The sequence below is a fragment of the Callorhinchus milii genome, unplaced genomic scaffold (genome assembly GCF_018977255.1).
Source record: "Callorhinchus milii isolate IMCB2004 unplaced genomic scaffold, IMCB_Cmil_1.0 Scaffold27, whole genome shotgun sequence".
NCBI classification, from domain to species: domain Eukaryota; kingdom Metazoa; phylum Chordata; class Chondrichthyes; order Chimaeriformes; family Callorhinchidae; genus Callorhinchus; species Callorhinchus milii.
Genome location: NW_024704768.1, coordinates 1,730,924 through 1,803,012, shown reverse-complemented (window position 1 = coordinate 1,803,012; position 72,089 = coordinate 1,730,924). Strand labels below are relative to the sequence as shown.

At 39.1% G+C, this 72,089-nt stretch overlaps 3 protein-coding genes and 1 long non-coding RNA gene across 6 annotated transcripts; 3 read left to right on the top strand and 1 right to left on the bottom strand.

Annotated features, from left to right (window-relative positions):
- The first annotated feature begins 26,517 nt into the window (after positions 1 to 26,517).
- Positions 26,518 to 29,766, top strand: hoxc13a (homeobox C13a). The gene is made up of 2 exons (XM_007909652.2): positions 26,518 to 27,272; positions 29,371 to 29,766. Exons 1-2 carry the CDS (start codon positions 26,573 to 26,575, stop codon positions 29,625 to 29,627), a joined length of 957 nt encoding a protein of 318 aa, XP_007907843.1. The 5' UTR covers positions 26,518 to 26,572; the 3' UTR covers positions 29,628 to 29,766.
- Positions 29,767 to 40,567: 10,801 nt separating this feature from the next.
- hoxc12a (homeobox C12a) lies at positions 40,568 to 42,273 on the top strand. Its single transcript, XM_007909654.2, has 2 exons — positions 40,568 to 41,150; positions 41,923 to 42,273. The coding sequence occupies exons 1-2, from the start codon at positions 40,577 to 40,579 to the stop codon at positions 42,159 to 42,161; spliced, it is 813 nt and encodes a 270-aa protein (XP_007907845.1). The 5' UTR covers positions 40,568 to 40,576; the 3' UTR covers positions 42,162 to 42,273.
- Positions 42,274 to 58,649: 16,376 nt separating this feature from the next.
- Positions 58,650 to 60,500, top strand: LOC103189304 (homeobox protein Hox-C11a). Its single transcript, XM_007909653.2, is given in 3 exon segments — positions 58,650 to 58,677; positions 58,680 to 59,447; positions 60,091 to 60,500. Coding segments are annotated over 3 exon segments (1,029 nt in total). The 3' UTR covers positions 60,324 to 60,500.
- A 5,698-nt stretch (positions 60,501 to 66,198) lies between these two features.
- On the bottom strand, positions 66,199 to 71,982 carry LOC103189307. Of its 3 annotated transcripts, none has more exons than XR_489058.1 (3): positions 71,927 to 71,982; positions 67,847 to 68,005; positions 66,199 to 66,379 (listed from the first exon to the last, which is right to left on the bottom strand). It is a non-coding gene; the product is annotated as an uncharacterized LOC103189307 (long non-coding RNA). The 3 variants fall into 3 exon arrangements; XR_006085811.1 differs by lacking the exon at positions 71,927 to 71,982 and adding an exon at positions 69,102 to 69,316; XR_489057.2 differs by lacking the exon at positions 71,927 to 71,982 and adding an exon at positions 69,197 to 69,316.
- Positions 71,983 to 72,089: the final 107 nt, after the last annotated feature.

The window sequence follows — 72,089 nt, the reverse complement described above, 5'->3', positions numbered from 1 at the left end:
ACTAATAATAATCCTTGCATTTGATATTGTGCCTTATCACGTCATTGAGACATCTCAAAGCGCTTCAAAGGATATACTGTAAAGTGAATTGACGATGTATTTTGTGGGCAAAACGTAGCAGTCAATTGCGCACAGCAGTGTCACACAAATGGTTGTAGATTGAGTGACCAAATTATTATTATTATGTTTGAAGGAATTATTACCCCCGGAAAGCGATCTGTTAATTTCACTAAAACTAGGTTCTTACTTACTGCTTGGTAAACAGAGGCGTGTGGAATACGGAAACTTACCTGAAGTTTTGCTCTGCCCGGGAATCCAACTCAAATCCTTTTGCTTGTGTGGCGAGTGTTCTAAACAATCATAGAATCACACAGCCCATCGTATCTGTACCAGCTCTTTGAAAAAAGCTATCCAATTCAATCCCACTCCCCCGCGCTCTCCCATACCCCTGCAAGCTTGTTGTTCTCTCTTAAAAGCTATTATCGAATCGGCTTCCACCAGCCTTTCCAAGAATACACCACAGAACTCCTCAATTTGACCCTTATTGATTCATGAAGATCCCCATTCTCATTAGGCTCCACTGCCTTCTTGTTTGCTGCATTATTGTATGTTTCACCCACAAACTACACAGTCAAATCATTTTACAGTACATCTTGTGAATCGCTTTGAGACATGTTGATGACATGATACGACAAGATTATCATTATATCATTATTCTGAGTTATATTAAAGCAGATCATGTTTACAGTAGATACAAAGCGTAACATCAAAATAGAGATGTCAAACTGTCAATTACGCTGACATTAAGCTCTCATTTTATATTTCAGGCCCTCTAGCTGTAGATTGATTGGAGGTTTATTGGAATCTTCCCATGCTTAAGGGGCCCTCATTGTTGCAAAGCCTACTTTTATGAAATAGCTCTCCAATTAATAAGGCACCTCAGGGCTAGGCAGAATTTCAATTAAGTTCACTAATATTCCCATAATTAAATTCAAGCTTCAATAAGGTAACATGCTCAGAAGAAGAAATGTTTTTCCAGTTCCCTGCAGGTCTTAATAGAGGATTGAAATTATATTTACTGCAAGTCAGACTAATATTAGCTCAAACCAGCTCCCCTTTAACTAGCTGCTAACTGTTTAAAGACTGCACTCTCCTTAAAAGGGTACTGTAGTCTCAAGAAAGAATCTGGCAAAACAATTTTCTTTATTATAATAATGATAATAATAATCCTTGCATTTGATATAGAGCCTTATCATGTCATTGAGACATCTCAAAGCGCTTCACAGGATACATCATAAAGTAATTGGACTATGTGTGTGAAATGTGTGTGAAATGTGGGTGAAATGCAGCAGCTAGTTTGCACACAGCAGTGTCCCACAAACAGTCATGGAGTGAGTGATCAATTTTATTTGGGGGATTTGTTGGTCAGGACACCAGGAGAAACTCCCTTCTCTTTTGGAATAGCACCATGGGATATTTAACATCCACCTGAATGGGCAGACGGGACCTTGGTTTAACGTCTCATCCGAAGGATGGCATGCCTTTGCCAGTATATAACACAATCCAATGGTAATAATTCTTGCATTTGATGCAGCATCTATTACATGACATATGAAAAGACTCAAAATCACTTCACAAGATAATTGCTGTCAAGTGGAGTGAATGTATATTTGCGGGCGAACAAAATAGGAGTCTGGCCCTAAACTGGAGCTTGAGCTCACAGAGGCTTACACTTCATTACAGTACTTCGTGACAGATGAGCTATCCTGGCTCATCAACCAGGCAGGATGTGACAGGCAAATTAATCACAAGAGACGAGGATTGTTCCCACTCGATTCATGTTAAGCCTCCAAACTAAAGCCTTACGTGCAGGGTGGTCCTAGCTGGACAAGCACAGGGAAGCTTGCCTGCACAGTGTGTACAGTGGCAAGATGTGTGGTTTTATCTGGTTAAACTCCAGCAGTCACAACTAACATATACTTATCATACCAGAGCACGTGCCTTGCAAATAAGAGGACCTGGGTTTGATTCCCAAGAAGGGCGAAACCTTAGGCAAGTTTCCTTACTCCACACACCTCTGTGTAAGTAAGTAAGCAGTAAGTAGGAACACTGTTGTTAGTTGATTGGCAGATCACTTTCCAGGTGTAATAATCCCTTAAAGAAAATATATAATAATTTGGTCACTCAATCCACAACTTTTATTGGACACTGCTGTGCATAGTTGGCTGCCGCGTTTCGCCCACAAAATATACAGTCAATTGACTTGATATTCAATATTTTGTGAAGCGCTTTGAGGCATCTCGAAGACGTGATAAGGCGCTATATCAAATGCAAGGATTAAATCTGGATTTGCCAGAGTGGTTGCTGGAGTAGTGGATAAGAAGAATTTTAAAAAGGAATTGGAAGCAGGGCATTGGAGGGTAATGGATTAGAGGAGGAAGAAACCATTGGAGGAGCAAACACCAACACTTCACGGAATGGGCTCTTACTGTGGGGCAGAATTCTATGGTTCCATGTATGGAGTATGAGTCCAGCATAGATCAGCAAAACTGGGATTGCACGGATATTCGATACCCAACTGTTCAAAATAATGCATTGCCTCTCAACATATAAATACATGTCTATATTTATACAGTCTATACATAAACATGTTAACTTTAGCACTTGAGATGCAGTGAACAGAGCTAATAAAATATGTTTGAAATTCACATCAGAAATTCACAGAATATGCAGCCAGCAAGCTACCATGGACTAAATGGTCAATATATAACAATAATAATCCTTGAATTTCATATAGTGCTTTATCATATCACTGTGTGCAATTGGCTGCCACATTTTGCCCATAAAATATACAGTCAATTCACTTTGCAGTATATTCTGTGATTCGCTTTGACATGATTAGGCACGGATTAAATGCATGGATTATTATTATTATTATATTGTAAAGTGAATTGACTGAGTATTTCATGGGTGAAACGTGGCAGACAATTGCGCACAGCAGTGTCCCACAAACAGTTGTGGATTAAGTGACCACATTTTTATTTATTTATTTATTTTGGTGGGGAGGGACTATTATCCCCTGAAAGTGATCCACCAATCGACCGGGTTCCAATCGACTTATTGGAAGCCCTTCCTCTTGCGACTAAGCAGTTGCTTTTTATGTGTGTGTGTGGTGGGGGGTGGAGGGAGCAGCACGTGAGGACACGTGAGAGAGTTGTAAAAATTGGCAAATATATATATATATTTATACCCTGCTGGGATCAGAGGCAATTGATGAATGAGGTGGCTTTCATGAGTAAGAATTCAATATTTTTTAAAAATACAGTATTTAATTAACAATTTTTCCTTTCATTTGACAATGTAATTGCCACATTTTTTTTGTTGTTCTTTTACAGTCCTGCCGACAGGATATTAAATCGCATTGATTTCACTATTCTCCTCTCAAATGCTTCTGAAAAGTGAATTGGATTCGGTTTTTCATTTACGTTGAGAGGAAGCAGCTCAATGAGGCCTCAGACTTCCTGCTAACATAAGAACATAAGAATTTGCCAGGCAAAGGAAGACCGAGGTCCATCTAGTTCACCTTCCATCATCCTGGCAGTCGCTTGACATGTCTTGCCCCAAACTATAACCTGTATCCCCAGATATTATTTTCTGGCAGTAATTTATCTATTTTGTTCTTGAAACAAATGATATTTTCTGTCTCCCTCGGGAGCCTGTTCCAACAGCAGCAGTTTCATGTATATGGTATATCGCAATCTTTGTATAAACCTATCTTAACAGAAAAGCCCTAAAAACACTTCATTGACCTGCTCAAGACTGCCGTTAGCTGAGGGGAAGCATTTCAATAACCCAACAAGAACAACAACTTGCACTTACATAGTGCCCTCCACGCAGGGTATAGGCTCAGAGTACTTGAGAAGCCAGGGGAGGGGTTGATTCAGACGAGACTCTCTCGATAGCATTTGTAGTGGTGTTAAACATCTCGAAGACGTGATTAGGCACTATATCAAATGCAAGGATTATTATTATTTTTAATACAACGTTGCGTGCTGGATAGAAATGACATAAAAACGTGACCAGACTGGGAGGAGGCTTTTCACGAGCTCAGTGCTGCATGCACACAGGAAACAGCACTTGGCTTCACAATAAAAAACAAACTAAGGGGGAGTTTGCCTTTGCGGTTCTGGTGTAGAGCTGGGGAGAAATGTCCTCTTCCATCTCTTCTTTGACAAGAGAACGACACTTCATGAACAATATGAAAGTGTCATGAAGTGTCATCGAAAAGATAAAATGGTGTCAAGAGGAAAATGACTTATGGCTCTTATCGTTTTCTCACTATGTCGTGTCCTGAGCAATCCTGCAGAACTGGGTTTGATTTGATTTTTAGATTAGAAAACACAGACTGCAATTTTGCAGTTTGTATGTCTCAGATATCACGTTTGTCACAGGCAAGATTTGATGCATCAATTTCAATTTAGCAACACAAATTTACATTCATATCTGTATGGGATAATAATAATAATAATACCAATAGTCCTTGCATTTGATATAGCATCTTATCATGTTTTCCAGACATCTCAAAGCACTTCACAGAATATACTGTATATTTGAGGGTGAAACGCGGTAGCCAATTATCCACAGCAGTGTCCCACGCAGTCGTGGATTGAGTGACCAAATAATAATAATTTTTTTCCTGAAGGGATTATTATCGCTGGAAAAGTGATCTACCAATTGAGTAACAACCGGGCTCCTGCCAGGTAAACAGAGTCATGTGGAGTAAGGAAACTTGTCCAACGTTTTGTCCTGCCCGTGAATCGAACCCCGGTCTTCTCGCTTGCGAGTGCTCTAACCTCTACGTCACAGGACTCCATAATATCTCTGCATTAAAATTTAGTTTTGCATATCAACAAATGAGGAAAATGAATGGGAAAAAAAATATTTTTTTAGTATTTTTAAAAATATTTTTTGTTTTTATTTGAGAGCATAAGAAAACTAAGTAAAAATAAAGCCTGGCCTCTTTATTTAAATGCGCTTATAGAATCATATAACCATATATGTTTACGTATATATATATATATGTTTAGTGTGTGAAACACAAATTAGGATTGTTCTGTATTACTTGGGTTGAAATCCACATTAAAAAAAATAGTAATTCCAGCGAGTAGGATGAGGCAATGGGAATAAAAGGGAAAGCGGTAATATTTTGTTTGTAATTGGATTAATTTTATTGGAGAGGTTCCCAACATCACTTAGGGGTTACAGTAATTTTTCACAGGGGGTAAAAGGTGCTGAGATCAGCAAATTGTGGGCCATTACATCAACAGCTCTGCTCCTGCTTGTTAACTCCATTTCAAACATCCTGTCCTTTCCCCAGGCTCCGTACAGCATTCCGGATTCAGGCCAATCAATGAACGGGAGATGAAACATGTTTTAAGAAATTCTGGAGCATATCCCTCTTCCTTTTTCTTTTTCACTTCAGTTTCTCTCTCTCTCTCTCTCTCTCTCTCTCTCTCATATGCTCCCCCCACCCCACCCCTCACCCCGCCGCCTCAGCTCAGTCTTTCTTTCCTCGACCAGAAATTGTTTTGGATGCTCTTAAGCATGATGATGGATGGGGGGGGTAGAGAATATTTTTCTCTCACCATCTTCAATGCTAGGATTGACTTGAAAAAGCTGGATTTTGACACTGAAATAACATAAAGAGAAAGTGTTCCATTTCCTCGCACAGAAACCTTGATATGTACGGAAACAAGTGTCAAAAAGCAGAGGCGGAATCTTGTTCATGAACTGAAGCCTTTGGTCTCACTCGGGATTAAACCCTGTTCCATTTGTGCTCCTTATTTCAGATTTAAAAATATATAATAATTTGGTCACTCAATCCATGACTGTTTGTGGGAAACTACTGTGCGCAATTGGCTGCTGTGTTTTGTCCACAAAATACTCAATCAATTCACTTCACTGTATATTCTGTCAAACATTTTGAGACTTCTCAATGATGTAGTAAGGCATTAGTTATATCAAATTCAAGGATTTTTATTAATATTACTATTGTGACTACCAATGACTTATTAAACCTGTCTATCCCCCAGTTAAAATTGGTCATTCACTTCATGGCTGTTCGTTGGACATTGATGTATTGAAATTGGTTAACACATTCACCTATAAAATTCACAGTTACTACACTTAACAATAAATCCAGTGAAGCTCCTTTCGATGGAAAAGATATTATATCTATCAAATACAACAATAATAATCCTCACATTTGATATAGCACATTAACACGTCATTGAGACAACAACAACAACAACAAGATTCCATTTATAGAGCGCCTTTCACGTCAGGAGGACGTCTCAAGGCGCTGAAACATCGCTGAGACATCTCAAAGGTCTTCATAGAATACTATATATTGTAAATTAACTTTATTTTTTATAATAATAATAATAATCCTTGCATTTGATATAGTGCTTTTCACGTCTTCTAGACATCCCAAAGTGCTTCACAGAATATACTGTAAAGTGAATTGACTGTATAGCTGTGGGCGAACGCACAGCAATGTCCCACAAACAGTCGTGGATTGAAAATGACCAATTTATTATTGCTTTTTTTTTGGAGGGATTATTTTGTGGGTGAAAATAAAATGATTATTATTAATAATAATGATATATGTGCGCATAACACCTAAATATAACATAGATGTTGATACTTACAACTTCAATATGAACACGGAGCATTTATTATTTTACAAGATTCCTTTTCACAAATCAGCATTAATCAAGTTCACTTGTTCCTTTCCTGCTTGAAGAACTTGTCCCCTTACTGAGGTTTCTTAATTTAAAAAATACTGTTAAATATATTAATTCCATCAACTACATTCAAACAATCTGTAAACAGATGTAAACCAGGCAGATAATTGCACTAAATTGGTGCCAGTGCAAGTTTGATTTCAATACATTGCCTTATTAATAAGCACTGCTGTTGATTACAGAACTGAGAATGTTATACAGGATTCTTATAATTTTGTTAGCCTCCAAATATGGAGACATCTCTTCCCTTTAACTACTGTATATTGCAGATCATGTTAGGATTTGGGTGAAGTTTTCACAACAACTTACATTTATACAGTGTCCCTTGTGCAGAATAGCATCCCAGATCTCTTGACAGTGGCGGAGCAAGACACCATGCTGGGGGAAACGGGGAGGAAGGTCTTCAGGCAAGATCTAAAGATGGGGAAGGAGGGGGCAAGGCGGAGGGATCGAGCAAGAGTGCTCCAGCGTTTCGGGGCGCAGTAGCTGAAAGTACAGCCACCGAAGATGGAATGCAGGGCATGAGGAACAAACATGACAAGTGGGAATAGAGGAGGCCATTCAGCCCAACTAAACAGTTTGGTAGATCATGACAGATCTTGTAACTCCATTTTCCCATAGATTAATTCCCAAGAGATCATCTATTTCCCTTTTAAACACCCCAATTATTTGGTCTCCATAGCCTTCTGTGACAGGACATTCCTCAATCTTCAAGCCAATTGGTACAACATTTGTACAATTTTGCATCCAAAATATAGGCAGCTCTTGTTGGAACAGAGCATTTCATATTTACTAACCTTTTTCCTGTTTGGATGAGTGGATGGTTTTAAAAAATAATAACTTGGTCACTCAATCCATGACTAAGATCGAAAGCATGGTCAAAGAGGAGGATCCTGAGGAGGGTCTTGAAGGTGTCGAGCGAGGGGACGAGATGGAGGGACTGCGGGATGGAGTTCCAGAGGATGGGAGCAGAGTGGTGGAAGACCCGCCCGCCAATAGTGGGGTGAGCAAGGCAGGGGACGTGAAGCAGGCCGGAGCCCGCTGAGCGGAGGGAGAGGGCAAGATAGTAGCAGGTTAGGAGGTCCCAGAGGTAGGGGGGAGCAAGATCATGGAGGGCTTTGAAGGTGAAGACCACGATCTTGAACTGTATCCTCTGTGTGATGGGAAGCCAGTGGAGTCGGGCGAGGATGGGGGAGATAGGGTCACGGAGCCTGGTGCGGGAGAGGACACGGGCTGCAGAGTTCTGGATGATCTGCAGTCTGTGAAGGGAAGAGTTGGGGAGGCCGACAAGCAGGGAGTTTGCACAGTTGAGCCTTGATGTAATGAAGGCGTGTATGAGGATTTGGCGGCCTGCGGTGTGAGACAGTGTCGGAGCCATGACAATGGGTCAGCAATAATACCATTGTCAGTCAGCCTATTCTCAGGGCCAGTCTAATGTTTTTACTTCCAGTGCTGATTTGTTTGAATGGCTTTTTTTTTCCCCTCTGGGGTGAAATATTTTCAATAAATGGTTAAAAATACACTTATTGTGCTTGAGGGCAGTTGGAGCTCAAATGTGCACACACACACACACACACATACATTCCCATAACCAAGTATACATACATTTCACATTAACATGTGCCTGTGTGTGTTTGTGGGCAATGTGCCTGTTGTGTATCTGTGCCTCAATACGTGTCTGACTGTAATCGTTAATACATCATAATACATCATCAATGGGTCTCTCTATGCGACTGCTCTCTCTCTCTCTCTCTGTCTGTCTGTATATGTATTTGTCTCTGTTTATAGAACGATGCAACGTTACAGCACAGAAGAAGGCCATTCGGCCCATCTTGTCTGTGCTGTCTCCACCTGTCTCTGTGCAACACTGTTTGTTCGTGAGTCTATTGACTATAAATATCACTATCTATCCGTTTGGATAAAACTATCATTCTCTTTGTGTGACAGTGTCTATGTCTTCCTCTATATATCTGTACGCATATCTATGTGTCTCTATCTCTGCACGTCTCTATTTGTGAGTGTGTGTGTGTAACTATATTTGTGTATATGTCTCTGTCTTTCTCTGAATTTGTGACTTTTGTTAAATCATGACGTGGGAATCACTTGTCAGACATTTGAGTCCGTGGAGTCTTCATTTCCCATTAATTTCCCACACAATATGAATTGAATGGAAGTGTTTTCCCCCAATGAATCTGAGTGTTTTTACGAATTCATTGCTGCCAACTAACTGCAATCCGATTGAATATAGCAATAATACATTCATCGCTATCCATTATTATTAACAGTAATTATTATTTATTATAATAATCATTACATCTGACATATTGGCTTATCACGTCGTTGAGACGTCTCAAAGCGCTTCACAGACTATACTGAAACGTGAATTGACTGTATATTTTGTGGGCGAAACGTGCAAGACAGACAGCTAAAGTGGGAGGCGAAAACATATAACATATTCACTTTAAACAGAGCCAAACAGACAGAGACATTATTCCATTGATAGAAATAGGTCACAGTGGATAATTTAATCTATTAATATATTTACTCTATTATTGCAAAGGAGTCTTTCTTCCCCTCCCACCCCCCACCCTCTCTGTCTCTCTGTGGTTCTTTGCTAAGCTTTTACGGAATTCATCCAGTTGATTTTAGATGGAATCTGCATCGTCCAAACACAGTCGATCATGGTGAAAAAATTCACATTCAGTTGTCACGCCAGATAATATAATATAATCTTCTTCGTGTATTTCACCAGCAGATCACCCGTAAAAAATATAAATATACTTTTATATCAATCGTTCACTCGGGGGACTGAGTAAAAGTCATGAAATGTGTTTTTCTTCCGGGAAAAATTGGAAGGTTTAAGGAGATATGGTGATTAAAAGAAAAGTTATGGAACCGGGCTCTGGGAATCTTTCACCCACAGTCCAAGTAACGTTTGCAACTTTACTCGTTTCCCAGTGAGCTGGTTATTAGTGAAATTAATTTGTCTGCTGCTTATTTGCTGATGGCATTTTGGTTGCAGCGTTTGCCTCCACAACAACATACCACATTCTCCATGATTTTACTTAAATGTTAATTTTATTTGAATATATATAATAAATATTTCCACCCAAAACAATATGGGCGATCACTGTGTTTTATTAAATCGAGTCATTCATTTAGAACCCATTTAATCTGCTTTATAATTTAGGTGGATTTAAAAAGAATCACCTTTTCCTTCCCCTTTCCATCCGCTTTTTTCCCCAAAGAAACGTGACTTTTCGTCCCCCCCCCCCCCCCCCCCCCTCAACACACACACACATAGCCTCCCACGACTATTCCTGGTTTGTATTCCCTCTCTCGTTGAAATTCACCCAATATCTGAATGAATTGACTGATTGTCTCTTACGGCTTCGCCTCCGTTCATAACATTTACTTAATTTCCCATTAATCTGCTTTGCAAAGGTCTCGGATACATACATTGCTGTTTGAATGAAAGGGACTGAGTAAATGCCAGTTATTGCTATTTGTCATTTGTATTCTATTTATTTTGGCTCCTCGAGTTCTGAATGTGAAACAGCCACGATTGGGTAAGTGGTGGAATGACTCCAAATGGTCAATGGCTAAACTCAAAGCCAATTATGCTTTGTTGATTTCTTTGGCAACTTCCATCTACAAATATATTAAAAAAACTCGAAGATTCAGAAGGTGGATGAAAAGCCACTTAAAATGTGTTTGCTTTTTCAATTAAGCGAGAGAGAGAGAGAGAGCAAAGCTTTTCTTAATATTGAAAGGGCACAGCCAAATAAATAAAATAAATAATCCTTCCATTTGACAGAGCGCTTTTCACGTCTTCTCGACGTCTCAAAACGCTTCACAGAATAGACTGTAAAGTGAATTGACTGTATATTTGTGAGCGAAACCCAGAAGTGTAAGTTTTTAACTTTGTCGTTTCCCACTCTTAATAATCTTTGCATGTAATGTGTGTCCTTTTGTCCTCTCTTGTCCTTTATACACAGAGAAGACATGATTCACAGCCAGACTGAGAATATTGTCGGGTTCCAGTCTCCCGGCTGACCAGTTATCTTCCTTTTTTGTTCCGCAAAATATCCTAAACAGAAGTTAACATTAACTTTCCAAGCAGACTGTTTTGACAAATAATTGTCGTAACAGGAGCACAATGGGAATTTTATATATATATAAATATATATAATAAACTATACAATATATATGCGTGTGTGTGTGTGTGTGTGTGTGGATCTAAAATTTAATGGATATCTAAAATCCTGACTGCTTTTCAGAACATTTTAATACATTACCGATATTAACAATAATAATCCTTCATGCCGATCATAAGTCAATAACAGTTATTTGGGAATAACAGAGCCTTGCAATAAGCACAGAATGAGGCCATTCCAGCCTTAAAATGCATCCCAGCCCTCTGCAAAGAGATAAGTATTCCTTTAGCCCACTCCCCTGCCTTCCAAGATCCGATCAGTGCCTTTAGTTTAGTGATGATCAAATATGCATTGCCCCAAGTTACCAAGTTCTCCCACCAGCCGAAACAAATGACTCAAACCGGTTAGAAATCGCCGCCCAGACACAGTCACTTGTATCACAGTCACTTGTATTTATTCTTTTCGGTCCTTCTGCACGTTGAATTCGATGGGCGCTTTCAAATCGATTTGCTTAACCCAATATTTCACATTTGAACACGTTCAGGCACATGTTATCGTTGTCAGTGTCACGTCCCTCCGGACGTGAAAGACGCGACACTAATTTTTTTTTGTAACTTGTATTGTGCCGTTATTAATACGGTTGCATTTGCAGTCGGGATTATGCAATGCCCGCATTTATCAATATTATTGATTCCCTCTCAAAATAACTATTCGCCTGCAAAATACAGTCAATTCACTTTACGGTATATTCTGTGAAGCGCTTTCAGGCGTCTCGAAAGACGTGATCAGGCGCTGTACCAAATGCAAGGATTATTATTATTATTATTATTGTTGATGACAGCAACATCCCACAAGTAACTCTGTAAAGTGACTGCTGCTAAATGCGTATTTATATAAGAGTCCAGACAGCAAACAACTTCATGTATCGCACGCAACACTCCACCAGCCTTCAACAAAATACACAGTCACTCCACTTCACAGTAAAATCCTGTGAAGCGCTTTCAGACGCCTCAACGACGGTGATAAGGCGATATATCAAACGCCAGGATTGTTATTTTTATTGACCCCAGAGCTGACACTATAAGAAACAATTTAAACTGGTTTAAAAGTAAATAGCTATCTTGTACTATGAATCAATAATTGTGACCAACCTGCTGGTAAAGTTGCCTTTAATTTCATTCGGGGCCAAAGGGAGACTCAAGAACTTATTGTCATCCGCTTTTGACATCACGGAATTGGAGTCAGTAATTAGAACATTCTATCATTCTGGTCGAATATCGGAAGCTATTGATCAAATGCACGTGTGAGCAATATCAGACCCGATCCCCCTGATGTCGGGCAATGCACTGGAGGATGCAGACCGCCCCCCCTCCCCGTTGACCACAAATAACTAAATTCCAGACAGGGTCAGAGTTAAAGGAAGTGGACTGTTGGACTGTAAAAGTGGCGAACTCCCAATTGTACCTTATTTAATTCGCAGCGACAGCCATTCGTTCACGTATCTCCTCCACGCAGTTCTGTATCAAACCAAGAGTGAAACCGAGATAGACTGTTGCAATAGCTTATTGTGGGCTGTTACTGAAAATCAGCACGTATCTTGCAATATAATTTGTTCACCATATTATCCTCTCAAGAGTTTGCAACCTGTCTGTCTGTCTGCCTGCCTTGTCTGTCTGTCTGTCTGTCTGTCTGTCGCTCTCCACTTTCTTTCTGTTCCTCCCCGTCTATCTCTCTCTCTTTAAACAACTATGTATAATTAATTAGAGAGACACATAATTTAAGTTGGACATGGTTATATGTTTTGCTTCTTGTTCTGGAACACGAACACAGTATTCCCCCAGCACCCCAATACAACTGGCATTACATTTCAATGTCGCAATTTGTTTTCGTGAAAAAGTTTAGCATTATATGTTTATCTCTTTTTTCCAGAATGCACTTACATGAAATAATATTCTTGGACCATCTTTGCACTGGTCAATGTTTCTGGGCAGGGTTTACATATAATGCTATTTCATATCCCTCATTGGAAAATATTGTGTAACCTCCATATGTCTGACTCTGCTGTCACTTAGTGTGTCTTAAATCAGAATTCTAGTTTATAATTTTATTCAGATTAGTTTTCTCACGTTGCCTTGAAATAGTACGCGTTGTCTCCCTCTTTTCGCCCACAAAATATTCAGTCAATTCACTTTACAGGATATTTTGTGAAGCGCTTATTTTTAAGATATCACAAATACCCACACATTAGTGATAAATGCCCATAAATATACCACACACACACACACACACACACACATACATACATACATACATACATACATACATACATAAGATATAAATAGACAGAAACGTTAAAAATCACATTGAACCCTCCCAGCATAACTTTATCTTAATTTGTTGATATTTTAAGTGATTTGCAATACACAAATTGTGACGAGCACACTGACTTCTAAACGTATGTATTTATATTACAGAATGTTTATCAAAACTTGAATACGTAATAGTTCTGGATATACAGACATAAAATATGTCCACGCACTATCTTATAGTATTGACTTAAACGCCGATATCTCTGTGGCTTTCTATCCCATCTCTTTGAAAAGCGACTTAAATACTTAGCAATCACTGTTTCATCTGATTGGAATTCACGCAACTTTAGACTTTGCTGAAAATGTTACTGATAATTAGAGAGAGAGAGAGAGAGAGAGAGAAAGGAAACTTGTATAGGATGTGTGACTGGACAGTAGAGTTTGATAGGAAACTGAAACAGAAGCGGTGACTGGAAGTGGGTAATTTGTTCGCTTATTGATTGGCCGAAACTCGAATTTTTGCACATTAATTTCAGAGGCAATGTTATCAGCTGAAATATACTATACTTCATTAAAGCGGAGGCAGGAGCCTCAAAACTTGTGCGACATAACTGTATATATATATATATAGTGAGTCAAAATAATATATGTTTAAACAAATTACGAAATACCGACATTATCTCCGTTCTTTGGAAAAATAATAATAATCATTGCACTTGATACAGCGCCTTATCACGTCAACATCTGAAAGCGCTTCGCAGAATATATTATAAAGTGGAGTGACTGTGTATTTTGTAACACATACATAAATGAAAAAATATATAAATATATAAATGCAATTTATTCTTACTTTATTCTTGTAGTTTGACGTCTGTGACATTGGTGAACTGACAGACACATCTAATCAAGTGATCGTTATATATATTATTTATAAATATCCCGACCCTCCAAATAACCTTTTGGAATATTTTGGGACGATACCCAATCGATCCCAAACGTTTTAAAATGCTACGGTTTGATCCGTTTCTGCATTTTCTGTTGAAGTCAGGATTTTAAAGGGGAATGTAGTGTCACAAACAATAAATCAAATGTCGGTCCAAGATGTTATATAACTAGAGTTTCCACAGATTCACCCAAATGATGAATTTTTCAAAAGTTGAATTTATATACATATGTGTGTGTCTGCGTGTGTGTGTGTGATTTATGTCTTGTAAAAACGCGAGCTCAAACCTGGCCAAGAACGGAAGTTGGAAGCCGAGTGAACATTTGAAGACAGGTTCTCTTCAGAAAACTATGGGTTGTAATTTAATCAGACTCAGACTCCTGCGCTCTGGCTTGGGGAGCAAGGATGACAACTAACAGCAGCTTCCCATGGAAAGAACTGTGCCCAGACATGGAAAATAGTACCAAGTTTCTCCCAAAAACACTATCCTCCGTTAGGACAAATTGTTCCTTTTTAGCTGCACTCCATTCCATCAACAACCAATCCCAATAAGACGCCATTTCCAATCCCAGCAAAATCCGCATTACCATTTCCATTTACCATCGCTGTTCCATTCCCAATAGTTGGATAATTCCCAATCCAAGAATGTATCATCTCAGCACTCCCCCCCCCCCCCCAACAATTTCCTAATTTACAATTGTCCCAGGTATCTTCTCATTCCCAGAAACATTAGGCGGTGACTTGCTCTTGAAGGTTCTTTGCTGATGATCATGTAAAGCCTATGTTAAATGGTGTCGTTTAGACTTGCACGTCTCACTGTGAGGGAAAGTTTTAGATCCTGCACACAGTTGACTCAATGAAGCACACTCAATATATGCACGTAACAGCAATGTAGCAGAGTTATGTACTCTCACTTGGGCTCTCACTTTGGTGAGATTCGACCATTCCTTTTAATGCTTAATTTCTATTTAAGAAAGGAGCGCTTCCCTACAGATTGGCGCTCTGCCAATTAAATATTAACATGTAAACAGGTTATCATTTCAGAACACATGTTGCTTGCATTTTGATTTGATTTTCCAACGCTTGGTTGGAAAAGCCTGGTTTTCTTTTTTTAATAAAAGGGCAAGGCTCTGGACCAGATTAGACTGGATAAAAAAAACATGGGGGTTGATAACTCTAGCAATTAAAAATGTAACCAGGAGATTTTAATATGATGTATATCATTAACTAATATAAGTATTGCATTTGATATAGCGCCTATCACTTCATTGAGATGCCTCAAAGTGCTTCACAGAATATACTGTAAAGTGATAGTCTGTGGGTTACTCTCAAATTATGTTTAAGCGCTCTGGGACGCTACTTGCGCGAGGGGAGCGATATAAATACAAATTGTTATTGTTGTTGTTGTAAAGGAAACTATTCCCCATTAGTGCCTTTTGAATAATTCTCACCACGAGATCTGAATCCATTTCAAAGACAAAATCTTTAATGAGATTTTAATAATTTAATAATTTAATTTAATAATGATTTAATTATCAGGTCTGATGCCAATTGAATTAGCTTGTTTCTGGGTTACACAAGAACAATAGCAACAACTTGTACTTATACAGCGCCCTTCACGCAGGATAGCGTCCCAGAACACTTGACAGTTGCGGATGAACAAAAGAAATGTCTTCCAAATTCATGAAAGAAAGCGAACAGTTCTAGTAAGTTACATATTTCAAAGGTATAATACTTACACACGACCTCCCCGCTTTTTTTTAGCATTGTAGTGAGGAGGTAATGATAATACTAATCCTTGCATTTGATATTGCACCTCATCACTCGTTGAGACGTCTCAAATCGCTTCACAGAAGCTTCAGTTCACAGTAAAGTGAATTGACTGTGTATTTTGTGGGCTAAACGCAGCAGTCAATTGCGCACAGCAGTGTCTCGCAAACAGTCGTGGATTGAGTGACCACACGTTTTTTTGGAGGGATTATTACCTTAGAATCATAAGGTACAATGGAATTGATAAGGCCATTTGGCTCATCAACAACAACAACAACAACAAGATTCCATTTATAGAGCGCCTTTCACGTCAGGAGGACGTCCCAAGGCGCTGCACAGTTGGGTCATGACCCGAGCAGGCTGATATGATGTTTTTCCATCTAACGAAATCCCATTTTTCCTGCTTGCTCCACAACGACGTGTAAAATTCCTCTTTGTTTTTTCAAGGTCGAGCTGAATCTCCCTTGAAAAGAATCTATAACTCAACAACGGTTTGTGGCGAGAGAATTCCACATTCCCACCAACCTATGTGGAAAAGATTGTTTTCCTCTCAACTTCCCCTTTAGTTTGTTTTGTGATTGTGCTAAATTTGTGTAAAAATAAATAAAATGCATACCAAGAATTGTGACAATAAGTCTCCCTTCAGTCTGAATAAATGGATAATGTCCAGACGATTTTAGGGTGTGTGATTTATCCAATCGCATTCAATATTTCCCATAGCCATTCATAAAACAACACAGAGAAATCAAGAGAGATTGAATTGTTTTCCGAACAGAGTGTACAGAGTGTAGATGTGCAGAAAAAAATAAGTGATATCACAGAAAATTTAATTGTAACTTTCAAATAGATTTCAACTCATTCCCTCGCCTATAGACACACTCATTGTATTCCCAAATGCAATCTGAGATTGGAAATGAAATGCCCAAACCTTTTTGTTCGATGATATGAAAAGTCAAAGCACAAATATATCGCATGTTATCCTTTGAATGACGATACAGTTTGCTTAATAATAATATAAATGACTAGAAACACACTTATTAAAGCAATAATCCAAGGTTTTTTCCCCCCAAACAATGCAAAATGTATTCAAAGTATTATTTTTTAAAGAAAGAGCGCTATTTTCTCTATGAACGTTAAAATATTTATTAATTTTGTTGTGTGCACTTTTGGGGGGGAAGGGAGGAAATGTGCCTATCTGGTGCCCCCACCATTCCCCTCCTCACATCCCGCTCTCAGCTCAAAGCTTTCATTCTTTTAGGTTTCAATTACTGTGTTCTCTGATCACTTTCAGCGAAAAGAATTTTGGGGAAGGATTTATGTAAATTTAGATTACTCGTTTGAGTCAAAGAGGTATTTTCTTATTTTTTAAAAAAGAAAATATTTTAGTTTGAATAAGAAAATCCTAATGTTTAGGATTTACCTTGCCGCATTTGTGTCCGTTTTGCAATGCTATCTGTGGGCTGGTACCGAGCAGAAGAACTTTTGCTCAAGCCTTAGGAATTCATTAAATTTCAGAGAGGAGAAAAAACACAATGAAAACATCGCTACGGACCTTCCCAAATAACCTTCCAATGATTTCTCCCCACCGACAACATCTCAGTTAATGTTGGTTACAAATTCCAAGAAGTGTCCAGTCCTAGAATAATACACATTGTTTTTTCAACAGAGGAGTTATTCATAGCTTCAATTTCATATAAACTGTAAAATAAAGAGATCACTTTTCAGATTGCACCGTTATTTCTTTATTTGCTTATTTTTAAAATAAATGTTTGCAGTTTTAGTTTGTATTAACTGTTGAGGCCACGGCAATAATTCAATAAAATTTGCAGAAGAGTAAATTGACGTAAGAGTGTGCAGGAAAAAAAGGATTACACAGAAAGGAAGTTGCTTTGAATTTAGTGCAATATTCGTTCATGTAACTTAATGGTAAAGAAGAACATCAATTAAATGTTCTTTCTAAATCTGCGTTAATTAAATGTAGATTTCTTATCATTTCTAACCTTCAAATAAATCATGATTGTTTTAAATATAGATATTTATTTTGGGTGAAATTCAGTGCTAAGTGTGATTTCATTTCTGCTTCTGATGCTTGTCGGACTAACTGATACAAGGGTAAAATTCCACAATATTATACAAACGTTATTCAGCTTTTTCGACCACAATTTCTTTTTGTTTCGGAAAAAAAAGGACGAACTATGATCTTTCATTACTTTTTTTTTAATGTGTTAGTAAATTCATTGAGATATAGCTGCCTGTGAGCAATGAAACAGTCTAAAATAATGGAATTATTGAGAAATGATTACTGTTCAGCTGAAGTGCACCAATTTGATTAAAGGGTATTCAATCATTTTTCATTCGCTCTCTTTAGCTGTTTTTTTTTCGCCACCACAATGAATACAAAATGCGACAGGTTCAAAGATACGGGAGCTTAATTGACTCAGAGCGATCATCTACCTCGATTTCCTTTCCGAAAGCTATTCACACGTGTAGGAAAAAAACATGTCTATGTAAAATGTAAGAATTGAACAAAGAAAAGGAAATGGCAAAATGGCGTTGAGAGATCCAATTCCAAGATTCCTCATTCTAAAATGCAACTTGTACTGGAACCGAATTGGGAAAGAAACTCAGACTTTTCTATTGGTTACGTGTCTGAAAGTGAGTAACTCGTAACAAATGAACAATATATTTTTGTCTGAGTGTAAACTATAGTCACTGCACTTTACAGTCAGTGTTGTGAAGTGCTTTAAGGTGCATCGACGACCTGATAAAGCGCTGAATCAAATGTAAGGATTCTTATTATTATTATTATTATTATTATTATTATGTGGGCGACATAATACAGGCTACAATGGCAATGCGGTGTTTCTGGCAATTGGGTAGTTAGTTGCCAACAGCGGTTCACTTCTTTAATGGTCCGAGCAAATGGGTGTGTTTGTTTAAGAGATATTTCAACATGAGATGGATCGTGGAAGGATTTTGAAATTCAAGTTTTAGTTGACCCGACATCAGTAAGTGTGGGTCTCGCCAGATCATCGGTTTCTGTGGTCATTTGGAGTCCATTTCCGCTTCTCCTTGTGTCTCTCTTTTTAACTTGAACTTGGACTTCCGACGCCACAAACCTAGAGACGCTTCTTTCTCTCTCTCTCCCTCTCTATGTCTGTCTGTCTGTCTGTCTGTCTGTCTGTCTGTCTGTCTGTCTGTCTGTCTGTCTGTCTGTCTGTCTGTCTGTCTGTCTGTCTGTGTGTCTGTCTGTGTGTCTGTCTGTCTGTGTGTCTGTCTGGCTCTTTTATTGTGTGTGTTTGTATTTTGTTTTCATACTGAAGTGGTTTAGGAGACCTCCTTTGAAAGGGGGCGACGGGGGACAAAGGCGAAGTGGATGACCCACGGTGTCTTTACAGCCAAGCGTTTTACCCTGGATGTCTGGAGAAAGTGTGTACGTGTGAAGTAGATATGAAAAGGACATGCAAATGACCAGATTTACATCTCTGGTGTTGGGGCCTCTCGTTAGGAAATTGCCTTTTCACAAGCTACGAGTGCCTTCTTGAAGCCACAGCGAAGAACTTCACCTCTCCATCTGACTCCTCCATCTAAACTCCCTACTAAGGCTTCCTGTGCAGTTTCAGTGGAATGATTAAAGGGTCCCATAACAATCGGCAAGACTGCACTTACAAGAGGCACTTGCACTCACACCAACTTATTCAATATGACGACTACGACTGAACAATGCGTGGGCATTGGAATGAGGTTAGAACCTGTTTGGGTACAGGAAGTGGAGCTGCAATTAATGATGTATCTGACTGCAGAAGGAATACAGTCATAGGAACGGGAATAGGCAATTCAGCCCCTTGAGCCTGTTCTGCCATTCTATTATATCATGGCTGATCTGTACCTCAACTCAAATTACCTGCCTTTGCCCCATATCCTTGACACTCTTACCTAACACAAATCTATAAAACCCCAGTCTTAAAAATGTAAATGAGTCCAGTATCCATACCCCTTTAGTGGAGAGAGTTCCAGATTTCCAGTACCCTTTGAGTGCAAAAATGTTTCCTGATTTCAATCCTAATTTTAGCTTTAATTTTAAGTTGATGCCCACTGGTTCCGGATTCCTCCACAAGATGAAATCATTTCTCTGTACCTACCCTATCGAATCCTTATCGAGTCATGTATTCAGTTAATGCAAAGACTAATTGGATGCAATTCACATCTCTCATATGCTGCCCCACTATTTCTGAGGTTATGGGAGCTGACAGCTGCAATCATTTTCATCTCTACATATCTATAGATCAATATCTGAAAGAGTCGTTGGATTATGAATCAAGGGGTCCAGGTAATTCGAGTGTGGGAGTGACAACGCTCCCCCCAAATGAGGAGCGAAAGAGCGAGAGAGAAAGAGAGAGAGAAAGAGAGACTATATGTGAAATTCTGCCTCTCACCATTTCACAAAATATCAGGAGCTAGAAGATAAATGTGCCAATGTTCAGCATTGGCGAACCGCCATTTTCAAATTGGGTGTAATTTCTGAAGAGAACCTTTCTCGTCCCTATCCCCCCCCCCCCCCCCCCCAAAGGCACCGAATCATGCATGCAAATTCCTCCTACTGGTCGATGGAAATTCGTGTCAAAGCTAATTTCACTTACGACTGACACAATCAATTTTTATCTGAACAAATATCTGCTTATTTCAAAAGAATTAGTTACTGTCAGGAACGGTAGAATTATGTGGGTTGAAGGTACCAATTTTTTTCACGCAAAGTTGAGTGAAAATGAGTGAAAATGTGGAACACTCACGCCCAAAAGGTTGCGGATGCTTGATCCACTTAAATGTGGTTTTAGTGTTCAATTGCACTTAATTGAAAACGTATTTGCAAACGTAGCTCTCAGGAATTTTTATGTGTAGTTTTGGTTAGAGAAAACAAATCCTGCTTTCTGCTTTGCCAAACGAATGGTAACTTGTATCTTTACGTGAATGAGTGAATGTGTGTTCAAGTGTAATGCTCGTGTGTGTCTGCATTCAAAATATATTATGCCCTGATTGATCTACGTGGTGCTCTCAGCCCTAATTCACATCCAGCATTCACCATTTCAATCATTTCATCAAATAATTCAAACCCTTGATTCTGCCTGTTTTTTTTGGGGGGGGGGGGGGGGGGGTTAGTGAAAGTGAAGGCAGATACAAACAGACTACGCACCTCGCTTCTTCAGAGAGAGGAAGGGGGGAGGGTGTTGCTAATTATATATACTAGAAAAACAAAACAATTAAAACCAGTTAGGTAGAAATTGTCTGCGGATTTGGATGGGCGGGGATGTTTTAAAAATACTTTTTTTCCCCCCTTAAATTGTACCTCTTGGCGATGAACTTTTACGTTCATTACATCAATCCACCATGCTTTGTTGAAGCCAATTAGTTATATTTCCCATTCAATCTGTTTCTCCTATTTAACCAACATAGTCCAACATGCTAAAGGGCTTATGTTGTCCTGAGAAATATCTACCCACTGACTTGTTCTCTCACAGCTCATGATATATGTAGCTGACAAAAAAAATTCAGCTTCCTTTCCCCACAAGTGGAATATTTTGATGGCGAGAAAGAGAATATGAAGGAATATAAGTGACACACTCGAGTCCGAAAATTCCACCTAGTCTTAGCCTGATTGTCTTAAAATTTAAGATGGCTCCGAATTGTGAAACTTTCTTCGATGCAATTCTGAATCGTGGAAGCCGGTTATCCGCAGTTCTTTAAAAATAGAAATAGACTTCCAAATAAAAACGCATTTCTTTTTTTCTTTAAATAGTCCAAAATTCTGTGTCACCTTAAATTTTAAGGCAGAACGGATTTGTAGGTTAAGAGTAGGTGGGATTTTGGACCAATGTTAATAAATGGACATATTGAAAGATAGAAATTATTTCGCAGCGTTTTGAATCCTTCTGACGCTCTCTCCTTAGTTTCTTGAACCGTTTGCAGTATTATTATTATTTGTACTCGCTCACAATCACTTTATTTCATTATTAAAATAGGAATTTACCCCACTAATTGTTTTCGAACGGCTGTGTGTCATATTCAAATACTTTCTTTGGTTCTAAATTCAAAGAACTCCGCTGCATAGTCTTGTTGTTGATTCAAATGGATGGTTTTACCGTCACTTAACTGCGAAGTGTCTAATTAAATCCCTTGTCTTCAAACCACATGTTAGGAAGTTATTTTGTGATTCAAAACTAGTTCCCCCAAAGAAGGCCTGGATTAAACACACCTAAAAACATCTGAACAAATTTCCGCCCTGAGATGCCGCACGCAGTACTCTTACACACTTTACACTCTCACTGTCGAAAGTCAGACATTAAATTCAACCTCAACTTTAGATGAAGTGAAATTATTCAATGTTCTTTTCTGATGTTTAGCAGATTCGAATCTAAGTTAGGAACCCTTAATTTGAGGCAAAATTCCTTAATTTGCTTTTTACGGCAATGTTTATCTGATTGCGTGTCCTTTTCAAAATTTAAGTTGAACCAAATTTTAATTTCAAAATCCATATTATTTCCATATTATCCACAGTTATTTCAATACCTGTGAATGCAACGCGCCATTCTCCGTCTAGTCATAATGCAGTTTGCATAACTATTCATGAAGCAGATTTTAATGATAGGATTCCAATTTACATCGGTTATCCTCGGTTCAAACCACTCTGAAATGTCGATTTTCTTTTATTTATCATTTTCCACCCATTCTCACGAAGCCTGGTAGAAACTATCAAATCATCTTGCAAGACAGACAGTCTGAGTGTATGTCTCTGAGAAGCAGGAGGTAAGTTAAAGAACAAGTGGCCATATTTCTTTTTAGTGCTTGTCTGTCTGTCTGTCTGTCTGTCTGTCTATCTCTCTCTCTCTCTGTGTGTGTGTCTGCCTCATCCAAACTGAAGTAGGTTGCAAAAAACGCGCAAATATTTTTTTAATTAAAAAAATCTGTCGAAGAAATAATTGACCTACCTAAAAGCACCCGTCTACTCAGATTTGGTCAGCAACCCCGAAAGAGAGAGGTGGTGTCTTTTAATGTGTCTCTGGGCCCATAGAGAGCAAGCCCTCTATTTAAACGGCTAGGGCGTGAAGGTTACTGGGTCCCGTCTAGACACTAATTACTGAGTTCAACCGCTTTTTAACTTGACCTTGGACTTCGGCTGCATCTGAGATTCACCTCCTCATAACAAACCGGATCTTTTTTAATGCCAATTCCCTGCCCATCCTCCGCAAGGATGCGCCCGGGATCTCCGCAGAACCCTCTGCCCTCTTTCCTTATCTATGAAACTTAAAACTCCACTTGCGTGAACTTCTGCGGAAAGTAGAGTTTGACTCGGAAAGAGAAACAAAGCAGAGCAGATAAACGTGTCCGGCGTGTTTGTCTGACCGCGAGACAGACAAACACTTCTTTTCTTCTGTGTCCATATTTTACTCAGATTCATTAGTTTAATAAGTGTCTCGATGCAGTTTTCCGAGCAAACAAGCGACAGAGAAAATGGGGAGAGAAAGAGAGGGAAGGTTAAGGACACTGAAATATATATAAATACGAGGTAACATACTTCACGCACGGAAACGCGGGCATGTTCACTACGCAGATTGCTTTTGTCGCAGAAGGTATTGAGCATATAAATCGGATTGTCTCTCTATTTAATTGAAGAACGCGCGAAATAGCATCTACCTCTGCATTTGGATGCACACCGTTTATAAGGCTTGGGCCTAACTCAAATCTGAATTACACCACCTCTTCCCGTCCTCACACTGCCTTTGGCTTCCCACACAGTCGCGTTTGTTAATGTGATGTTCAGGCCGTCCATGTACTAACTCTGTCTGATTTGCATTGATGCAGATCCGCAACCGATTTAAGGAAAGCTGCAATGATTTCGATTTTTTTTTTAAAAAGTTACGTAATCGATGCAACTTATATGAGCCCTTTGCTGAACACGTTTTGGAAAATAATATTTCGACAATAGCAAGTTTTGGCCATACAAAAACGAATGTTGTAATGACACATATTTATGTTTAAATGGACCTTTTATAATAATAATAATAATAAGAAGAAGCATTTTAGCCGCGTTGCTGTTGTACTTCAGTGACCATATCTCTGTTAGTATGTGACAATCTACAATGTAGCGCCTTGTTTCTAAATGCAAAATATTTCAATTCGAATCTCTCATTTATCGTCCCTCCCATCAATATATATTATATATTTTAAATTATTGTAATTATCCCACCGTCTGGTGAAGGATTTTGAGAAAGGTTTTGGATTCTCGTGTGGAAAAATATCTGCAATTTCTGTTCTTTGTGGTTTAGTTGGTGATTCAAATAACAACCTTTCACTCCTCGAAGACGATATCCATTTGTTCCCTTCAAAACACGATTATTTTTTCCCAGAGAAGCTACAAAATAGTGTTCTGCGGGGGCAGAAATAGTTGTATGTTTGATAGAAAGAGCTTTCTAACCAGTAATTGACAAAGGAATATATGAGATTCAAAACGACACAATACACTATCAATCAGCAGAATAATTGGCACAACAAGTTTCCACAGTGGTGTAATGGGTTCGAGTGCCTCTGTTAGATACATAGGTGACATTTTTTCGCGCTTTTGTGAATTCCAAATCTAATAATGTAAATAAATGCGACAAACCTAAGAGTACGAGTGCTCGTAGGCTCCCCTCTGCCGGCTTCTTTTATTATGATTATTATTTAACTTTATTTGCGGAATTATTCGCTTTTCGTGATTATTAGCTATTTTTTGACTCTGTCTGAAATATTTTTAAAGGTTTTTGTGTTTATCTTTAGGTCTATATATGTAGATAAACATACATGTATACACGTATACGTAAAGATAAACACCCATATATATGAATGTAATATATATTTTACGGCATATTTAATATTTATATTTAAAATGCAGAACAATTCGGCTTTGGGATTTTCGCTTCCGCTTTTCGCTTTCGCTCAGAAGCCTAGCAAAAACATGTGCTTCCCCTGTTTTTTTTTATTCTTGTTCTTGTTTAATTCAAAGGGAATACGAGAGGAATTGTATGCATTTAAATCATTTGTGATGTGGGTCCGACACTTTTCTATCTGATCTGGAGGCAATTTATTGTTCTATCCATCTTATCTGCTGACTCACAACGGGAAGAAGCGCATTCCCTTAATTCTAAGCAAATAGAACTCTCTCCCCCCCACCCCCCCGTTCCCCACCCCCACCCCCCCACGAGGAAAATAACCAAACAACTGCACTATCCCATCACTGGATACTGCGGGAAAATGGATGTCTTGGTAATGTAGTAATAATAATCCTTGCATTGGATACGTCTTCGAAAAGTCTCAAATCGCTTCAAAGAATGTACTGTCAAGTGAATTGATAGTGCATTTTTGTGGGCGAAAGGTGTGTCTTTAATGCACCATTGCAAGGGTTCAAGGAGGAAAATAATATAGCATGTGTATAGTATGTACAAAACATTCGTTCTGTCATGTTAAATTGAACTCTTTCAAAATAGGTCACTGCATAAAGTTTAGATGTACAAATATATAATGGGAAGTGAAATTGATTGCAGCACTTGCAAATCATATCACTCGGTTAGACTTGGGTGCACGTAGATGATTATTTTTATTTGTAACTTGTTGTACAAAATATTCGCCAATCCCTTAAAGGATGACTGAGAGAAGAATTGCATATATGGGGTCTCTCTTTTCGATAAGAGGAACACAAAATACAAGTGTCCTTTCAATTGAACAATGAAAATGACAGCAATCCAAGGGAAATAACAAAGAATTGAACTGGTGTACAATTTAAAATATCCATTGATTGAAATAACACGTGTTAGCTGCTTGCTATTGACGTATGGGGATATGAAACGACCCCATCACCCCCACCCCCCTTTCTGTGCACTCTCTTCCCTCCTAATAAACCGATAAATTGTCAACATATCCACCAAGTACATGCTACGCCTTGTATTGATCCGTGTGACCCAATAATATTCCATTAACATTCAATTAACAATTGGAGACCTGTCCCTTTTCAAACCTCTTACTAGTGTTTCATTTATACCCTTTTTGTTTTACAAAATAAAAAAAACTTTGCCTCCATGAAATTAGAAAAAAATTTTTTTTTACAGAATAGCACGTGTAACCGTGGTATATGAGTGAATGAAATATGAAATACAACAAAAAAAATAAAAGCCATTATTTATAGGGATCCTGAAATGGCTGGAAGTGGTGTTTTTAGCCTCTGGTTTACCGTTCGCAATAGATGAACGCTCTCATTTGGGAGATCAAAGTGATGGCGACAGCGGCAACACTCGCTCTTTGAGAAATTAATCGGGGAAATTTGAGAATGGCTGTGTTTTTTCTCCCCGCAAAAGTCTCGCATATGCAGTCCAGATTTATTGCTGTCCAATTTACAAGTCTACTTTGCATATCACGTGCCGCAAAGGCTGTATCTTAATCAAATTGCCACTTGGAGTGCGCACGCAAGGAGTGGACGTGAAAAAAAAAATGTGTGTGTCTGGAAATTAGGTGCTCGGCTTTGGAGAAGTCGACTTTTTAAAAGCATCGGCAGTGCCTGATATGACGACTTCGCTTCTCTTGCACCCACGCTGGGCGGATACCTTGATGTACGTGTACGAGAAAAGCCCGAATGAGAATAACAAACTCCCAGGGATGGAGGCACTGAGTGGCAATTGCTCTTCCAGCCACTGCAGAGATTTGATTCCACATCCAGCTCTGGGTCGCCATTCTGGCACTTTAGCCCATCACCACCATCATCATCACCACCAGGGTCCTGTCTACTCGGAACTGCCGGCTCCCGAGGCTGGGAGGCAGTGCCCCGCTCCCCAGACCTCCTCCAGCGCCGCCCTGGGTTACAGCTACCCCTTCGGAAGCGCCTATTACGGTTGCAGGTTGCCTCACCCGCACAACGTGAATCTACCGCAGAACGCTCTGAAACCGTGTGCCTATCATCCCAGCGAGAAATATTCCGAGGCAGCCCCGGGGCTGGCCAGCACGGCACTGCCCAGCGAGGAACTCTCATCCAGGGCCAAAGAGTTCGCTTTTTACCCGAGCTTTGCTAGCTCGTACCAACCCGTCCCTAGCTATTTAGATGTGTCTGTGGTTCCGGGAATCGGTGCCCACGGGGAACCGAGACACGATGCGCTGATACCCATGGAAGGATATCAGCATTGGGCTCTGTCGAATAGTTGGGATGGACAGGTTTATTGTTCCAAGGAACAGACACAATCTTCTCACCTCTGGAAATCTCCATTCCCAGGTACACAGACCATAAGTCATATTATTTATGAATGCGGTTTGCATATTAGCGATAATAATAATAATATTCCTTGCATTTGACACAGACCCTTATCACGTCTTCGAGACGTCTCAATGCGCTTCACAGAATATACTGTAAAGTCATTTGACTGTATATTTTGTGGGCAAAATATTGAGCTGTTTAGTTTTTAGATCAGACCACAATAATAAAGGTACACCTGGATAACATTTTAGGTTGCAAACTGTACCTGGGTGCGTTGTGGTCAATGTGAGTTGGCGGTAAATGTTAAGTATTATTAAGAATAATAATCTTTGCATTTGTTATAGCGCCTTATCACGTCTTTGAGACGTTTCAAAGCGCCTCACGGAATATACTGTAAAGTGTGTTGACTGTGTATGTTAAGTGAATTGCTGGCGAAACAGTTTTAATGTGTGTTTGACTACAAATGACCAGAGGGGCTTCACCTGTGCGCGCGATAACGCGAGACAGGATGAATGTTCAGGTAAAAAGCTTTATGCAGGGATTTGGGTTGTGTTGATGTACACTTGCCTGGACCCTTTGGTGTGCGCGGTTCACATCGCTCCGCATTAGGGCGGATAGATGCACTTTGTTTTTTTTTGTATTAGTGGAAAAAAGCAATGCGAATTAATTATTGGTAATATTTTTGCCAATCAAAATAAGATTGTAGCCCAGAGCACACTCCCCCTGCCCCACTCCCCCTAACCAATCAGAATTCGCCAACCCTCTCGGGGAATCAACAGCGAGGGAAAACTTCCATTGCAAAGTTCCAACGTGAAGTTACAGAAAGCAAATTGCACAGTTACTACACGCGCGAGAAGCTGATAGAGGCACCTTAGCCTCTGTGGGGTGATTTTGAGATAACGAGATGACTTCCATTAACAAAAAAGGAAAGAGTGGCGTGACTTGGCAAACATGAATGTATCATTTATTTATACAAAATACACAGTCAATCCATTTTACAGTAGATTCTGCGAAGCGCTTTGAGACGTCTCGGAGACGTGATAAGGCGTTATATCCAATGCAAGGACTGTTATTATTATTTTTATTATGTGTCGTTTTGGCATTTACCAAAACGTGTGACAATATGATTTCAGTGAGAAGGGTTTAACTTGTTCAGGCGGTGAGCTCGCGTACCTCTCTCCTCTTTTGGTCTCAGGGTTAGTCGGTGTGGGTAGCATGATATGTATGATACAGTATGACAACGCTGAGTATCTCACATGTCTAATCGGGGACACGGCAGCGCCTGTCAATAACCAGCATTCTCCAAGGTTATTTTTAAAAAGAAAACACCACACCAAAAATTGCTGAGCATGCGCAAACACCAAAAAAATACGCACGGGATGGGGTCAAGCGTCCCTGCAACCTTTTTAGATACTGTACAGAAGAATCTGGGTAACTGCATAATAATAATAATATTTGGATTTCATTTGGCGCCTCATCACGTAGCTGAGACGTCTCGACGCGCTTCGCAGAATATACTGTAATGTGAATTGACTGCATATATTTTGTGAGCGAAGTGCATATATAGGGGCGTAATTGAAATAAAAAGTCGAATGCCGCATTTGAAACACCAACCGCCTTCATATAGGGACAGCGGTATGTATGAATGTATCTCTGTTCATGTGAGAGTGAATGCCATATATGTGCGTGTGCATCTTTGCAGACTCAAAGGCTCAGGGTAAATAATAATAATGATCCTTGCATTTGATATAGCGACGTTATCGCGTCGTTGAGACGTCTCGAAGCGCTTCACTGAATATACTGTAGAGTGGATTGACTGTGTTTCATTATTATTATCATTATTATTATTATTATGTGTACTATATGTGAACCACTACTGAATTACATTGTGTGGGAATCTATCACTGACTTGCAGTCCAATATATACCTAATTTGGAATCCATGTTTATCTGGAACTGCGAGTATATAAAGTTGAGTGCAATTGATAACGGGATGGTGATATTGCGGCTTTTAATGAAGAGCGCACGTACTGAGCGCGCCATCAAATGCATCTGTTTCTCCATCAAACATATCTGTCCGTCTTCCAATCCGCTGAGTGTCTCTCTTCGTTCCTCAGACGTGGTACCGCTCCAACCTGAAGGCAGCAACTATCGGAGAGGAAGGAAGAAGCGGGTCCCTTACACCAAACTCCAACTCAAAGATCTGGAACGCGAGTACGCGGCCAGCAAGTTCATCACTAAAGAGAAGAGGCGGAGAATCGCCGCCAATACCAACCTCTCGGAGAGGCAAGTTACCATCTGGTTTCAGAATCGCAGGGTGAAAGAAAAGAAAATACAAGGGAAGCCGAAATCAGGTCACATTCACGTCACCTGAACCGCATTCGAATTCATTAAACTTCTTGCAATATCAATACCGCAGTTACCCACTGAAATAAATGAGATGGGGGTTTAAGATATTGACTTGGGGGTGGTGGGGGTTGTCGGGAGGAGGAGAAGCAAGAAAATAAACTATTTCCAAATAAATACATGGACATTATTATTATAATCCAGAAACATAAGCGGTGGACAATATTTCTTGTTTGTAAAATAATATAGGTCTTGAAGCCAACCGAGGCGTCCTTTACTATAAGCCGAATTTAATTTGTCTTTGTACATTGATTGTATCGTGTTGTCCGAGTTATTGTAGGCTGCTTGTTTTTCAGTGTTTTTAAGATAATAATTATAATAATAAATTTAATTTTTTTGGCATACACACGCCCACGTATTTACCCAAATGTGGTTTGTTTCAATGGCAAGAAAATACTTGGTGTTGGGTCCAGATCCATACTGTAAGTTTCACCAGAGTCTTTGGAAGGCGCCATTGTGGTTTGTGTTTGATACGCCAGTCCAGATATACACACATTCACACACATTGTGAACAAATTTTCTATTAAACGCAACAGTAGATTGTTAATATGTCCGTATGTTCCCGGCGACATTAATTACTTCAAAGTAGAAATGTTTACTACACCAACCAGTTAATAATTCATCCGGACAAACGAGGAATTCGAGTTGTGGGAAAGTAAACCCCCAATTAATTGGACCATGTTCAACATTTCATCATTAACTGTGAAAAACAGCGAGCTGGAGAGGAAAATATCAGAGCGAAAGAGTCAGTGAGTGATTGATAAGTATGTTGTGTAGAGGTGGTCGCTTACAGAAACTTGCAGGGATTTCATAAAAGGAAAATAAGCACAACGAGTGCAGTTCAAAAGAGAGAGGCGCTGCTTATCATTGCATCAAGGTTGATTGATAAATGGGTCCAGCTCTGCTTGATTGAAATTTTATTATGATTTTTAACTTTCTTAAAATTGCTCAAAACTCCACAAAAGCTCGATTTTAATGCACTTAAAAAAAATCATGCTTAAATAAAAAAGTAAACACCCCCCCAACCCACCCATATGAAAAAAATCCCTGTCATGTGCGGGTGTCACGCGAATGTCTGGTTTCCCAATTTGGAAACAGAACCAAAACATTATGGCATCGTTGAATTGTTTCTGCTTACAAAGCCCCTTCTGAACGATCGCGAATTTATTCATAAAGATGAATGCTTCTGACTTAAATATATAGTATCACGCGTCAAACCAGGCACACGGTGAGATCGATTTATATATATCGCGTTATTTTCCTTTGGCATAGAATTTAATAATTCATATTGGAAGGACAGACAGACAGACAGATAGACACGCCACGTAAATAGTGACAAACCTGCTTACAGAAAAGAAACGCGCAAAATGCATACCCGACCAACATACATCCAGACAGAGAGATACACAGTCAGACAGGCTAATTATACCCACAAACATAGACAGAATACACAGACGGAAACAAATACACATGCAGATATCACCAGCATTCCAACCTGGTCATTTGATGAACTTGAGAGAGAGAAAAATAATTAAACTGAAAATTTGAAAGGATGGAAATCGGTTTATTGCGGCAAAGAAGAATAAAAGAAAAATGTAAAAATCGCCTTTGAGTTTCACTTATTCTTGAGGACCGACAGAAATAAAATCACACTTATTTTTTTTCAGTTTTTGTGGGTTACAAAACCTTATTCTAAAAGTATTCCTGTGGTGAGATTTTTTTTTGAAAAAAAAGTGTTGCAATTAATTCATTTCCTTTTCAATGAAGATACAATTTCAGCTTTCACTCTCCAGACTTGTGTTGAATTACTTTTACCACCTTTCAGTTTGCTTTTACACTTTCTGCCATCCAGTTCACCCAAATAGCTCGAGAGAGAGCAGCAAACACAGCCGCCATCCCTCGCCATTTAACATCGATTCAGTTTCATTAAGATGGCTTCAGATTTACCACAAATAATCTTTGTGTTTGATACAGCACCTTATCATGTTTTCGAGACGTCTCAAAGAGCTTCGCAGAATACACTGTAAAGTGAATTGACTTGCCATTTACATTTTTTTTTAAAAAATGGAACAACGCCTCATAAGATAGATCTGGTCTCAATTTACTTCACCCGCTTCGTTCACGTGTTTTATTCACTCAATGTCGTGATATGGCGTTTTATATATTTTTTAAAACTACCGCATTTTCAATTTTCTAAATATTTTCCAAGCCTAAGCCTACACATACATTACAATGGATGGTCGCTTTTTATATGACATTGAATAAATGGGTTAATCTATCGCAAAGATATTTTGTTTTGGGGGAAAAAACACACTGTGAATTTTATAAAATTATTATACCAGTATTTTATTACGTAAAAACAAATCTGAGGAATAGAGAGGATACCGATTAGAATGCCTGTAGCGTTCTGTCGCCACTGACTATATATTACAGATGTCTCCAACTGTGAGAATCCTTAATCATTTCAAATTATTACACATTTATTTTGCCGAAGACATACCGTTCAGATCATTTCGGATCGAGAATTTTCAGCAAAATGAACAAACGATGCAGGAAGTTACAGACGAGAATGACATTTCTTTTTTTTTTGGAAAACAATTGAAAATTTAAACGACCAAAAGCCACAATTGGAAACACAGAGAGAGGGGAATAGAGAGGAATGTTATCATCTTGCACATTCGAGGTAGAAATGTGCAAATACCTACTGAGCCGATGACTGCAAATGAAAACGCGGATTATCCAGAGACCAGTTTATTCCTGTAAATAACGGGCAGGATTGGCGCACAATTAGTTCTTGCTTGCCTCGTTAAACTTGTACAATGCTGGTTCAATTTTTCTCCAGATATTCACCGAAGGTGAATGTAAATTGTATTACATTAAAAAAACTCTATTTTTTGACAAAAAATACGGAAAAGCAAGATTCCTAATGAGTAATTCGGAAGTGGCGCCACTTTTAATTTAGTCTCGCCTTCTCTTATTCAGAACAATTGCTAAATGCTGTTCAATTTGATTGAATAGAGAGAATCTTTCAGATAAGTAAATAATAGTACTTTGCTGTTGCCGATCCACCAAAGCGGAGCCAGCAATTAATTTCCACCGCACCAACCATTTGTATTTTTTTTTAAAAAAATAAACACACACACGTTTAAAGTTAAATCAAAGCAAAAGAACATTTCGAGCGTTTGCCTGTTACTCCAATCGTTTATTCCCGCGTCAATCCAGTTCAGTGTCGGCGCCAATTACAACGGCCCGTCTGTCGGTCGGTTCTCTTTTTACCCTTGACCGTGACTATCCGGTAGTCTTTGACCTTGACATCACGCCGCTCACACATTGCCGTCAGTGCTGGCGAGGCTGTCCTGCCCACAGGCCTGTCTGTGCATGGACCACTCATTTCCTGCGCCACTGCTAATGCCTGCCGCTGTCCACAGACCCATAGCACCTGCCCCAACCCCACAACTCCAATGGACACAACAAACACAGCACACAACTCACATCAAATGTCCCGCAACGCTTTCAATACCATCTTTCAAAGGGCACATTTCCCACCCCGGTGACCACCACCTCCCCCCCCCCACACCTCTTCCTCCCACCCACCCCCCCAAAAAACCACTTCAATTTCTTGATTCACCAACGAAGAACCGTGTTATATGGAACTGAGAAGAGTTCTGAATCGTGTCCTTGTTATTCCATCTTCTCTGCAGTCTGTCCCACGAAGTGTCTGTTCCATTCGGAATCTGTGGCTGTATCTAGTTTTTTTTTGCAACCGGAAGGTCAAATCTGACAATTATTGGACCTCGAATTTCAAATAAATTTAATCCAGACTCAATCTCTGTCGGTTTAAAGGGCTTTAAAAGACGCAAATATGTGTTTCTCCATTACGCTGTTTCCTTTTTTTCTGGTGCCACAGACCAGTTGCTAGCTCATATTCCGGTCAAATGGCGTGGTGCAGGCAAGGTAATAACTTCAACTCTGTAAAAAGAATATATATATATTCAAAGAGAAGAGTTAGGGCCATATTAAAGAAAGGTAGGGCGTTGTGCGTCAGATTTTTGTATCTGACGCGCAGCGACAAGCTTTTTTATGTTTCTGTATCGCATAACATTGTATATTTTTATATATATATATATATATAGCAATTTCCTGGCGACGATAGTTGATTGGAAGATATTCTCGCAATGTTTGTTTTTAAAAATCAGACTTGTATTTTAAGAAGAGCAACAGTAACTCTGTTTTTTTCTAGGTTGAAGATTTCTGAAGCGGTTATTTTGTTCACAAGTTGAATGAGTGAACACGTATCTTTGAGGAATATCGAGCAATGATGTTATAAATCGACCATTCGATCTTGCTTGGTTACTCTTATCCTTGCAATACTTTTTTTTAATTATTATTAATTAAACATTTGACTTTCATATACTTTTCTAATTGTAGCTCTGTTGGAATTCAATCCGTTTCTTTCTTCTATGTCTACTGAAAGCGACCAGAGGAACTTTCTCATTCATTAAAGGACGGTTTCGACTTCATTACAATTGGATTGCTACAGAAGGCCTCGGTAAGAGAAAATCACATACATTTTGACACACCGAAAGCTTCTCAATTCGTTTTAAAATGTTGGAGATATGAAATACAACGTGAAAACCGAATAGTGGATTTTTTTTGTAATGTGATATAATTAACACAAAAGTACTTCAGAATGATATGAGAAGTTGTGCTTTTCATATTCCTCACAACTACAGAAACTTGATTCGGACTTCATTTAATCAGTTTTCAATATATATATATATATATATAGAGAGAGAGAGAGAGAGAGAATCTTTAAACTACAGTACAGTGACTGGGATTGACTGACGGTGCATCACGAGATATGTTTTGTATACGTTAGTATTGTATGTTTTGTATATGTTATTTAAAAAAAAGTGTGCATACTTGCTAGAGAGCTGTTTTCTTCAGGCTCCTTGTAATTTTTTCATAGAAAGTAATTTCCATTCGCTTTACTTATTATACCGGAAATTGGAACGCTATCTTCCGGTGGTTCTTAAATACGTTTGTATTGTGTATATATTTTTGGATGAAATGCTATAATCTGGACGTCTACAACGTGACATTTCTGATAGTAATAGCTTGAATAATGAGGTGATAGAAAGGAAACCAACACAGGGGTTAAATAAGGGCTTAAAGTTACAAGCGACTGTGTCATAAACTGTCTGCATCACGTACAATCAGATCTTAGTTTTAGTTTTTATCTGAGAAAGTTCTACAGCGAAAATGAGTTTGATATTTATTCACTTTCTCAGCAAACTTCCGAGGCAAATGAAAATATCAGACCCCTAACTAGAGGCGTGTGGATGGGGATAAACCGACTGTGAACTGGGGAAATAATATATATCTTCAATCGTATTGAAGTAAAGACAATATTTTAAAAGCTCATAATTGTAAAGTATCTTAGTTATCAAAGAACTGATATTTTCTGCGGTAATCGAGGAATTTCATTCTGGATTTTGCTTTTAGAAAATACGAAGAATTTATCGATTTGATATAAAACAAAACGTGGTGCCGCCAGCAAAATCTACTGACGAATTCATTTGGGAAATGTGAATGAGTCACACGTAGTTTGTACAGTAATAAATATAGATTATAGTCTTTTTAGAAACTGTGTATATATTTCTGTCTGTCTATTTTTCCGTTTCAATGTCTGCCTCTGTTTGCCTATGTTTCTATACATAGTCTGTTTATTTCTGTCTCCCTGTGTGTGTGTGTGGGGGGGGGTGTCAGTCTGTCTATCTATCTGAATAAATGTACACATCAATTAAACAGATTGGTAGATACATAACTTAGGCTGAACCAGGTCATATTTCTGATTCTTGGTTAGAATATGAATGTAGAATTCCTATGGATCCCAATAACATTAGGAATATAAGAATATAATCCGGAACAAAAATATAAAACACTGCCTCTGTGTAAAAGTACATACGTTGTGCGTTGCAAAACTCCAGTGTTAGTGTCGTGTAGCGGATTTACTTTCGATGAGTGAAAACACAAGAGCAGTTCCGGGTAAACAAACAAAAGATAGTGCGTATCCAAATCTAATCCAACTTCTAGGTAAAATATAAATGGTACCGATTGGAGAACACTTCCACATCAGAACATAAGAATTGCCAGACGAAAGAAAACGAAAAATCCATCCAGTTCGCCTTCCACTCTTCTGGCAGTCGCTTGACATGTCGTGTCCCAAACTATATACTGTATCCCCGAGATATTATTTCCTAAAAGAAAAATCTAATTTGCGTTCGAAAGACGTCACCTGTCAATGATTTCACATTAATCTGTGGCGCGCGTGTGGAAAAAATATGAGTATTGCTTCCTATTTAGAGATAAGTTCATAGCAAACATTATGTTTGGAAGAATGTTTTTAAATATAAAAATGCTATCTATAACTTGCTTTCGATCCCGTATCACGGAATATTTCCTGCTTGCTCTATAACTGTGATATTTGTCACAACAGTGGTTATCAACATAGGATTATTCCAAAAACCAGCAAAACTGTTCTAGTCTATTGTTAAATACACAACCAACAACTACATTCACATATACAGATTACAAAGATTATAAAGACGTTCCATTTGCCTGGAAAGTGGGTGACATTTTAAATAAATGTCAAGTTCATATTTTTTTATATGAAAAATAGTCATTGGTTAAAAAAAAAGCCAAATCGAACTGACAAAGAGTCGATAGTTCGGGTCCGAGAGTTAATCTTGAGTTTTTTTTTAATTTCCTTTTTAGTCGGTTAGACAGAGATGTGTCACTTGCTTTTTGAAGTGAGGAGGTTATTGTTTCCAGTCTGACCAGACAATCAAACGGCTGCGGTATACCCGTATAATTATCAGGAGTTTAAAGGCTTTTTGTAGCCCAGACCTCGTTACTCTCTCAGACACTATTAAAAGGCACAAGCGCTGGCCTTGTCTCCGAACATCTCACTGTGATGCGAAATTACACATTACCAAAAAAAAACACACCCAACACATTGAATTCAGAAGTCATTTTGTAGTTTCTTGGATTTGGTCGATCGGCGTTGGCTCCGGGAATAGGCTCTGTGTGTGTGTGTGTGTGTGTGTGTGGCGAGTAGTATTTGGCTTAGTGTAAAAACCCCAATGTGTTCAACTCCACAAACAGTCTCTGCTGCTTAGCCTTAACTCCCCCAAGTTTTACGAGTCTCTCCTTTCTTGTCCCAGCCCCAAAAGACGTCTCCTCCGAGGTCTGCAATTTGAATAAGGAGCAGACGGTGCACTCGACAGTGACCTTGAACTGAGTCGGAACACGGTACCGTTTTATCCTCCTTTTAAACCTCCTTTATCTCCCGTGCCTTCCCGGTTCTCTCTCTCTCTCTGCCTCCCCACCCCTCCCTCTTGTAGGATCATTGTATATTCTGCCTTCGGTTTGGAAGTGTTGCTCAGTGTTTTAACTGGGTTTATTTGGAAGGAAGAGTATTTGTTAGTGGATACAATAGGCGCCGGCCTATGTTTGCATCTGTTGAGTTACAAATGGATGAGTCGGATATGTTCTTCTTTCCCTCCTGCCCTGACTCCTTGTGATCGCATGCTGTTTCTGCTAAAACCTCAGATAATCAGGTAACCAGAGAGAGAGAGAGAGAGAGAGAGAGAGAGAGAGAGAGAGAGAGAGAGAGAATAGGAATGACGTATTATTGTTGTTTGTGAAAATCAACTGTGAATGTGTTGTTTTATGGATAGAAATTCGCTGGTTGTGTTTTTCTCTGTTTACGTGCAGTCTGCCTCTTAAACTGCTGAATATAAGAGGAACTGAATCTATTCGCTTTCTCTGTTTATCTGTTGCCGCCGTGTTCTGATTCAATAGCAGATATTTTCCCTAATGTGCATTGCTTTGCAATAATACGCGTGTGATTAACAATACGCGTGTGGGTTTATATATAATATGTGTGTTTGTGTTCATGAACATAACCAAAACAGGTGTACGCCATCACAGTGAAAAATCATCCTCTCCATCTCTCCTCGTGTGCAAAATGTACAAATTAGGCTTTATTGTGTTTTTTCAATCATTCTATTTTTTGCTCTTTCTTTCTTTCTTTCTTTCTTTCTTTCTCTCTCTCTCTTTTTCTGTGTCTGTCTGTCTCTCTCTCTCTTTCTTTCTTTCTCTCCACTTCTAATACACGTTATTTCCATTTCTGGAATGGAAACATGTGGCCCACTGTATTGTTGTTTTTGGCCACTGTGGATTCACTACAGTTGAATACTACTAAAACAGTTAATAATTTAGGCTGGGTTATGCACAGCTAATGTGGTCCTGGCATCGTGAATATGAGTAAGTGAACTGGAATTCCAGCATGTTTCTTGGCTCAGGATTCAGGCCGGGGCACTATGCATATACAATAAACACAATATCAGATAATCTGTCATGCATTAAGTTGAAATATTATCAAATTAAATTTACCAAAGGTGACGTTGAAATTTTTCGAGGAAGACGTAAAAATAATTCCAATTCTGAAAGAATATCGGGTAACTAACCCGGTTACTGATTACACATCTTTTTACAGAAATTAGCGTAAAGAGACTTATCATAATGCACCTCCAAGTGGTCGAATAACAAGGCGAGACCTAGTCATGGTGTACTGGAACTGGCTTGGCATATTGAATCTTGCTCAATTGAATAACTAAGTCAGCGCAGGGTTCAATGTAGTTGTAGCGATGCTAAGTATTTAAGTGTAGTGGATATGGCAGGTTCATTATGGTGGACGGTGGAGAGACACACTTAGGGCAGTCAGAGGAAGAGTCTGTGCGGACGAAGGTGTTTATTTTGGTTGTAAATAACGCCATCTTGCGAGACACGGAAAACCGCATCGATGATGCCTCAAATCGTTCGGAATTGGGAACCGACAATGAATAACCATAACCTTAACTAAGAAAATAGACTTTCTATTTTTTCAAAGTAGACGGAATAAAATACCCCAATTAGCTCACCCTCAAATGTTTCAGGTCGATTTTTAATTAAGAGCAAACGAAAATGAAACTTAAAAAAAAAGTTCAGTTTACCCTTTATTTGCAATACATTCGCTGTCAGAATGCCATGACTGAACATAACCGAGCATCAATTAACATATATATCTATATGTACGCATACATATGTGTGTAGATATATATGTGTATTTACTTATATTATTATATATCTTTGAATTTCTGCTAGATTTATTTTTGAATCTTTTGAGAAACTTTTCTTTCTTGAGAGGGGATATGTGTTTACCCGAAAACCGAATGGCCATTCAACTTCATATTTTTTTAAAAAAAATTCAACAATAAATGTCGAATTGAGATTTATGGTTCAACATAAAGCGAATATTAAGGTCTGAAATACATAACCGACGGTATGAATTATAAAGCTACCCAAATTGTGCTCAGATTTGTAATAACAACTCGTGGGTATTTTTTTAAGCGAAAAGAAAAAAATGAGAACTTTGACCTCGGCTGAATTTCAGCTAAATTTTATACCGATCAGTGGTCAATTTTATTTGCAAAGGGCATTTATTTAGTGTAAACTGTGGATGGTGAACAGAGCATGTTGATGTTCACGACAAGAAAAAAAACAAGTGCTGCCTCTTACAATGAAAGGATGATTCCAACAAACAAAAGTTCTAATTAAACCCACGTGGGTCATATTGCGTGATTAATCTTTATTCAATTCAAGTCTTTTCGGCGCCAGTTAATCCTTAAATGGAGTAATGCACCCCCCCCCCCCCCCCCCAACTCCACACACACACACACATACACACACCATCCATTATAGCTGGTTAGCGCGGGAGGCATAACATTTCAGAAACTCTCATACAGCCCAGAGTTACTATAGAGCTTTGAATATATTTCATCAGAGTAATAAAATCAATGCATTGGGTCGCATTGCATTCCCAGGAAACAAACCCACTGAGCAATTGTGCTCTGGTTGCCGGTTTGACAGATCGAGAAGAATGTGGAGATCCTGGGGAGATAGGCTTTTATTATTGGCTTCCAGGCATTATAATTGCACTCTAGTCATATGCTTTTACAATGAATAAATATGGGAGAGAAATCCGCGCCAACACCATAATATCTTATTGCGATTGCGGTGTTGTAACGTGGCGCCTTAATGTGCTATTAAATATCCAGTTAACTAGGAAGCGTGCGGTGATATACAATATGTTTCATGGGTGATTATTGAGATATCAAAGCAATGGTAAATATTGTTCATGCAAGTTCTTTCAGTGAAGAATTTGCGCTTTTACTGTTGAGGATCGGCAAAGAATAAGAAGCGTGCAGTGTGCTCGAGTAACCGTGCATTAATCGAACGGCATTCGTGTTTTTTTTAATTAAAAAAAAGTGAAATCAACTCCCACGTTTGAAAAAAAATCACTTGGAATATTTAAAGGAACTCCACGTTTGCAGCCAGGGGAACTTTCACATTAAATGAAATGAAACGTTATTTGCTCTAATTGTTTAGAAAATCAGTTGCACACATTAATTCCGTGACCTCCGTACTGCTTGGTATAATATGGCCATAATGAATAATTAGCTCGGGCCTTCATGAATGAATGAATGAATGATCTAGGAGTTGGAATGAACATAAGTCATCATTATACTTTATACACACACATTTTATATATATATTTATATCCACACGTACATATATAAGCGGGGAATACCTCTCTTTGTGTAAAATGTGGTGCCCAATGAGGCATTAGTCAATCACAGTTATGTTTTCAGGATTTTTTGGGGGTTTTTTTGCCCCTCGTGGGCGGGCCTGACTCAAACCCAGATGGCTTCCACATGACAACGCTCGGCCAATCCTGGAGACCTCTCGCTTTAACTATGTTTAATGTCAGATTGTAATAAACTGGAGACGCTCTCCGTCAGGCCCGCGGAAATGGGCGAACATAACTTGCTAAATCCAAGCTTTGTGGGACCCCTGGTAAACATTCATACGGGAGATGCCTTCTACTTCCCAAATTTCAGAACATCTGGGGGGCAATTGGCGGGATTATCGTCCCTATCTTACCCGAGAAGGGACAATGTTTGCTCCCTGCCCTGGCCCGTCTCAGATCAATGTAATGGATACCCGCAGTCCTATCTGGGTAACACAGTTTCTATTAACCCCTCATTCAATCGAACCTGCGACATAGGCAGAGTGGAAGAGCAGAGCAAAAGCTACTACCGAGATGGCGGGTCGGACAGCGTGGCCAATCTGAAGCGAGAGGAGAGGATCCGGGACAATTCGGTGCTTCCCGTGCACGAATCTGCCATCCCGAACGGGATCGGCGCTAATTTCTCCAAATACGACTATCCCGGGTCGGAGTCGCTACCGCACCAGGAACACGGAGCGTGTCACCCGCTGGAGTCAGACTCCAACTCGCCTCTGATGAATGACCAGGAAAAGAATTGTGGCAATAATTCAGCTCTCGCTTCGCCAATCACCCATGGGAACTCTCTACCTGCCGGAGGTAAGCACACACACACACACACACACACACACACACACACACACCCACACACATATCTCCAACCTCACCTTTCCTCAATGCATGTTAGTGTTTCGCCCACAAAAATATACAGTCAATGATAATTACACTTTACAGTACATTCAGTGAAGCGCTCTGAGAGACGTGGCAAAGAGGCAATATCAAATGCAATGATTATTATTATTATTATTATCTGAAATGTTATTTTGTTTCTAAAACAATTCTAAGATACATTCCTTTAACAGCGTTCAATGCAATCAGGACAACGTGTAAAATAAAATAAACTTTTAAAATATTTTATAAAGCCAGGAATAAAGGGCAGGATAGGTCTTATATATATATTACATAATATTGTATATATATATATATATATACTCGTGTTAAAATAGTCAATATTGAGCTACATTTTCCAGTTGCAGTGTTTTGGAGGAAAAATAATTATTGCTGAGTTTTTTTCTTGTAGTAACTGGCAGGTTTTATGGGGGGAAAGCATGCGGAAGCGTAACGGCGGATTTACTGAGGCAAAATGCGGCTGTCGGAATGTGTAGAATTCTCCATTCTGAAGAGATCAGACAAGCGTTACATTAAGAGCTATAAATCCAAGATTTATTTATTATTATTATTATTATTCATTCAAGGTGAAATGTTTAACAAATAAATCATTGCCATCTTTCAACTGAAAATTCTTGTTTTTCTTCTGTCTCCTCTTCCTTGCACGTTTGACGCCATGGATTTTTTTTGGGGGGGAAACAAGGGACTCCGTGGTTTCCCGTTCACGCCAGAACCCGGAAAAAGCGGAAACCTTATTCTAAGGTTCAGATCGCGGAGCTGGAAGGAGAGTTTCTGATGAATGAGTTCATTACTCGACAGAGGAGGAGAGAGCTTTCAGACCGGCTCAATCTCAGCGACCAGCAGGTGAAAATCTGGTTCCAAAACCGACGGATGAAAAAGAAAAGACTGCAAATGAGAGAGCAAGCGCTAACCTTCTTTTAGGTGCGAAAAAAAAGACAATATTCCTTTGTTTTTGATACTTGCTGAAAAACAAACACGAACATTGCAACGCCACACACACACACACTCACAGAAATATAACCTCATACACATGCACACACACAGAAATACAACCACACACACATACAGGCATACACACATTCAGAAATACAATCCCACCCACACACACACATATAAAACGTCACACACATACACACATCACCCAGACAGATATACAAACAGCCTCACACACATACACATACATACAGCGCCACACACATACATACACCACCCAGATAGACACATAAACAGCCTCTCGCACTCACGCACACACTGAAATAATCAAATTGTTCGCAATACTCGGACAGATCCAGGGCGAATCTTTGCAATTTATGCAAATGTGCTCGACTTCAGTTAATCAAATTAGGCAACAAACACAACCTAGTGGGGTGTAATGGACAGAAATAACTCTGTTTGTTTTGTATCCACCTGTGTTCTTCCTGAATGTCTTTTATATACTGAAGTGATACGAAGAATTAATTTTAAAAACACATGAAAAGACGATGCAAAGGAAAGTTAGAAGGTAATAATAAACTAGCTCGATAAATCGATTTGTCAGGAGTAATCGATATCATAGGTTGAGTATTTCAGGACCAGTCACCGAAGAAAAAAAATCCGTTTTATACAAAAACTTCGCATTAATTCCACAGGGGCCGTTCATTCATTCATTCATTCATTCATTCATTGAACGCCAAGTAATGGTGAAAAAACTGAATCTTTAACCGCAAAATTATTTAAATGCTGTTTTTTCAGTACTGTACTGTGTTGGAGACTTTGCAAAATGAGCTGCAAAAAGTGAATGCTGTGTTCAATTATGTCCCATATTTGCACAGTATAGAGCTCTTTGGTGCATGTACCTATGTATATTTTCTGTACACGGCTATGCCTGCACAACTTAAAGGACAGTAATAGATAGCCACGGGTTCTATCTTTCGACATATATTAATGTATAGTTGTGATTATCTTACGCTAAGCAGTATAGCAGTGTAAGTTCTTTTAGAACGATTGAGGGGCTGAATGGCCTACTGCTGTTCCTATGTTTCTAAGACAACCTCTGTTGGATATGGGAGTAATACATTATAAGGCCTTTTGCCGTTCAACGACCAACCCACAAAGTGCTCAGGTGACTGTATCTGAGGGTAGCAGACAGACTCTACAATATATATATATTCAATCCACAAATCTTCATACTACGGGCTATATGCTCCTTTCCTCTCTTTACCCCAACCCCACCACCCCATCCTCCCCCCCAAAAACAAAATCACTGTTCGGTTAACAGACAAAGACAACATGTTACGATCGCCATCTGTTCCTGTGAAACTCGTCAATTTTTCTTTTATGTATAAAAAAAAGCCTATTTTACATTGTGTCATCATTGGGTTGAACGCCATTTTTTGATATATATATATATGAAAATTCATCTCAAAAATAAAATGTAACCGACTGGTACGTATACGATTGTGAGCTCCACGCGGTTGGAGGGAACGTGTGAAACGAAACACATTCTGTCCTGGAAAGGTTGAATAAACAAAGATTCACTCTTATGAAATGGTAACTTAATAAACAGCATCAAGGTTTACACTTTTATGGTATTGAAATGTATTAGAATATTTCTTTCGCGCGCGGGGGGTGGGGCGGGGGGGTGGGTGGGTGAGGAGGGGAGGGGTGGGGGGTTGGGGGAAGCAAGTGGTGGGGGGGTGGAGGGGTGATTTCTTTGAGTTGTACTATTAAGTGGGCTCCCTGTGTGAACTTGAGTCGGTTGTAGACCAGTTCAAGTGCATCTGTCGCTAAATTCCGCCATCCCCCAAGGAGAGGGAGGGAAAGAGAGGGAGAAAGAGAGAGAGGGGGGAAGAGTGAAAGCGAGAGAGAAGGCGGGGTGGGGGAATGGGGGAGAGAGACTCTCAGCAGATATATCCAGTTGCTGTTACCGATATTACTGGAATTATTAACTGAAAGGGAACATATGCAAAGTTTTTTTTCCTCCAAAGCAAGTTGTGAATCATAATGTACGATTGTTCTTCCATGTATAGTTTGTCTTATATACGCTGGATGTGTCTTGGCTTGATCGATTTCAGCTCTGGTCTTCTGTATAGGCGCTGTTAATATCATATATTGTTAGTTTGTAGGCTTTATTGTGAGATTCACCTGCAAATATTACCTGTGTAAAAATCTCATGCGATTGACGACACAATGTCCAAGAGTCCGCCATCAGTATTTAGGGGAAGAAATGTCTTGTAAATTTTAACACGTTTAAAATAAATTAATGTTATTTGTGTACGTTTTCTGACAATAAAGTAAAATCCTGATATAAAAAAATGTCTTGTCAGAAAGTCCCATTTATTTCCGAGTGGTCTTCAAAATTGTTCCGGCATATTTCAAGGAGTATTCGTGCTACGCATGTGTGATCTAGCTGTGAAACAAACATTAGGAGAACTCGGATTGCTCAAGTGATAAACAATATATTTGAGTGTTATTATCTTTGTCAAAGCTCCCTTTTCCGAAGCAAGTGATTGCTTTGGAAGTCATGTTATGTCTGAATTAATCAGTCTTTTCATCTAAAATACATTTTGTTTTTTGCACGTTGAATGCCTATTAGTGCGGATAGAGTCAAGTCATATAACGAGTATTTTTTGCATAGAAATATTATTATTTTTCTATGAGTATTCTATCTATCTATCTATCTATCTATCTATCTATCTATCTATCTATCTATCTATCTATCTATCTATCTGTCTGTCTGTCTGTCTGTCTGTCTGTCTGTCTGGCTGTCTGTCTGTCTGTCCTAATAATATTGTTGAATTTTCTTCAGATTGAAATATAAACACTTCATATTTCATATATACTGCATATATAAATGTCTCATTATTAAATTAATACATTTGAACTGGGTTAAATATGTATATATTTTATCTAATTAACCAACATGTGCTAATTTGAAAATACAATAACATCTGCTGACTGTGAAACTATGTTTGTTTATATATAAATGTTATCGTTTTACACAGCAACACAGTTTAATATGTGACTCCTATATTGACTCTGTTTTGTACACTGTATACTATTTGATTTGAATTGTGAAGGAATTGACCGTCTATCTATATTTGTGTCTTTATCTAGCCATCTTGATCTGTCTATCTCTTTATCTCTCTAACGTTCTCAAAAATACTATCAAACTCCCAGTTGGATGGTTGAAATAGGATTTCTATTAACTTCAACTTTATTGTAAAACGTGGGGTTAATTCCAGGTGGGATCACAGTTTGCCCATTATTTGTTCAGTGTTAGTGTACTGAAGCCTGTAAGGTCAGAAAGATAACCATAGGAATTCAGCCATTTACATCTCCCACAATCAACTGGGTAACAATTGATCTGAGAATATTTAAAGCGAAGGTCAGTATACATCAGTTTAAAAACAAGCGATAGTGAAACGAAATTTGCGGGACCTGTATTGCCAAATCAATAGGTTTGGATTTTTAGTAAAATTCCTGGTGCTTTGTCACTATTTGGCAGATTGAGTTGAAAGGAATCCATTTTCAGGGAGAACTTTGAGTTTGTATTCATTGCTTGTGAATGTGAAAAAAAAGTGTCTTGGTGTTTACCAACGAACAGAAATTCGTTGATTATTGTCAAGTGCAATACTCCATTTTGATTTATAATAATATCATATCATATTTTCGGTTAACAAAGTATTTTTGAATTCCTATCATATACCATCTTCCAGTGATTTGTACGGTGCATTTAATTCCTAGTGCTTAGAATGATGAAATAACGTATGCAGTTTGCAGAGTGAGATGCACTAAGGGGAGGGGGGGGGGGGGGGGGGGGGGGGGGTTGGGGGGTGTGGGGGGGTGTGGGAAGGGGGGGGAATAGTGTAAATAATCAGTTTTGTGGGCTGTAGACCAGTTTTGGTGTGTAGAGTGGATGGGAACCCAAGTAGCCGATATTGATTTGCTGAACATGCTAACTAACAGAAATACTAGAAAGTTTGCAATTACAATAGCTTATGGTGAAGAACAGTACAAACAGCAAACAGTTGATAGCCCAGTAGTTTAGCAACAATAGCTTTTTCAGACTTGAAGATTAACCATCGCTCAAAAAGAGAGACTTTCCAGATGCTGTGGAAAATTTGTTTTTTTTTAATCTTTAAATAATTCTAGTTTTTGAATAATCAGAATTCTCTCATATAAATCAAGCGTTTGTGGCAGCAGCATTAATAATCTGGCACCAAGTTAAGCAAATGATTTTTTTTCCCACGCTTTAATCCGCTTGGATGTTTACAAAATGTTTTTTTCTCGCAACGTGAGGCGTTTTTGTTTTACTGTGCAAACACTGATTGCTGGAGATTAAGTGACTCTTAATTTCTCCGCCAGAAAAAAAGTCCGCTGGAATTGGATTGTTGGTTCCTGGGCCTTTTGAGTAAATACCGCTCCGACGTTTGAGGATGCGCAAAGCAAAAAATATCTCTTGTAAATGTTTTTAATTGGTCCAACGTGCAAATAAGAGCGGGTTCTCGAATCTCCCGTTCGCTTGTTAATTTTTAAGTTTATGGAGCTGATTTTACTAGGTAAACCCATTATATATATATATATATATAAATATATATACCAGTAACAACTTTAACTCAATATCGGCGTGGAGTACCTTACAAACCCGCAACGTTTTGCAAGATTTGATAACTTCCATCTGCATAAATCTCCTAATTCAGTACATGTACCGCCACAAAAAAAATATAACAAATGTAGCGAGGTATCCTTCAGCATTTTTCCCCTCTTGTGACGCCTGTTTTTTATTTGGAACTGTTGAGGAGGAATGGGGCGCCGAGTGGTTCAGTTAGACTTGACCTAGTGTCCGGCCTGATCTAGTCCACAGTCTCAGCCTTGCGCTCTCTTCTATTCTCAGTGCGTTTCCGGCGCTGGACTGTACACAGGATTCCTAACTAGTTTTAGGAGAGGGAGAGAGGGGGCTGTTTACGCAGAGCACACTGGGATTTGCAAACAGCGACCGGCTGATTGTGTGGTACAAGTTCAATGATTGACCTTCAGGACAGCGGGTTATCCAAAAAAAAAAACACCCAACTCTTTCTCTTGGGTTTACCCTACACTGAACGAATATAACTTTGCTAAATCAGAACAGATATATTCTTGGTACGTCTCCGCGTGATTGTTTGTAAAGCAATTTAAATATATGTATTTAATATCTTATAATTCAAGTACTGCAATTCCTTTTTTCCTCTCTCAGTCTTTTTTTCACTCTTCGAAAGATATTGCGTGTTTATTTTCAGTGACATTTTGGATTTGACACAATTTAGAATAATATACCAGCTGCTGGAGCTTGCATGTGAGTTGTTATTTTATCATCTTTTATTCATTTAAACTCGGCACTTCTCTTTAAAGCAGCAGCTGGTAAAATCAACTGAGATATTTGCTGTGGATAAAATGTTAAAAATAGTCCATCTGTAGTTTGAAACGAGCTATGAAACTGAACGCTAGATTTCAATGGCTGTGTGTTTTCTCTATTGGCTGAATCCGCTCAACTTCAGGCACAATATCACTCTCAATGAAATCAGACTAGTTTCTTTTTCAGGGCTTTGGCAAAAAAAAATCAAAGAAAGTCATCAATCTAATCTATTAATAATAATAATTCTTACATTTGATATGAAGCTCGTAAACAAAATTTAAACGTAATGAATTTAATATGAAATTAATAAGTATGGTTGTCGAATAGCAATTTCTAGTTCTTAACGCGGTTATAGGTTAGTATCTCGCTTTTAAATGAAAGTGCATTTTTTTGAGGGTGGTGGTGGGATGGGGGGTGGGGGTGGGGGTGGGGTGGGGGGGGAGTGGCGGTGGGTGGGTGCTGCACATACGGGAGTCTGACACAGGCGGAAACCCATAACCGTTCCTAAGAGTATCCAAACCAAACTGAGAATAAGCCGATCACCCAGTCAACCACTCTTTCCCCAAATCAACTTCACGAATATTTAGAAATTATAGACTGCATTTTATTCCTTTTTTTTACAAATATAAAAACACAGTTAATGGTAGTAAACATTTAATAAGGTCATCAGATCTAACCACAATGGAAGCGGTTGTGTGGGCGAACCAGTATAATGCACAGTAAAACATGCATTTGTACACAGGCTTAAAAAAGAAAATAGTGATACTCTTGCACACTGAGGGGGTCGTGTCCCAATGGCAGCCTAATCTCTACAGCTCTCTCTAAACTCTCACTAAAATAGTTAGCGTGCAGCGTTAGCGATTTGATGTCAGAAAGGACAGCGAACCCACAAAACAAGATTAGTAGTTATGTTATATTTATCATGTCCTGGTGTGTTTAATCTCTAATTAAATGGGTTACAAAGTAAGATTGACAAGAACAAAGTCTAGCTTTACAAGGAAACGACGTGTATTTGGTGAGTTTGGCTTTCTTATGTCCCAATGTCATACGTTTACACCGAGTTCTTTAATTCGTATTTTTTTGCCTCCTTGTGATGGGATAATGCATCTTTTTTGTTTGTATTTTTAACAACAGACCGGGAGTTGAATGCTGGAGTGATTGGAGTATGCTTCTTACTTTCTTTGTGTTGCAAACACTAACGAGACACTAATCACGAGTCGCTATGTCAGGGTTTGGAGTTAAAGACAGACACCATTATGTTGAAAGTTGATAGAGAACGCGACTGACGTTTTAATATCGGTACCGATATGTGCAGAAATGGGCTGCAATCGTTCCCTTTTTTTAATTTTTATAAAACACACACACACGCACACACATACAAACGCATAAGGCAGACAGACACGCGCACACAGACATACAAAACCCACACATATACACGCAACTGTTCTTTCTCCTATGCGGTCCTCTGCCAAACTCATGTTCAAAGCGAGACGTTTTATTAGGTGAGAGAAACATTGGTACAGACCGAATACTGACAAGAAACCAAATCCACCCCCTCTCTCCCCCTCCCCACACACACCACCAACTATTGCTCGGAAAGTGCTTAGATGATTATTAAATCGAATTCTATTTTGGCTCCAGTAATTTTTCCAAACTGAAATGAATAACAGATTATTTTTTTCTAAAAAAAACTGCCAGCATGGTGAAATTCTCCTGCAATGTGCATTGCCTTCAATCAGCCTTTCTGTCATTAAGAAATGCCCACATTTCTGCTGTTAGTATCACTGCGGTCTATGTTAACTCAAACAATAGTTGTAATTTCTCCTTGATCCTTTCGACTTTTGAGGAGTGCTGTAGAATGAACGATTTGGGGTGATGGTGGGTGGAATGCCTCGTTTCTTCTTAATCTGTCTTATCTATTAAATATGTGTAAATTGAAGCTGCAATTAATCCAAAGTTAATTATGGTTCCTATTTTGCATTCCACTTCTACTGAAATCTTAGAAACAAAATTGTGTACGCTTCGCCCACAAAATGCACAATTCATTTTACAGTACATTATGTGAAGCATTTTGAGACTCGAAGATGTGATAAGGAGCTATAAGAAATGCAATTATTATTATTATTATTATTATTATTATTAACCTCACAAGGAACCATGTCCTTTTCGGTTGAGGCTGGCCTGGTGCCTCTTATATATAAAATATGCATGAATTGAAGCTACAATTAATCTAAAGTTAATTAGGGTTCTTATTTTGCATCCACTTTTACTACCATGATACGTTGAGAGAGAGAGCGAGAGAGAGAACACGAAAGAAACAGTGGATAGCAGAGCGTCACTAAATAGCCCAGAGTCGCACCTTATTATATGTGTTAGATAGTTGTATTAATTAATTTGTGTTTCTCAGAGTCTGAAATGTGGCCCATTGGACCATTGGACCGTACATATCCATTGCTTAAAAACATGTCTGATATTTGATCCAGTAACGCCACAGAAGTCAAACCCCTACCCCAGTTTTTTTGGTTTGCAAATGCATGATAATTATATGTGACAGAGCTCGACAGAAATTATGTTTGCCGAAGTTTCCAGAAGAAAATAAAAAAACAGAAAGGAGATGCAATATGGCAATTTGGAGGGAAACTTGTTATGCGCCATTCACGCTGGGATATATCCTATGGTTAACCATCTATTCCCCATGAGCGTCTGGAGTGGGCGGGACAAGTCACAACAAAGTTAAGGTCAAGTTAAGATGGTCCCTTATAGGCCATTGGCTATCGCTTTCATTGTCTTTCCAATTTTCACAACAACTTTTAATTGATTTTCAAGATATCCCCCTCCCCCACTATTGGTTTTCATAAGCACACACGTTAAAATTACCTGCGCCAACAGAAGATACCTTATGGATCGAAGAATTAATTGATAAAGAATAAAAAAAAATTACCTCTGTCCGCGGATACGGGGCTACCCGCACACACTGAGCATCTTGAGAGAGCCGAGAGCGTTTGACAAATGTTATTGTCAACGCTGCGCCCTCAAAAGACCTCAAAGAGTCGGGTGGCGGGAGAATAAGAAGGTGTGAGAGAGAACCTTCAAACACTTGCCGGGTCTTGCATTTACAGGCCGCTGTCTGATCAATCCCGGGGAAAGGAAATTAATCTTTTTTTTTAATAAGGAAAACTTTCAGTTTGGACGCGGGTTTGTTTATTTTTCTTTTCGCAACCAGATTCAAATAGAAAATAAAGAAGTGATTTGGTAAGGAAACCGAAGGGGTCATTTTGCGCACTCTTTTGAACTAATTTTACTCTCTGAAACAAACACAGTCGCACGTTTAGCATCAGTAAATTTTGATTAAACGGCGTTTATTTCATGGCTCGAAATAGCTTAAGGCTTCGCTGACGCTGCATGCTAATATCGAATTGCCTCCGCAAAATGCAGAACGCACTCTGGCATCCTGCTCACGAATTTAAATGGACTTTTTCCAAAGGAAAAAAGCCCACAAAAACAAAGAAATGTGTTTTAACAGTGGAAGCGCGGATCAGATACGTGGTTAGCGCAATAAGAAACGAAAACAATCCTAGAATCTACCGTCTAATCAAAAATGGCTACTAGGAACGGAACTGAGACTTTTCGGCTAAACGAAGCTGAAAGCATGGACTGGTCTCAGTCAGTCCTCGCGGCCCCTTTAAAAATGACACTCTCCCCCACCCACCCACCCCGCCCCCCTCCACTCACATTAATTGACGGATTAAAAAAAGTTGCATCTTATAAACTTGAGGTTATTAGCCAATAACTCACGAAGAATGGGAACCGTGAAAGAATAGATGCTAGCGGTTTTATATTGCCTAGTACGAGCCAAGTCAATTAATTTAGAAAGTACAACATTGCAAGGGTGCATTTGAATACTATTGTGACACACACAATCGCGAGTTATGGTGTGTGATAACGTGTCAGTTGTAGAGAAATGTATAATTAACAATAATATAATGGTATAAGTACATCTGGTTCATGCAATCTTCATCTTTCGCGTTGAGCTATCTATGTTCCAACAGCTTTAACCTCTCAAAACAATCTGATTTCTAGTTTACCTCTGTCTGGTACATTTGAATTAGATATCATGTATACTGACAGATGAATATATCTGATTTATATATCAATCTTATATCTGTGCAAAATGGAATCTATGTATATACGCGTGGTATGTATGCATGTATGTATGTTTGTATGTTTGCATGTTTGCATGTTTGTATGTGTCTGACTATCTATCTGTTTATGTATCTGTCCGAATATAACAACTGATTTTCCAAATAAAGACTCAAATAAAACAGCGTATACTTAAAACAAATATTTACATAATCTCAAATAATCAGATTCATGTGAATGAGATCGATTCGAATTGCTTTGCATAAGTTGCATATTGGATATAATTTTAGTCAGCATGGACTAAATTTGACAATATATTTCTATCTGCTGAGTACGAAACCATGTCCGTGTGTGTGTGTGTATATATAGGATATATATATTTATAAAGGTTTTAATTTTACACAGCTACACAGCTTATTGCGTAACTGATACGTTAACTCTGAAGTGTATTGCGCTTTACTGCGCATTATTTAATTTGAATTGTAACGATATCTATCGCGACTTCGACCAATGTTGCGAATAGATTCGGTGAAAGAAACTAAAGTTGAATTTAACAGTGGAATATTAGCACGTGGCTCTGGGATACAGTTTGTGAAGCAGAACTTTTTTTTTGCAGCACAATATTGTCAGCTATTACACCATGGGAAGCTTTGACCTTTCTGCAGAAGGTTTTGGGAAAGCGCGAGTAGAATACATTGTGTATATTTAACAGAAAAATGCAACCCGCCTCAATAATGTCAGAAAACAACACAATGGGAGGACCGAGGACAACTCAATGGTGCCGTTTGTGTGTGAACCCTCACACGCCAGGCTAAGCGTTTGCTTATGTGCAGTTTCAGATCATATGCATTTCAGGAAGGTAAGGTGTAAACCGTTTTCCTTCCACTTTAAGCCAAATAACCCAATATAAATTCGAGGTTCCAGTCAATGAAAAATAGCACGTGCATTTATTTTTATTCTGTATTTCTCGTGAAATGGTTTTATTTTTGGGTGCGAGAAGAGTTTATTTTTAAAGTGGCGTTGAATATGGCTTAAAGAATTAATTTCTGTCAGTGTACGTTTTGTTGTATGTGTGTAAGTGTGTGTGTTTTGAGAATGTATAAATATATATGTGCAGGATTTCATGAGTGAGAGTGTGCAGTTTGTATGGATCGGCCAATGTGTGTGAACGTGTGGTTGTGAGTGTGTGTATCTGCCTTGTTTTGTGGGAACATAAGTGTGTATTTGATTTTGTGTACGTGTGTGCACGTATGAGTGCATATATATACGTGTGTGTATGTGTGTGTGTGTGCCTGTGTCTCTGTGCCTGGTTTTCTTTGTGTGTGTGTGTGTATATTTGTGTGGTTTTGTTTGTATTGAAATGTATATTGCACAAGCGCTTGAGATGCACATGTGTGTTTGTGTCTGTTTTTCGTGTGGACGTGTCTGGCTTGCTGTGTGTGTGTATATATACATGCGGTTTTAGTTGTCTGTGGGTATATGCGATTTATGTAGAGATAGACATTATTTTCCGTTAGTCTGCCCCTGTACTTTTCCTGGCTTCTTGTGGCCTCGCAGAGTGACAACCGTGGAGGGGGGTGGGGGGTGGTGGTGGGGGGAAGTTCGTTCTTGACGTCAAACGGGCAGAGAGAGTTAGTTGTAAGAGCAAAAACAAAAGAGAGTGATGTTTTTTCCAAGAAGCAAAAATTAAGCCTTTCAAATATCGGTCATTGTATTAACCCCAAAACGCACACAGCGGATGTGAACCAAACCATAACGTGAGGATCTTAGACGGCCTCAAACCACCCTATTCCATTTCCAAAAACAGAAATATATGTTTGATAAAGTTCTGTGCGTATGTGCGTGTGTGTGCTTTGTTGTTTTGCTGACAGGGTATGGTAACAATATTCCCTCCCGCAAATAACGGAACCGCCGCTTCCGACAGAGGAAATTCGGTTGAATTTTACGTTCACGGATTCAGATGATCCAACGATATTAATCGAGCCCCCACACCCCCCACCCCCCAAACAACAACACCCCCCCCCCCCAAAAAAAAAGAAACGTAAATCCCAATTGAAAAAGAAGGTTGGGTACGGTTCACTTACCATGGTTTGTTTATTGTGGGTGATGAGTATTGTAGTTTGTCGCTAACACCTGCCCCAATAAGTACATGTGAGATTTCACCCCTTAAACTAGAGGCGAGGTTCTACACTAATTTATTTCACTGTAATGTTCTTTCGTTCAATGGTCAATGTCCCCTGGCATGGTTTCTCAATCCAGCAATACATAACTCTACACCAGGCGAGATATTAACACTTTCCGTTTGCTGGGGCCCACTGAGAGAGAGGATACCATCGGAAAAACTGCACACGCCAACATCGCTTGGATGTTTATAATCATCCTCGAGCCGAATTTACCAGGAAATAAACATTTTAACAGGAGCAAAACGCAGCAGTTTTTTTTTCCCTCTCCTCCTCCAGCTCAGTAGCTCTGGCGTTGATGTATGTCTATTTTATTCAACAGTTAGCTTGTAAAATTCACATTGCCTTTCCCTGACAGTAAGATAAGAGTAAAAAAAAATTGGGCGAAGAAAAAAAATGAAATCCACAGAGATAACATTTATTTAATATTTTAATAGGTACCTGGGCTATAAACTTCATCATTTGTCTGTTTGTTGGCGTGTGAACTAAAATGACCAATTCAACATTCCTATGAAACCTGGACTAAATTCACACACAACACAGTGTCGCCTATATTATTCAAAATGGCACCAGTTTCAATCCAAAATGTTGACCTGCGGTATTTAAAGTAATAATACATATATTTATGTACGTTTTTGGAAAATTGTTTCGATGTTTTATTTTCTTTTTATCTAAAAAAAACAATTATCCCTCTAGTAGCTAAGCGTCTGTGGTTCAGATCTAATTATTGTGCTTTGAAGTATTCTCGGCTTGAATGGAATTAGCTTCACTCTCCTTGTCTTGTTCCATTTAAAATGAATTTGAACTTGGTACCAAGTTCGCCTCGCAAAAAAAATAAGTGCATCATGGAAGGAGAAAGCTAGGTTTCCTGCACTTCGCGCCCACCTCAAGTTTGATAGAGAGGCAGACATTAATTTATTGATTTTTATTTGGGACAAATATTCTCAATATCTAAAACGCCCTTTTATTTTATTTCGGGAAAAAAAACATTTTAATTCGGTTACTATTTTGGTATTTGAGCCAATTCGGCTTCCAGTGCCCTCTCATATAAGCAGTCAGACTGTGTTTTGGGACAATTTAGCGCATTATAAAGCCAATAGTACAAAGAGAGAGGGGGCCTTGCTTAGATACAACAGACAGACACAGTAATAAACCACTTCGAGGCTTGACTCAATGAATGATCAGTAATTTATATCATACCTCTCCAGCACATACTTGTTAATATCACTGCAGACTCACCAGAAATTCACAAAGTTACACCTATTTTCGCCTCCAACACCCCCCCGAAAGACAAAAACAATCTTATCTCCACAATCATTTGGGAGTGGGGTTAAATTTTGCAAAGCAATCAATAGTTCCCATGCACACAGGCATGGATGCAGTCAGACAGCCACACACACATTGAGATATGCATAGTCTCTCTCTCACCCATATACACACACACAGACACACACGCAGCGCGCAGTCGGATTTAAACCCATAGTTAGGCCACAATCCTGTATATGTCATTTTACAGAATACTAATTGCCAAACATTTCCCTTCTAAACCAAACAAAACCCCGAATTATTTGATGCCTGCCTTATTTAATTGAGGTTTTAAACGTGTTACGCAGAACGGTATAATTTCTTCGTGTCACAAAAGGAAACCAATTGATTTCACCAGCCAAGAGCGAGATTCGGTCAATGCTCAGTTAGGAACTCTCTTTTGTTTCTCGAAAAAAAACCATACACAAATTAAAAATTAAAAAGTGATGTGATTTTGCTCGATGGGAGAGAGAGAGAGAGAGAGGGGGTGGGGGGGGGGGGTGGGGCGGGGTGAGGTGGGGGCTGGGGTGTACGGTTTAGGACTTACAAATAAGTGGTTTAATGCGAGAATGTCGGCTTCCGTTTGTGATTGCCACCTAGGTATCTCTGTGTTTTGCCTGGTTTGTTTTTTTCCCTCCAACCCGCGAAGGGAACAAAAGAATTGTAACTTTGTAGGTCTCATTCAGCGTTTTATGGTAGTCGGAACGGTCAAATTCAAGGGTTTAGACTTCCCCCCCAGCTGTCCTCTCCCTCTCTCTTTGTACTTGCTAGCAGGAATGTAGCGGCGCGACCTTTCATAGACTGAACCCCACTCAAAAATGTAATCCAGGCGCCGTAAATGCCCATTCCCGCCTTGCAGCAACTTTTATTCATATTTTTGAGGTTGAGGTGGGGGGTAGGTTGTAAAGGGAGGAGGGATGGGGGAAGAAATGGAGAATCTAGTTCGGTGCCCAGATGCTCTAACCTCTCTCGTCACAAATAACAAGGTAAATTATTCTTCAGGGGAAGAGGAGAAAATGCGCCTAAATTTTGTGAAAGTTTTGCCCGCCTTTCCCGTGGACTTGGCCTGTCCCGCAGTGTTGAAACACCAATCTCTCTTTCTCTCTGTCTGTATATATATATATATATATATATATATATTCTCATCGCATTGCTCTGTTTAATCTGATACACGTTCCATTTGTGTTTACATAGATGACGAAGTCAGGTCCCGTCTTTCGATTTAAGGATGGATGAAAAATACGTTTTAACCTACTAATTATATATTTATATATATATATATATTGGTCAGCCGGGTGACTGACACATGCGGAAACCCATCACCATGCTTAAGAATGTCCAAACCAAACTGAAATTTCAATCCCGCCTACGCATATGAATATCTCAATGTACAAAATAATTCTGCAACGTGTAGCCGAGAGATTACTTCACTTTACTGTAACAAAACATTATGACAAACGTGTTCATTGCATCATTTACCGATGCTTTGGAATAACTCGCCTCCAGCGATTCGAACCATCCTGTATAAATCTCGCCATTTGAATTCTATTCATTTTTATTTTTTCGTGCAATTCAAGCAACGCTTCATCTTTTTTCAGAACGATTTGAAAACTCAAGACTTTCTTCTCGTGATATTTTGAAATACTGTATTTAAACACGATTGTTTAATTTAACTGAACAATGTTTATGGGGTTTGTTGGGGGGAGGGTAAATGGAATGTTTACTACATATAAAATTTTTACACATGGAAAATAAAATATCTATTCTTTAAACTCCTTTTCTGTTGTTTCTTTAATAATAACCAGATATTGAAGACACAAGGAAAATAAAATAACGTTGACTGGTTTGGGTTATAGTGTATAAAACGTGTTTAATGTGTTTTTGTGAAAGCAGTAAATAGTGGAATAGATTGGAACATAAACCACACAAAGCACAAGTTCAGTTGGGATGAAAAAACAATTCATTTGAACTCCAACAAAAGGCACATCATTTGGGCTCTTCCCCTCAGTTGGTGCAAAATCGTATCTTCCACTCGGGGATATATATTGGGCTCTCGATCCATAAAATCAGACACTTACACAAAATCTATATCCACCATTCCAGTTTATTTAGAAAGCGGTTTCAGTGGTCTAGCAGTGAAATCCATACATTTTTTTTATTTTCAATGCATACAGGTTCTGAGGCCAAACGACATTCCAGCTCTATCTCAATAACATCCAATGCTTTCTGCAGTGGGCTGGGCTGGAACCCTACAATAATAACATACTTCACTGTCCAATCTCTTTTCACGTTATACTTGCACATTGCAGATGCATTAAATGTAGTCAACAGAGCCGCGAGCTCCTGTATTCCAGTCGGGGTGATTTAGTAGCGCGGCCGTCAATAAATATATTGTTTCTCTGACTTTCAGATAAGTTTTAATATATACATACACAGACCATTTCGTGCATTCATTCGCGTTATAAAACGTCCCGATATGATCTTGTGAATTTAGCCGAGGTTTAATTCGTTGTGATTTTTTTTCATAGATCATGAGCTCAAATTACTTGAAATATTTTCTCCAGTTGGAGGAGGAAAAATACGCACACGCACACACACTCACACACAAAGCGTGGCATTATTATGTTCCATTTGAATCCGTTAAACTTTTAAAGCACCATGTGAGCTGGATTCCCGAGTTCATTTAGAAATCTATGATAATTGAAATTTCGTCCTGGTATCTGAAAACAAAACGAAACAGATACATCCAGTGACTTTACTGATTATTAAAAAGTGCTATGCGAGTAATATTGCTGTTCTCTCAACATAAAATATTTTTAGAAAAATTATTGATCACTCACTGAAGTTTTGTTACACATTTATTTATTGAACTGCGTTCCAAAGCATTTAAAAATCCAATTCTGTTCTCTGTAGAATAAATATTTAACAAACATCGAGCAAAGTTTATGAATATTTATTGAGTATTGACTCGTAAACGAACTTAACTCCATTCATATACAGACATATATTGACCATGTAATTACTGTTTTTGCTAGATTTGTTTTATTTAACCTTTTAAAAAATATTTTCGACCAGCGAAGATGCCAGACTGCGATTTATAAAACCAGCGATTCACTCCATTAAAAAAAATATTTTTGCATCCTAGTTGGAAAAAAATATCCCCCCCCCACCCCCCACCCCCCTATAAATATTGGAAACCTCTGAAAGGGAAAGGAAACCCGGAGATTGTTTTACTTTTCTTTTTTTTTAAAAAGTGCATAGGGTTCGAAAAATATATATTGGAAAAAAGTTTTCTTGAAAAAAATGCAATTGATTTTCCTAATGTTCCTGCGGTTGAAACCAATCGTTTGAACCCCAACATCTTACCTAACTGAACCACTCCTCCACTTCTAAGTGCTTTGCAATTGATATATGACAATATCTACTTCAGATCACGTGCTTAGGACCGACTAAGACGGATAGCGCGTCATCTAGCCTTCCCAAATTTTTCCCCTCTGCTGATCGCATCCAAAACATCTAGAGCAGGGAAAAGAAGAGAGATGTTTAACTCTATGAACCTGGGAAACTTCTGCTCCCAAACGCGGAAGGAAAGGACAGCCGAATTTGCCGATCGAGGCAGCTGCGGTGCTAACATGTACCTCCCGAGTTGTACTTACTATGTGCCCGAGTTTACCGCTATGTCAACGTTTTTACCACAGGCCACTTCTCGGCAAATAACGTATCCATATTCCACAAATTTATCTCAGGTTCAACCCGTTCGAGATGTATCTTACAGGGACTACGGGCTAGACCCTTCGAGTAAGTGGCATCATAGAACCAATTACACGTCTTGCTATTCGGCTGAAGACTTGATGCATAGAGATTGCATTCCGCCTTCGACCATGACAGAGTTGCTAATGAAAAATGAAAGCATCTACAATCACCATCCAAGCTCCAACCACGCACCCTCCGCCTTCTATGGCAATGTAGGCAAAAGTAGCGTCTTACCTCAAGGTTTCGACCGATTTTTCGAGACCAGTTACTGCAACGGGGCTGAGAGCCAGGCTACGGCCGAGAACTGCGTTCAGAAGGGCGACCGCAAGCTGGAGTCTATGGCCCAGCCAAGTGCATTGTCATCCGGCACAGACGAGGAGAGAACGACGGGGGACGAAAACACCATCTCGGCTGCTTCTTCCGGCAACAGAGCCGAAGGAAAGACTAGCAACTCGAGTAGGTAGAGCTGTAAATGAAAGGTTAACCCAACCAGCCCGGTGTTTTGTCGGTCAAATTTTATGTGAAGTTTTATAAGCATTGAAAGGATTTTATTATAACCTACAAAGTCCTCTCTTCCAATGCGAAGAATTTTTACGATGGGAAAGTGCTTTGAAAAAAAGAGCATTATACCCAGGCACATTTTCTAAGAGTCTGTGAAATTTAAAGAGTGCATTGTACTATCTTTGATCATAAAGTTGCAGGAACGTTTTTAAAGGGATTTTTCCCTCCCTTATGGTAGCAAGGAGTAAAAATCAATTGAGCAGAACACAAGCTGGAGGTTGCCCTCCGCTTGTTTGGCGGTGCATGCCATTTCCCTTTAAATCTGCTTGAAGATACGGTTTAAAAATCGGCAGAAAATCCCTTCTACAATGCTTTAGAAATTTAGTGAGCCCCCCCCCCCCCAACAAAAAAAAGAAACTGGGAATGAATGAATGTGTACCACATGGTTGTTACTAAAAAGAATGCATCAAGTATTAATGACGTGTCTTTTTTTTAATTTAAAATAGCTGTGTGTGTTTGTATGTTTTACGTCTGAAGAAAGTGGACAAAGTGGTAGTTCCGATTTTTTAAAAAAAATTCTTAACCTCTCTTTATTTAGGCGGGCCACGCACACGGAAAAAGAGGTGTCCATACACCAAATTCCAGATCAGAGAGCTTGAAAGGGAATTTTTCTTCAACGTTTACATAAACAAAGAGAAACGCCTTCAGTTGTCTCGGATGCTCAACCTCACTGATCGACAAGTCAAAATCTGGTTTCAGAACAGGAGGATGAAGGAAAAGAAACTGAACAGGGATCGATTGCAGTATTTCTCGGGGAATCCTTTGTTGTGAAGCTTAATCATTTTTTTTAAAAAAAGATCATTGATTTTAAAACAAAAATAGCGTCAAAAAAGAACATTACTGATGTGTTTTGCTTTCGAACGAGGGCTGTGTATCAGATTTCCAGATACATTTCTAACTAACCAATATTTCTTTTTTTTTCCATGAACAGAGAAAGCTTGAACTGTTCTCCCCCGGCTTGTGTGTTTTTTTTAAAAAATATTTAACATTGATCCGTGTGGATATGTGAAATACTTTGATATTTAGTATCTACTTATTATATTCACAATGTTTAAAAAAAACTCGTGTACATTATTACAGTATTTGATATTCTATTCTGACGTCCCTATATAATAATTAGACACAAATATGGTTCATATTATTATCCACCCTGAGAGCGAAATCTTTGGAATGTAAATGTATAAAGCAATTCGATAGGACTCCGAGTCATAAGGGTAGTTACTTTACAAAGCAACGTGTCTAGAAATGGGCATTTAAAAATAATCGACAGAATTTTTTTTTCTAGCTTGTTGCCTCGACTTTTCTTTTTTGTCAACGTTTTCCGGAAATGTAAATCTGTTTAACTTATTTTAGGGTTACAATATCAGAAAAAAAATTGCACAGAGGGAAACTGCATTTGCCCTGTGTAATGGGAAGTACTTCATATTTGCCTTCCACTGTGAACTTTTACGTTTCATTATATTTACAAATAAAAATGCTCGAAAATTGCTTAATTTGAGGAATATTTAATTTAAAAGGTTATTTGTGTGACTTAATCATCTTACAATAGGGACCCTGGATGGATCTTACTTGCCTGATGGAGGTATCGGATATTGAGATTTTAATATGCCAGACTCTGTTTCTGAAAGAGATTCGATACTTTTGTATAGTTTTTAAACTCTCAATGTGTGTGTGTGTGTGTGTGTGGGAGTGGGTGTGTAAAAAGAGAGGAACTCGGGCCAAGGCTACAGCGAGGGATGTTGTAAAATGATCACTGTTTTTTATCTTCTTTTTCTTTAAAAAAAATGCAATTTGCAACCGTTGTAAGTTGAAGACTTTGAAGCTTTTTTTAAAAAAAAGAACGATTTGGGTGAAATCGTGTTAGGCGATGCTTCCGTCAAACTGGTATATACCCTCAGCAAAATGACTTCAAATTGGCTTCTGTTTTATTCATTTGCAAACAAGAAACGTTATCTAATGGAAGGCGGGGTGTGGGGGTGGGGGACAAGCAATCTGGCGAAAAGAGAAATCTATGTTATAATGTGGGAGCATTTGATTAAATTAATGCAGAGCAGAGATTGCATTTCTGTCAGTTGCTTAGTGAGACTTGTGGTTTCAGTGTTGCCTTTTTTGCTTTCGCGACCAGTTGTTGGACCAGAAAACCTGATACTCAGGACTTTACGAAGCCTCAGATGTTGTTCACAATTCTTTATTTTGCCTCGCTGATGGCCGTAAGAGGCTATCGCATAGCATTTGAGGCCCAGGGGTGTTTAAGGAGAAGGGGGAAGCCAGTGTGCTCTAGAAATATTTATCCGCCATCCTCATTACAACGTATGTAGGTTGCATTTTGTGTGTGTGTGTGCTGAAGGTATTGGAACAAGGTAATTTTGATCTGTTCATGCCTCCAGTTAATGCCCCGTGACAGCCATTGTTGAGCTGAGAAAACGTGTTCAGTCTAGACAACATCATAAAGGAGGCTGCACTAAAGAGCTTAATTTTTCCTAATTGCATCGTCTGGTCACAGAGTTAGACTTCCGCTGTAAACAGTAAACAAATAAGACAGACTCCTCTCAATACCTAGTTTTTTTTAAGGAAAAAAAAGCTTTACTACTTAGTTCTGTTGAGTCGCAAGTAGGCAAGGGGGGGAGGGGGTGGGGTACAGGGCTAGTTCAAAGCTCTGCCCTAAATGAAATGTGTAAAAGTCACATTTATGGAGCACGTGGAAGTTTACAGGACTTTTATAAAGTAGTTCGAGAATTGGCTAATGGGGTAGGTTTTGTGTCCATGTGTGTATGTGGTAGTGGGGAGGATGGGGTTGGGGGGCGGGCGGGGGATAAGGCAAGGCTGAGATTTTTTTTAACAAGGGTTTGCGATGGAGATCAATTTGGAATAAGAACCAGTACCCCACATGAGATGGGGGAAGAATACGTTTTCATTTTATAGGACGGGATTGGAGCCCTAATAAAAAAAAGCAAATGACAATTCCGTACAAATCGGTAAATGTATACCGGCTTTGAACTTCATTGAAGTCAAGGTCATAGCCTTTAACCTTTTTGTAATAAAGTGCTATCACTTGGGCCTTGCGCCTTTATCCTCGCCTCCCCCTGGAAACTAAAGCGAGGCCAGCCACGTGTAAATTTTATATCAAATATTATTGAGCAACTGGTGTTTATTATATTTAACTTTTAAAATCAACTGCGGACGGTCTACGAGGTTTGGGAGTCTTTAACCTGTCTTGTAAAATGTATTTATTGGACTTTTAAAATCTTAATACTCGACTGGACCAGAGACTGTCTTTAAACGGGAGTGTACTTTCATTGATCGCTGACACGTGACGTTCCGAGCCGGGTCGTTCTGAACTGAGAGTGAGGAGTCGGTTTGTTTGCCCTCCGAATCCCGTTGTGAAGCTCCTTTCTCGGCTATAGGGGATTAGTCTATTAGTCTGACTGCTTCAAATACGGTGTGTGTGTGTGTGGTGGTGGTGGTGTGTGTGTGTGTGGGGGGGGGGGGGGGGGGGGGGGGGGAGGGGGGGAGTGGGGGTGGGGGGGGGGGTGGGTGGAGGGGGGTAGCTGTCTGGTGACACCTCCAGCCAACAACGAATACAAGCGCACAGAAGCGACCATATACACCCTTTGCGCATACAGTATGCATTATACACGCATGCTATATACACAGACTATATACACACATCATATACACACATTATATACACGCTATATGCACACATCATATGCTCACAAAGACACACCTCACATACACACACATGGACATGATATTGCACATAGCCAGACATGCATACATACATACATACACACACACACATACATACATACATACATACATACATACATCACATACATCACATACATACATACATACATACATACATACATACATACATACATACATACATACATACATACGTACGTACGTACGTACGTACGTACGTACATACATACATACATACATACATGCATACATACATACATACATACATACGTACAAACAAACATATTCACACACAAGCGCAGCTACACATACAACTCATATACACACATATATGCTCACATGGACATATATTTGCACATAACCAGACATCCACCATATACATATATACACAAATAGTTATACACAAACACACCTACACATATGTTCACGCACACAGAAATACAGGCATACACATACAAACAAGCACACAAGTGAACATACAGACACACACACAAACACACTCATATATAGACGTACAGAAAATCTCTTAAATTGTTTCTCAAACAAACTTCATCATTTGCTTGTCATATTTCCAGACACATTTATCAATGCGTTAATATTTAGAATGTGGAAACCAATTCCCAACGAGCGAGAGAAAGAGAGCAATGTAAACAGAATTTAACTCAGTAAGAAAGAAGAGAGGCGGACACAGAGAAGGAGGGGGAGAGGGTAATAGCACAGAAAGAAAGAGAGAGACCCTCGGCACCGGGAGAGAGGTCGAAGGAGACATTGTATGAGAGACAGACAAGACAGACAGACAGAGAGGGAGAGAGAGAAATCTGTCAAACACGCCACTGACACCCTAGTGACGTAGCTATCATAAAGTGTGGAATAGACACAGAGCGCTGTGATGAAATAATCATAAGCAGCGGATAGTGCGGCCGAGTCCTCTCAATGCACTTTCACTAAATACGGAGCAACAAAGCTTTGGGTTTGTTTATCTGTTTTCCCCCTCTTTGTTCTTTGTTGTTTTTTTGGAGGGAAGGAAGGGTGGGGGGGGGGAGGCAGAGAAGGAGCGGGACGTGTTACCATCGGGGCCGGGATGTTTGTCTGGAGTCTGGAATGCGATTATCTGGAGCAGGAATGCCACAGGATAACGACAATGGCATTGGCAAATGGACTTGGCGAGTTCTCGGTTCCAGCAGCGGGTCAAGACTGAAGATTAATTAGACAACCGTCCCCAGTCTCTATTCCCCTGTGACTTCTGTCTGTGCGTGTGTGTTGGTGTGTGCGCGTGTTTTTGCATTCAGAGCGAAACTTATGAGTTAAAGTTCGATTAGAAACAACAAATAGATTTTTTTAAAGAAAAACTAAAGTTATAAGGAGCTTACTGCCTGCAAATTTCCGAGGATAAATTATAAAAGTTGGAACGTTTCCAAGTTTAAGTGATCAGATGAGTCCCCTTCGTTTCTTTCAGCGATAACTTTATCTAATCCTAGTCTGTGTGTGTGGGTGTGCGTGTGTGTGTGTGGTGGGGGGGGGGGGGGGGGGGGGGGGGGGGGAGGTGTGTGTGTGTGTGAAAAACAAAACAGAAAACTGTTCTTGGCTTCGCTCCACTTAGTATCAGTTTCGATAAAGTTTCAAAAGAAGACAACCAAAGTAAAGTTAAGTAAAGTTCAAGGCGGTTTATTAAACCTATCGGTTTATTTCAGCCTGAAAAACGCGTTGGATAAAGTCAACAACACAGCGGCCACCATTCTCCATTTGCATCCACGCAACCAACCTTCTAGTTTGTTTTATATTCTGTGCAAATACCAGAACGTGGTGTACAAAATAGGATTAAAACTAAAAGGATCATTTTGCATCGAATTGTTGAAACGAGAGGGTAAATTTATTGTTTGTTTAAGACAATTGCTCGAAGCCTAAATCTGCATTTCTCTGTCCGATTAGTGTGGCGAGAGATTTCTGAATGTCGAGTTTTGAGTTTGCTGCTTCTCTTATTACATGTAACACAAACCATGTTGTTCTCCCACGATTAGAACAAATAGCGCCTGGCAGGAAATAAAATCGGTGGAGGAGAAACTTTATAAATGGAGACATAAGACAACGCTAATTTAACGTGAGGTATTTAAACTAGTCAGTGCTACTTATCGGGCATTGTTCTTTGTTAAGCGTGTGTTAGAGACAAAATAAAAGTAGAATCGTGGAAAAGTCTTACAGTTAAATAAAAACTGGCAGTGTATGAAGGCTTAATTTTTTTTAAAAAAGCATCAGAAAAAGATACAGATGTATATCTTAGTGTTTGTGTGCGGGAAGATACACAGACATGCAATGATATGATATACATACTGCATACGCACATATGTGTGAGGGTTCTCGCCCTGTGTTTTACATACATATGTGTACGCTTCGTCTTTACAAATATGCATGCATTTATATATTGTGTATCATATTAATGTGCGTATCTCTATGTATGTATAAGTGTACATATGTATACATTATATATCAACACTCGATGTGGTGTCTATATAGAGATTTGTTGGAGTCGTATAATAGTCCTGATTAAATATGTATTTTCAAAGTAATATTAGTTGGGTCTGAATTGTCTATCGCTTTCCTGTGGTTGACGAATTTCTCGATTATTTATTTCTTTCGAATCGATACCTCTTCCACCGCTGTCCTTTCACCCTTCCTTTGGTTTCTCAGCGAAGAAAATAATCATTGCTTTATCAAAAAAAAACTAAATGGAATAAAAACAAGGAATAATTTGCTGTAAAATAATAGCACATTTCTATATTTTGTTCTACATTTTTATATTAAAAAATAGGCCACCAAAAAACAAGATTTAGCTAATATTGTAAGACATTTGTAAAGTTGAAAATAAAAAAAAAGCGTTTATGATACATGCGATCGATTTATAGTGGCAGTTTATCGTAAATCCAAGCCGATTTTCCCAAAATTCATGAAAAATGTAGTTTATTTTCGGGTGAAGGAAAACATCGCGACAAACTCCGCTCCCAGTTCAGTTTAAAATCCATTTGTAAACCGACTGAGCGGATGTCTTAATGTATTCTGTGTTTATTATATGTTAAAGAAACTCGCCTCTTCGTCAAACGCTTCCTTTACATGTGAGATCCAACCTTCAAGAGGAGAATAAACAAATGTTAAAATAGTTGTTTAATTAATTCCCGTTTTCAACGCTTTATTTTGCTTTGTCTCCGCCAATGGCCGAGAGTCACCGGGTTCCAACACACGTTTTGAAGACATTTTAATAAAATATGATGGAAGGTATTTTCTCGGCGGTTCGCTGGTGGGTCAACGCTTAAAATAATATACCTTTGAGTCTGGACATTTTTAGGTTTGTGTTAAAGCCACGCTTTTTTAAATGTATAGTTCGACTGCCATTCCACTTAATACGCGCTTTTCTTTAGCCCATTTTCTCCCTGTTCATTTCTCTTTCCCGTCGCCACAATATTCACCGAGTTTTTAGCTAAAGCGACGCGGTTCTTATAATCTGGTCCCAAGAGTTCTGCGGGTGCAGCGATGGTTAAATGTAGCAAGTGGTGGAATAAGCTTTGTTTTTACTGCCAGTTATTGTAATCTGATGTATTTGGCGATAAATCAAAATTACTTCCGTCGTAATGTAGAAGCCGCTGAGAAAAGACACGGTTTAAACGTAATGATTAAACCAGACAGGCTACCGGGAGAGTGAGGCCAGCGAATGAGTGGGCTATATACATTTGGCGGGTCTTTCCTCAATAAAAGCAGGGCTTGGGCCTATTTTGCACATGAGCCCTAATGTCTCTGAAATGTGTAAATAAGTGGAAGGGGAACAGTGAGGGAGGGATGCGTGGAATAACATATTAAATTATCCTTTAAGAAAGTAAATGGTTAATTGATACCAGCTACCTCTCAACCTCAGGTGACTGACATCATGTGAATTTTTTTGGGGGTGACACTATTTGCAGAGATTGATAGATTGATCACTGCAGCTTCTGCTCCGCTTCGTGTTTAGTTATTTAGCTTCAGTTGTGATGTTGGTGTTAAAAGTAGCGATGATATAAGCGTTCTGGGAGCCGGGAGATAGTTTAAACTGTGAGCTTTAATTAAATAAGATATCCTGCTTCCAGCCATTACGTTTAGAACAATTATTTCGCACTAAAGTACTGTATAATGGACCTCCAACTGTGCCTAACCCAGCAATCATCGGCAAAAGCTAAACACGGGCCATTGCATACTGTCGCTACTCATTCCCTGTTCTCCAGCACTAAAAAAGCGAACAGGGAGAATGTCACGGCCAACATTCTCCGCCATTTTCAATGGTAAAACTCATTAAAGAGGCCAGTCGTGAAGATAATGTCCTGCCCCCTCTCCCCCCCCCCCCCCCCCCCCATCCCCAACCCCCGATTTCTTCCTCCTCCCACCTCACCCCGTCGGGGAGAAGAAGCCCGGTAAATATACTCTAATTACTACTGCGAGTAATATCAATGTAACTCAGTTCCGCATGCTAATGTAACGGATGTATAATGCTTTGGGAAGTGACCTGCTGGGCCGCATCGCTATAACCAGCCATTTAAATGTGTTTAAAACGCTTTCTAAATACTAACCATTAAATGAAAGTACTGGAGGCTTGCCGAGTCACCCAAGAGGCAAATTTGGTTTCAGTTCAAAAAGATGCTACAAGCTGGGGGCCATCTGAATATCGAAAGGGCGGCTCATGTTCCCAAATTCCAGTCTAATTTCGCTGCTGAATCAACTCTTGTTGCCTATGTGGGATAGAAAATAATATTAGAAACAAAAAAATGGTGTGCCATTGCAAACCTGAATATGAGGCAGCGAGGTGATGGCTGGATGGACAGATAGAAAATTAACTAGGGCAGTTAGGTAGATGGAGGCATCCATAATAATAATGCTTGCATTTGACATCGCACCTTTCACATCTTTAAGGTGTCTCAAAAGGCTTCACAGACGATACTGTAAAGTGAATTTACTGCATATGTTGTGGGTGAAACTGTATCCATATCATACAAACATAGGAACAGGAATAGGCCATTCAGCCCCTCGAGCCTGTTCCACCATTCCCATAAGATCAAGGTTAATCTATACCTCAACTCAAATTACCCGCCCTTGCTTCATATCCCTTGATACCATCACCTAACAAAAATCTACCCACCTTCGTTGCACTGGGATAAAAAGTGGACATTCGGATACAGTACAATTGGGTGGATTTACACATGTATAATGGCGTACATGGGCAGATATGTGCACACACCAGATAGCGAGAGAGTTACAGAAGCACTTGGGCAATTCTCTGTTTACTCAGCCATTTAGTGTCCCGATGCAGAACACTATCGCCACTATCCAGTTTCCATGACTGTCGGTTACAGTTACGAGTTGTTAAAAGAAAAGAGATTATGGGCCTTAAATCAGCTGCGAGTGAAATGCAACCGAACTTTTCTTATACGTTCTAATACCCTCTGCATCTAAAATTAATTGCGTGAGAATGCGAGATAATGGCTACTGTACAGGACACATCCAAACAAACGGGAAACTCTCTTTAGAATTGAAGCTTTATCCCAAAATGTAAGCTTTCTTAAATTGGGTTCAAAATTGTACCTGAATCGGTGAAAACATCCAAATGCATTCCCAATGTCAGCTGTGTATATAATTATAACGGTTTAGTTAGTTTTCATCAAGATCCAAGTTTAGCTCGTGTTCAATATATTGACTCAACTCTTCAGTTATTGTTCATTTGATACTATTTATATTTATTTATAAATTATATTTATTTGAACTGACTTTTTTAAGAACAAACTTTAAGACCAACAGCAACAAGAAAAACAAATAATTCATCCTATTTACTTTTCAAGTTGCTGCCTCTTTCTTTCCTCCCCCCGGAGGTCACGTCTATCAATTTCAGTTTAATTTTCAATATTCAGAATTAGTCAGCTAATGACCTCTTTGCTCCTGGGCTCGCTGGAAATCTGCTCCCGCCGGAAATCCAAATGCTGCAAAACAGGTGGAGGGCGTTTCACAAGAAAGAGAAAAAAAACTTACAGACACTCTAACGGAAATTAGATGCTGTTATTTTCTGGTACAAATTAAATCTTTCACAAGCACACACCCACATAGCCAGACACACACACACACATCCACAGGCACACATACACACACACATATCTACTGGCACACACACACACACACGGATACACAACCCCACATGTATCTCCTCTCACCTCGAAAGCACACACACACAAATTCAGACACATACACCCCCAAGTATACCCACACATAGACACATATATGTTCACGGTACATATGCACATTTGGGCATTCTGGTACAAATGAAAGCTTTGACATGTGTATACATATACACGTATACACGCGCACACATAGACAAACACACGCACACATGCACAGGCACACTATATATACAGGCTGACCAAAAAGTCGCGGCATCTACCATATTCTCTNAAAAAAATGTATCGTCGTTTCTTTAAGACTTATTAGACATTGTAATAGTGTCACGACTTTTTGATCACCCTGTACATATATATTTATATACATTTATGTATGTACATAGATAATATATATGCACATTTGTGCATAGATGCGCATATACAGAGACACATTCGGAATGTGTCTGAAGCATACATAAATTATTATATGCATAATCAACATATACACAGATACAAACACACGCGCCGCTGATGTATGCATATCGCTGCGATAGTATGAGTAAGGTTGAGCATCGAAAAAATCTCATAATATCCCTGACCTATATTCTTTTCCACACTTAATTCAGATTGGAACCCTCCTCCAACACTCACGTATATATTGTATATATTACATATATTAATTTGTTTGAATGAAAACCATCACTTTGAATATTTCTCGTTAATTAATGCATGTTTTGATATGCGGAGGAGGGGAAAAAAGGAAATCTATTCAGTTTAAATTGAGTGAAATTTGATACAAATTCTTTCAACTGGGCACAAAGCCAACCTTTCTGGGTCTCGTTTTAAAATAAATCCCACACGAATACAATTAGCGTATCTTTTGCTNAAAAAAACACCAGAACTACCAAGGTTATCAAATACTCTATTTATTCTAGAAATAGCAATCCATTTGGTTTCGCTTCAAAAGGCGCAACTTTTTAATTCCCTGTCTGTGCCTCGTGTCTCAATTTAAAGTATTCTTTGTTGCTGAGAGAGATTTCAGAAGGAAAGTTCTGGGAGTTGGCGCCAGGAATACACACACAGACGCAGACACACATACAGAGCCAAAGTCTATTTCAAAGTCTGTACCAAAATCTTGACCTTGAGGCAAAACGTTAAAAATACTCTACCCTGAATTCTTTGCCGGTTTATTTTATGAAGTGTTTTTCTTTCCGTTTGCATTTGCATTTATTAGTTTTACAACAAAGAAATTATAGGCCTTCCTGCACCTCAAACATACGAAGACCATTTAATTCAATGTTTATTGCGAATAAATGCGGGAAGACACTAAAACAAATGTTTCTGTTTTGGCCGTCTGAACCGAGCTGTGATTCCCCGACAACGTGTTCAAAATTAACCACATTATTTGTATTTATAGAAATACACGTGAAGAACATTTGTTGTTTTTTGTTCCTGTTTCACTACAGACGATCTTGAGTTGTGTGAAATTGGTGATCGGCCTCTTGTGTTCAGTCACTGGGGGTATTGGATGAAACCGCTGCAGCACATTAGCAATGCACTTACGGTATAAAACTAATACAAAATACGAACCCATCGCAATTTGCAAACGGAAACATGCAAAGCAAAGTCGTGAAAATAAGAGTCGCGTTTTTTGAATTGCTTATATTAAGATTGCGAGAAGCTTATTGCGAGACGTTGATTCTAATTGGTTATTTACTGGTTCGGGGCGAATTCAGTTTTTCAAAGAAAAAAAGGGAACGAAGTGCACATTTTAAAAATCTGGGACATTTCGCGTGTTTACCCGAGAGCATCTCACTCTTTAAGGGAATCGTTTTGTTCCCAGCACAACATAGATCAAATAATATATGGAGGCGCTTGTTTGATTGGGGTGCAATTAACATTATCGTTACACGTTTCCGTGTGATACGTGTTCCGACACAAATTTCCCCTTTTTTATGCTATTTAAATATATTCTTCGCCCAAAACACTTCCCCGCTTCGACGCACCCAACAAACCTACAATTCGATAGGATTGTTTAAACAAACGTTCTCTTTCTATTTTATTTTTCTCCCTATTTGTCTTAGAAAATATTACGGTGAATAATTTCTTGCAAATTTGAGATGAAATTCAAAAAACAATGCTCTCATCTCTACTAAATTGCTACGAATTTACTTGAAATAATCTGTTCACTAAAATACCGCTTGTTCGGCAAACGAAAACGGGTGTTTTCAATTAAGCGAACTTCGCTTTTTTCTTAAACAAAGGAAAGTGTCTCAATTCCGTGTTTCACGTGGATGCTCCGTCAACACAAACCGAGACACATTTTACAAATTTTTTAAAAAAAAATGTGCTCAACACATTCTTGCAAGTTCAAATCCCCCGAATTCTAATTATTTTCGCCATTCTGTTCACAGAGGTTTCGTCTCTATATGTCTTAAACGTCACATATAATACATATTTATGGTTAAATATCCAAATGTTGCTTTTGAATTTTGAGAAATACTTTACCGCTGGGTTTTTTTTTTGGCCCCCTTGGAGTCCCTTGGAATACACCACAGCAAGCCATGGGCCGGCCTGGGAGTGGGATTCGCCCTGGGGGTGCAGCCTCGCCGTTCACGGCTAGGTGTCGCTGTTGCTCCATCGCCGACTCCCACCGCCAGACAACTTGACC

What these genes read in the sequence shown, in the direction of transcription:
- hoxc12a (XM_007909654.2), top strand. Translation starts at nt 40,577, where the DNA reads ATGGGCGAACATAACTTGCTAAATCCAAGCTTTGTGGGACCCCTGGTA. An exon ending in GAACTCTCTACCTGCCGGAG is followed by an intron (nt 41,151 to 41,922) that starts GTAAGCACACAC and finishes GGGGGAAACAAG; the next exon opens with GGACTCCGTGGTTTCCCGTT.
- hoxc13a (XM_007909652.2), top strand. Translation starts at nt 26,573, where the DNA reads ATGACGACTTCGCTTCTCTTGCACCCACGCTGGGCGGATACCTTGATG. An exon ending in CTGGAAATCTCCATTCCCAG is followed by an intron (nt 27,273 to 29,370) that starts GTACACAGACCA and finishes TTCGTTCCTCAG; the next exon opens with ACGTGGTACCGCTCCAACCT.